We start from the raw sequence: 72,089 nt of genomic DNA on the forward strand, positions 1-72,089 counted from the left end.
TTCCCCAACTCATTCTCTCTCTCTCTCTCTTCCCCTTTCTCAAATAAATAAATCTTTAAAAAAATAATGATGTTCATACATTTAAAAACACTCACATATTACAACTGTCTGGTTAGGAATTTCATTTGTATACTATTTTTTCATTCTTATCATCTATCAACATTTTTATTGGTGAGTGTACTAACCTTGCTTTTTTTAGAAAGTAAAATTAGTTCAATACTAAATTGATCCATCTCATTTATTATATCTGACTTCATCTCTAAAATTAAGAGTAGCTTTATTCCTATTAGTTTTTCCTCATTCCTCAACATTTAAATAATTTTAAATGTTTAATCATAGCTAAAGCCAAATATAACTTAGAATAACATGTTTTACTCTTTTAGATTTGTCCAAGCCTCTACAAATTATATTTCACATTTGCCAGCTTACTGGATAACATTTATTGGACCATGCTTATGCTCTGGTGAGTTACAGAACCTTGAAAATGTTCATTCTCTATCTTTATAAAAGAAGGTAGTAAGTAATACTGTCTAGTATTTGAAACACTGTCTAGTTAATAATATATCAAGTTTATAACTCTGTTTTTTAAGAGGTTACATTTGTAAAAGATAGAAAATAGAAGGGGTAAGACAGTTGTTTACTCACACTACATATCAGTTTCTGAGCGTACACTACATGGACAATTTAAATAAATTTTCCTGAGACACTGATCCTCATTATAATACATAGCATTGTAAACTCAGTTATACTCAACAAAGCTATCAATCTACATGCCCCAGTCAACAATATTCACCAAAGCTCTTTTGTTGTCATAATCATCTCTTTCTCTATATTCCTGTAAAACTATTTAAAGCAGGAATATCAATTTTGGTAAAGTACATTGAGTAAGACAGACTCCTACCTTATCAAAAGGATTTCTTAGAATAGTGACTATATTTGAATAATTGGAAACATACATGCTTAGAATTAATGGGGTTAACTTTTTTTTTTTAAGCCAACATTTGTGGGGCGCCTGGGTGGCTCAGTGGGTTAAGCCGCTGTCTTCGGCTCAGGTCATGATCTCAGGGTCCTGGGATCGAGTCCCGCATCAGGCTCTCTGTTCAGCAGGGAGCCTGCTTCCCTATCTCTCTTTCTCTCTGACTGCCTCTCCATCTACTTGTGATTTCTCTCTGTCAAATTAATAAATAAAATCTTAAAAAAAAAAAGCCAACATTTGTTTAAGTACTAACTATAGAACAGAACAGACATGGTTCTATTTGCTTTACATGTATTACTTCATTTAATCCTCATTCACAATGAATTAGCTACTATTAGTACTCACATCTTACTAATGACTAAACTCAATGATAAAAAGACTAAATAACTTGCTCAAGTTCACATAACTTATAAACAGAATACTGGAAAACCTTATTTTAAGAAAAGATCTAGATATCCACTTGTTTGGCCAACCTTCACTGATGGCTCATGAGAAAATGGAAAATGGGACTCCAGGTCACTAAACATCTTTTCAATAAACTCATGCTACTTTATATATTCAAAAACAGTCACATAAAGTTCAAAGGAAAAAGTGGTAACTTCTGGCAGATGTGACTGGGAAAATTAAAAACTGGCACGTGATCTGAGTCTTTGAAGATAACCAGATTTTCAAATGGCAAACACTGGAAGGTAATCTAGACATAGATCAATATGGGCAAAGGATAGAAATTAAAAAACCTGAAGAGAGGCGAAAGGCACATCTGAGAGAATCTAGGAATAGAGGTAAAATTTTTAAAAGCTGGAGAAAGAGAAATTGGAATCAAAATGAAGTACTTTCTGTAACTTTAAACTTGATGAGGCTTAATGATATATTCTTTGGGAAAATTTTTAGAAGAGAAATACAGAAAATGTTGATTTTTTTTCATACTGAGTAATGTAAGTATCCATTTGCATAAGTTCCAATTTATGATTGCCAGTAGCTATATAATGAATTCATTTGGAAGTACTATACATAAGATTAAAGTATATGATGTGGTATTTTATCCAACGTTTTCTCTGAAACAATATAACCAAACTACATGCAGTAGCAAATTAGGTTAACGTCTGTTATAGTATTCATCTGAAAAGCACGGCTCTATTATCTTAGAATTTCTGCAGTCACTACATCAGACCTCCATATACATTGTGAATATATATGAACATTTATAACACTTTTTCCTCAGATAAATGCCAAATACTAAACTGCCATAAATATGATAACCAGTTGTATATTCTAAATCATAGGAATGCTCTAGAGTACGGATATAGGCACACTCACGTGATTGCAACATTAGGCTTTCAAGTTTAGTGGCAGCAAAATGTTTCCACACAGACGTTTCTTGCTCTCCAAACAGTTCCTGTGCTAAGCTCTCTACCTCCTAGTTCACCCTGCTATACTAATGTAACTGTTATAATAAAATTTGGGTAACATACATAAGCATAAAAAGCAAAAATCATCTAAAAGTATCCATAATTATGACCTTCAAACAACCACTGTATGCATTCCAGTGAAAGTAATCCATTTTTTCTATGCATATGCATGTGCATATATATTTGAAACTGGGTTTCCAGTCCATGTCTCTAGTCATAACTCTAAGGCTCACCTAAATGTACAGGATCAATGTGTTACTGTATCCAGAAAAGCCATGTGTATAAACTATACTATTACTCAGCTGATTCATCACAATAATAATGATGCCATTAATTTCTTGGGAACTTTCCCTTCTCATCTGCTTGTTTCTGGTGATAAAATATCCCTAAGAGCAAAGCCCGCCCTTTCAAATAAGTTTTACTCAAAACAGCTGACTCTCTAAAGAACTTCCAGTCCCCAAAACTATCACCATTTCTAAAACTACGGTGGAGTTCAGTACACGCAGGATTATGGTTAATGACTTATAGCACTAAATCAATTTAAAAATATAAAACTCTCCTGAACCTCATATAATAATTACAGGAACATTTCCAAATTTCACTCAGAGTCTGGCCTTTGGTTGTCACATTAATCGAAAAGACTACTTATTCCCCACTGAATTGTCTTAGTCCCTTTATCAAAAATCAACTGACCATAATATACTAGAATTTCTGGACTCAATTCCATTCCATTGATCTGTATATCAATCTTTATGCCAGTAAAATCCTGTTTAAGCTATGACAGCTTCATAGTAAATTTTGAAATCAGGAACATGAGTCCTCCAACTTTGTTCTTCATCTTCAGGATTGTTCTGGATATTTTGGGTCTCTTGCACTTCCATATGAATTCAGGATCATCTTATTAATTTCCTTAAAAACAACTTGTTGGGATTTTGATTAAGATTGTGTTCAATCTTTATGTTCTGTGGAGATTATTGCCATTTTAACAATATTAAGTCTTCCAATCCATGAACATAGAATGCCATTTGTTTAGGTCTAATTTAATTTCTTTCAATGTTTTATGCTTTTCAGAATACAAGTTTTACACCTTTTTAGTTAAATTTATTCCTAAATATTTTATGGTTTTGATCTACAGTAAATCTAATTTTTTTCTCATTTCATTTTTGGACTGTTCCTTGCTGAACTTATTAGCTCCAATAGTATTTTAATTGATTCCTTAGGATTTTCTAAATTCAAGATCATGTCACTTGCACATAAAAATACTTTTACTTGGGGCACCTGGGTGGCTCAGTGGGTTAAGCCTCTGCCTTCAGCTCAGGTCATGATCTCAGGGTCCTGGGATCCAGCCCCACATCAGGCTCTCTGGGCGGCAGGGAGCCTGCTTCCCCCACTCTCTCTCTCTGCCTGCCTCTCTGCCTACTTGTGGTCTTTCTCTCTCTCTCTGTGTGTCAAACAAACAAATAAAATCTTTTTTTTAAATATTTTTAAAAATATTTTTACTTCCTTTCTAATCTAGATGACATTTTTTATCTTTTTCTTGCCCTACTGTGCCAGTTAGAACTTACAGTACAATGTTGAATAGAGGTGAGGAGAGTCAACATTATTGTCTTGTTCTTGATTTTAGATACAAAAACGTTCAGTCTTTCCCCATTAAGTATGATGTTAGTTTTTCACAGATGGACTTTACATATTAAGTAAGTTCCTTTCTGGTCCTAGTTTGTTGAGTATTTTTATCATGAAAGGGTGTTGAGTTTTGTCAAAGCTTTTTCTGATTTGTTAAGGTGATCCTGTGGTTATTGCCCTTTATTCTACTGATAGGATGTTTTACATCAATTGATTTTCAGTAAACTAATCTTGCATTCCTGGGATAAATCTCCCTTGATCATGCATGGTGTATGATCGTTTTTATATGTTACTGGATTCAATTTGTTAATATTTTACCTACATTCATAGGAAATATTTATCTGAGTTGTCTTTTCTTGTGATGTCTTATCTGGTTTTAGTATCAGGGCAATACTGGCCTCACTGCATGAATTGGGAAGCTATCCTCTTTTGTTTTTTGTTATAGCTTGTGAAGAAATTATAGTAATTCTTCCTTAAATATTTGGTCATATTTTATTCTTTTACTTTTTTTGTTTTTATACTTTTAAACATGCACTCTGACAGCATGTCCAATAGGAGGACATAAATGTCCACCCTTTCACTCTGTAAACCTGAAATTAATATATGGTATCTATGACCCACCAGAGTATTGTTAAAGTTTGAGTTACAGGAAAGAGAAGTTCTCTAATTCCTCCTTAAAAAGTTTTCCAAGCTTAAAAAAAAAAAGTTGGGAAACATTTATCTCGGACCTGAACTGTTTCTCCTGTACCCCCAGCTCTCTCCCATTTCGCGACCCTCCCCAAAGCAGAGTTCCAGCCACGTGCGCACAGATCTAAGAGGTGACCCTGTGGTAAGATCCTGGCACCCTCCCGCTTCCGTCAGCATCTGGAGGGGGAGGAGGTTGGGCCAAGAGGGTCTCCGGAGGCGGGGCGGAGGAGGAGAGAATGCAAAACAGTGCCTCGTCCCTGGAACCTCCTGAGCAGCAACGCCCCTCGCTATAAATTCAGAACTGCCTCATCGAGGATGATTCCAGCGCCTGTCAGCCAGGGCCCCAGGCAGTGGTGACAGGCAAGGGCTAGCAGCTCTGCCGTGCTAGGGCGGTGATTGATGGGGAGCAGTCCAAGCGAACCCCAGGAGTGAGGTCGCACCCCCGGGACGCGGAAGCGGCGGGCGGAAGCCCCGCAACAGCGCTGCCAGCTCGCGGTCCGGCGTGGGCTCAGTGCCCTAGGCGCGGGTGAGTCGACACCAAGTCCCATGCCGGGTTTGGGGGCTGCGAGGCGGGCCTGCTCAATTTTATGTCAAGGTGTCCTAACTGCGGGTGCTGTGTTGTTAGGCTCCCGGGGACGAAGGAGAGAGCTAGCTTCGTTCCGGCCGGCGCCCACCAGGAACGGGCAGCCCTCCCCCAAATCAGGTGAGGGGCGCCAGGGTTACAGGGCACAATTTGAGACTGTTCCGCTGCGCGCCCCCAAAATTTCATTCTGATTTGACCAGACTCGTTTGAGTCCAAGCAAGAAATCTGCAGAACTGGGATGCAACCAAGTAAACTTTCTTCCTGGCTTCCTGGCTTTTAGCCAACTCTTGTCTTTTCACGGTAGCTTGAGCAAAAAGCCGGTATGACTCCGCGGGGCGTCCATTTAAAAGTTGTGCTATTTCTAAGGTGAAGTTTGGAGTGTCCCCAATCTCCCTTTCTGCTTCCCAGGCAACACCCCAGCACAGCGCATCTCCCCCTCGCTCCTCCCTGCAAACTCTACTGGTGGGTCCTTGGAACTGGGCATAGCCCCCATCTGGAGCAAACTCTCCCACCTTCAGGTGTTCCCCAGGTGTCCTTTGATTCATTAGATTGGCAAGGGGGAGAAGCAGGGGAAGTTCCACACCCCAGTCTCACAGCCCTGGCCAGTACGCGTTTGTAACTGAGGCAGGATTTTAAGAGAAAATCTTTTTGGCTCCCTTCCTCCACATCACCTACCTCGCACTCCATTCTTCAATCCTCTTAACTGTCCATCCCAGTCTTCCTGTACCTTCAGGCTGCTACTTCTCCCCAAGACCTCAGCAAGTCTTTCTCAAAGTGTCTCCTGTCCTGTTGTCTTTGGGCAGCTAGTAGAGACCCCGCTATTGAACTCTACTGGGGCTTCTTTACCTTTTCTTTATTTTCTGGTGGTGTGTCAGAATTCCACTAGTGGCCTTCGAAGTCCTCTCCTCTCAGTAAACATTCGGGTGTTCATTTTCTCTTGGGATCAAATTTGGGACTTAGCTACATTTATTTCTAGTGTCACTGAGAGAAAAGAAAGTAACAGTGAGGGATGCAAGAAATCTGGGATGCTACTGTTCTTTTAAAACTTTGTTGAGCAACTTGTTTCTCCTAAAGGTATTTAGTCCCCAACATGACTCTCTTGGTAGACAGCATGTGAGTGTCCAGGATCCCGAGACATTTATTTCCTTTGGCATAAGTTGTAAGCTTTTTCTAAGTCCTCGCTAAGAAACTGCCTGCTTCCCTGTCTCTGTAGTGCTTCCCTAGCTCTAAAGGCTCCACACAGATAATCTCTATTCAGGCTGTGGTGGATTCTGCCACCTTCACAAGCAGACAGTGCAGGGGCAGGAAAGTTCCAGGAGCTGGGAATGGGGAGACCCACGTAAGTGGCTGTGTACTATCAGGAGAGTTATTTCACAACTCTGAACCTCAGGTCCCCGCCCTTAAGGTTCCCTCCAGTAATAAAATTCCTTGATTCCTTTTGTTTCCTAGTTATTTGCTTAAAAAATAATAGTCTAAAATAACTATCCATTTAATCCATATTTGGGACCCCCAAAACCCTCTAAATAACTGTCCTGGTAAATTATCTATTCTGGAAAATCATTAAGTTTCCAGTGCCGGCTCCAAAAGTCCATCCCTACTCCCCCCCAGATTATGGCTGCCGGTTCCCATAACCTGGTTTATGGCTCAGGGAGTGTACCCATAGTTGCCAGGTCTCAGCATTTGATAAAGTTTCACAGTTATTACTGTCAATTCTGTCATCTCCTCTGTCTCTCTCCCCACTTTTTTTCCTGATTTCATTGTTCTTTGTGCCCATGATGAAGCCTCCTTAATGATGAAGCCTCCTTGATGAAGCCTCTGTGACCTTAAACTGAATCAAATTCTCCATCATCCAAGTCAGAAGAAAGCTTGTTTTCTTCCACTGGTTCCGCTGATACCAAAGGAAGACTTATCTTAAGATGTATAAAATATCTCTCAGTTACTGTCGCTTCGGCAGTGCTCCCTATCCCAAGAGTTTCAAGCCTAAATCTTTCCTGTCACTCTCTACTCGTGGTTCAGTATTCAAAAACCAAACAATCTGAGGATTGTTCGGGTTTCTTACATTGTGTTTTTCCCCCCTAGTTCCAGGTAAGGTGTGTGTGTGTGTGTGTGTGTGTGTGTGTGTGTGTGTGTATTTTTTTGTTTGTTGCTGCTGCTTATTACTGTCGTTGTTACTATCACTAATTATTTGCCGTATGCGGGGAGGGAAAATAGTGAAAGAAAATTTAATCTGCTACTTAACCAAAGCCCTGGTAAAATACTTAGCTGAGAGAAGTCTAAAACGAACAGCTTAAATATATGATGCGTATTTTCTACAGTTTTATCTCTGCCACCACATCCTTTTCAAGCAAATAACAGATATGCTGTATTTTGTTTTCAGATTTGTTATAGAGACCTAGTCCCATAATATTTGCATGGTTTGACTGCCTGATGCAGGCTTCCGGCCTTTAGCCCCACACTCATTAGTTTACCTAGTGCTTTGTCTGCTCAGTCATGACTGGCCTAAGTCAGAGAGTCTCCCAAGGAAGCGAACAAATTAGAATTTTATTTAGATGTTTGAAGTAAATCCAAGTGTTCTAAAGATTAATTAAGCTGTCTTAAAGACACGCTGTGGCAAATAACAAATATAGAGCCAGACCAGCAAACTATGACAAAGCAGTCAAGGCCAGGTTAGGAAAGCTCTTCTCCCATTTTAAACTCATCACCAATGAAAAGTGCTATTATTTTTCTTCAAAATAGTTCTAAGCCTTCCCTTTGAAAACTGCCTAAAGTCATTGAATTATGTGGTTTGTGTTCCCGGTCATGTAATTACTTATTAAAATAGTATATCAAAGTTCACATAAGCAAAAGAAGTTTTGTTCCATTTCCAGCCTAAATTTAGCTGTCATTTTACATTTTTCTATTTTATTCATTATATGAACTTTAGCTACCAGAATTCAATTTCTTGATGACTTAATATATAAGCTATCTTAAATCGAGGAGTGTCCATAGGGATTTAATATCATTTTCAACTGATTTGAAAATGACTACCATTACCCTATTAAAGCTCTAAAACACATCCAAAATAAATCACAGCCAAAAACAAACAAACAACAACTAAGGAACTATACATGGAGCTATATATATATTTGCCAAATGTTTTATTAGTCAGTGGTCATTTTAATGACAAATTTGATAACTGGAAATAGAACATAAAGTATATATAGAGAGATCATAGATATGACAATGAATCTTGTTATTAGTCGTCATATTAACATTGAAAGTTCTGCTGATTTTTGATCCTCTGTAGCAAATGGTCACAAGGGAAAACAATTCCCTTGAGTGTTAAAACCATCTTTCAAGTATTTTACTAACATAAGATTCACTATATGCTATAAATATTGTATGACTGCTGTATTTTACATTATTCTTACAGCTCAATTTAGAAGTTTTTGCTTTATTTACCTGGTTCCTAAGTAGGTGCATCATCCAAATGTCTGAAGTAGAAATAAATGTCTAGAATTTGCCAGTGATTACTAGAGCTTCCTTCTTAAATCTAAGAATATTTTAAATTGTGTTACTAGTCTCACATTTAATTACTTTTCTAACATTTAATAGTTTAGAAAATGGGTGAAGAAATGGGTATGCTTTGTTTTTCTTAACTGCACTATGCCTTCATATTCCAAGTCTTAAGACTAAATGTCCTTAGAATTTAAAATCATAGAATTAATAATCATTCAGTTTGGGTCAAGTTTTATATGATTTCTTGTTCAATTTATACACAAATAAGCTGTTTTACACTTCACCAAATGATGTTAAAACTTATTTAGATTTAGATTAACTTTGAATGGTTAACTTCAGAGTGAGAATACTGGAGAACACATTATATGATTGTGTACTATTAAAAAGAGTTTATGATTGCTAATTTGCTCTCTATGATGTCTTTAGATATTTACCAATTAATATTAATCAAAGTTCTTTTATCCGCCTTGGAAAATGAAGAATTATATGTATGAAATGTATCAATAAAGTAGAAGATACTTACAGAGGAAATACTATAGATCTGAGTAATATTAGCTCCTTAAGAACACTGAAGTATAAAAATGGTCTTTGCCCTAGAGAGATGTTGGTCAAGCTAAGTACATATTTGGATATGAGACTCTCCAGGCATCTCAGTGACACTGGGGTGGGAAGCCATTTTTAAAACAAGCCTCCTTCTGTCCTCCTTTTCAGACCGGGTGGAACATCTAATGTGGTCACATTGTTTGATTCCAGCCACTTCCACAACTTTCTCTTTCTTAGGGGAGTATACCTCCTTTGATAATATATGCGCCACATCCAATGCTTCTTTATATTCTATTACTAAATGCTCCTCAATTCACTTTCTTCTTGCTTGCTATTTGTTTTTAGCTAAAGCCATGGGAAATGTTAAATACATTTTTCAGGTCCCTATATTTTTTTTCAAAGATTTTATTTATTTATTTGTCAGAGAGACAGATCACAAGAAGGCAGAGAGGCAGGCAGAGAGAGGGAAGCAGGCCCCCTACTGAGCAGAGAGCCCGATGAGGGACTCGATCCCAGGACCCTGGGATCATGACCTGAGCCGAAGGCAGAGGCTTTAACCCACTGAGCCACCCAGGAGCCCAGGTCCCTATATTTTAGAAGAGATACGCTAGAAACCATTCTTCAAAGCTCATTTGAGTATAGTACCCTATTACACACAATAAAATGACTTGAAATTGATGCTTTACTCTTACTAATTGGGGAACTAACTATTAATACTATTTTTTTAGTCTAAAGCTGTAAAGGCAAGGGGAAAGTAGAAGAAAGAGTAAGAAAAGGAGAAACAGAATAAAAGTTGAAATGGCAAATCAGTGGTTCTTCAGGCTTTAGGGAAAGGGTAGGGCAAGCATATTATAATCACCTGGGAGGTATTTTTAAATCTATATATATTGTCCAAATTTTCCTTAATCCCATTGCCCCTACTGAGAACCACTGTACTATAAATTAGGAGCAATAATCCACAATTACTTCAAGCGTCAAGGCAAAGATCAGCATCATGAGCATCATGTGGGAGCTTGTTAGAAATGCAGACTTTCAGACTCCACCTAGACCTACTGAATAAGAATCTGCATTTTAACAAAATTCCCAGGTGGTTCAAACACACAATGAAGTTAGAAGAGTCCAAGTATACAGCACCTAGACCTTGTTTAGAATGATCAAAATTTAAAAAAAAAAAAAAAAAGAATGATCACCTAGGATGGTTCAGTCAGTAAAGGGTCTGCCTTGGGCTCAGGTCATTTCCCAGGGTTCTAGGATCCAGCGCCATCAGGCTTCCTGCTCAAGGCGGTGTTTCCTCTTCCCTCTGCCCCACCCCTCTCATGCTTGTGCACGCTCTCTAAAGTAACATTTTTACATAAAGCTCACATTTATTGAGCACAGATAATATGTCAAATACGTTCAGCCTTTAATACTGTTTTATTTAATTCTCACAACATCCCTATGAAATAGGCATTGCTTTATCCTCATTTTGTAGATTGGAATACTGAGTAATAACAAGATAAGTAACTCACCCAAATGTGGTAACTGGTAAACACTTAAACACAGGAATTTTGATTCCTGTACTTTTAGCTGTCACCCCACATTGTCTACTCTACATTTGGCTGTCTCCTTTTTAAGGCCAATTAATTATTTGAGAATTTATTTAACATTATAATTTTAAATAAAGTTCTGTTTCATAGAAAAAAAACAAGATTTTATTTGTAATATTTGTCTGTCATCTTACCTTTAAGTGCAATAATGAAGAATTCTAGAAATTCCTTCTTTAGTTGGAAAATAAATACTAAAACTATGACAGCTCATTATTTAAAAGTTAAGGTTTGCTATCTCTATGTTTTTTCATAACTTACCTAAAATTTATTCTTTTTCCCTTTTGGTGTTCTGATGCTATAGAAAAAAACTTTTCTCTTGAACAAGTGATTCCCTACCTACACAAACTATTCAGCCTTCCAACTGAAATTTTATATCAGTCTTTTAGCTTTAATATAAGCAATTGTCTACAAGCATGGCTCATAAAACTAGTTGAATGTAGTTACTAGCTAGTCAGTCTGCAAGCAAATGGTGACTTCTTTTAAGCCAGTGACTCCCCAAATGATTGAGTCTCTAAACAATTTCTCCTAGTGCATGTAGATTCTCTGAGAGATGTCAGCTGGATCTGGCCAAAAGCCTGTTGTTCTGACAGGGGCTTACTGACATTGGTCAAAAGACATAAATGAGTCTGGGTTCCCTGTGATCATGTTTGAGAGGAGAGGTGTGTCAACAGGACTGAGTATCTACAATTTTCCCAGCGACAAAGGGACATCATTGGGAGATAGAACTTCCCCAGCTGCTTATATCTGGAAGTTTAGGCAGCACTACCACTACATTATCTAATTTATAACTTATGGCTTAGGATACAGTCAACACAGGGCTACCATAACGCCAAGTTGTAGGGGCCTAGCAGGGTGGTAGTGCCTAGGAGACATACTGCACACAGCAACAGAATTTCTTAGAGCTAATAAATGATAAAGTACCAATGATTCTCTTAGGACCTGCTGGTCTCAACAAGACCAAACATTTGTGATTGCCATTGCACAGAATCCATACCAGGTTTTCTTCTAAATAAATTGAAAAACATGGGATTTCTTCTACAAAATTCATATATTTATACTTTCATTATCACATACATTTTTCTTCACCTTTTGACCCAAACTCTTCTCATTAATCCAATTCAAATGCATTTTACATGCTTCTAAATCTGTGTAATATACCACTAGAACAAGAATGTTCCATAAGCCCAGCTGTAGTAATTTTCTGTGCAAATGATGTCACTTCACATAAAACACATTGTACCCTGATGGATCCCAGCCCTTAACCTTCACACAGTTAAATGCTGCCACTTTATCAGGAATGGAAAAGTATCTGATGTGATTCCTACGTAATGATTTCTTGAATGTGTTCTGGCATTTAATCAACTAGGTTAACAGAATAAATTTTTAAAAGAAACAAAAATCTTTTCTTTTTTAAGTTCCTATTAGGTTAAGCTATATGATGGGACATTATATAGTCATTTTTACATATTTAATAATATTTAATGGCAAGGAAAGATAATCATAAGTGAACAAAGCAAAACATAAATCACGAGTGTGATTCAGCTTGTGTGTGTGTGTGTGTTCGACAGATTCTTGTCAAGTTGACATTATGGCCTTACTTGGGTCTTTAGTGTTCTAATGAAAATAATTATATTAGCACTGATGTATGGTTAAATTCACTGATATACTTTTTAAATGTCTGCATCTTTGTAGACCAGATAAGACTAGGAAAAATATATAACAGATCTTAAAAGCTTTGGAGAGTTATTAAGATCAAGGCTAAGATCAAAAGTGACTTTTTTTTTCCTTTTTTTTTTTGGTATAGATTTCAGATCTTTAGACAACTGCTACTAACTCTGTAGAAAATGATACTGGAAAATCCAACCCTTTCTGATTTTTTTTCCCCTAAGATACACTAGGGCCTTACAGAAGTTCACAAGGTTCATACCAAGGTGGTATTTTTTTAAGAGAAATAATCTCATGGGAAATGTCTTATTGCTATAACAACAACAACAACAACAACAACAAAAAACCACTGAAATTCAGGGATAAAAAGAGATTCTTGTAATGCCAAAATCATTCCAAATAAGAATGTTATAGTAAAGTTGGTATATATTGTGGTTTAAAAAGTAATCTGTAATATGCCTATTGTCTTCTTGAATAACTCTTCAGCTTTAAAAAAATTTCTTACTTAAAAATGTCCTGTAGGGCACCTGGGTGGCTCAGTGGGTTAAAGCCACTGCCTTCGGCTTGGGTTATGATCTTAGGGTCCTGGGATTGAGCCCTACATCGGGCTCTCCGCTCAGCTGGGAGGCTGCTTCCTCCTCCTCTCTCTGCCTGCTTCTCTGTCTACTTGTGATCTCTGTCTGTCAAATAAATAAATAAAATCTTTAAAAAAAATCCCCCAAATCCATAACGGAAAATATTGGTTAATTTAGCTACATAAAAAAATTAAAATCATCATATGTAAAAAGGACAATAAACAAAGTCAAAAGATAAACAGGAACTTGAGAAAGCTATTTGCCACACATTACATGTTAAATGCTAGTTTTCCCAACATAGCATAAGCTCTTCTTTTTTTTTTTTTGAGATTTTATTTATTTATTTGACAGAGATCACAAGTAGGCAGAGAGGCAGGCAGAGACAGAGGAATGGAAGCAGACTCTCTGCTGAGCAGAGATGCAGTGCTCTATCCCAGGACTCTGGGATCAAGACCTGAAGGCTTTAACCCACTGAGCCACCCAAGCACCCCAGTATAAGCTCTTTAAAATGAGAAACAGTGAAAAACCCAATTGAAAAATGAGCAAAGGCCATTACTGGGCAAACTAGTAGAAGAATAACTACAAATGATAAGAAAACAAAAAGCTCAACCTCATTCATAACTAAAGAAATGTAAATCAAGACAAATATATACTTTATATTTATCACCCTGAGAAAAAAATTTGAGATTTTATAAAAGCCAGCTTTTTAGCATCATATAACCTTTAGAGAGGACATTTTTAAGTATCTCTCAAAAACATGGATTATACTATTTGCTTCAACAATAATTTTAAACTTTTCTAATGATACATAGTTTAAAAAATGCATATGTATAAACAGGATCACTCAGGCATGTTCTTAAGCAGCCAAAAAGGGAAACTGAAAAAAAGAAGACCGTAAGGCCCATTAACAGGGGGCTGGCTGAATAAATCATCATGTGTCAGTGCAATGAATGAAATATTGTATAGTCATCAAAATAAATGAGGCAGATGTATATATACAATATAGAGAGTTCTAGCCATATTAAATTTAACAAAAAGGCAAAGAGCAGAATAGTATGATGTGTAAAATGAAAAAAAATGTGTATATACACATTTGTATGCATATGTATGCTTTTTTAAAAGTCCTAAAAAATATGGGGCGCCTGGATGGCTCAGTGGGTTAAAGCCTCTGCTTTCGGCTCGGGTCCTGATCCCAGGGTCCTGGGATCGAGCCCCACTGCTTGGCAGGGAGCCTGCTTCCTCCTCTCTCTCTGCCTGCTTCTCCATCTACTTGTAATCTCTGTCTGTCAAATAAATAAATAAAATCTTTAAAAAGATAAGATACATTTGAAACTGTTAGTAGTAAGTACCTCTAGGAAGTAGATCTGAGACATGAGACATGAGCTAGGAGACACAAACTTTTATTTTTATACTCTTTTTATAACTTGACATTTATACCACAAGATGTGTCACTACAGTGAAAAATAAAAACAGACATACAAAAAAAAAAAAAACAGATCTCTTAAAAAGATTTATTTTCAGTTCTTGTACAATCACACTTATATAGGTTTATATTAAAAAGAATCATTTATCAAAGTTTAACTGTAGATTCATAAGTATCTAATCTATTATGAGATTTCTTATATTACTAGCTATGTCTACAGAAATGTCTTAGAATAAGATTTTATTTTACCCAAAAACATTGTTTTTCTCCTCTAGTGTGTATCTACAAGGGTATGGGGAACATGTTGACTATAACCAGGAAGAAGATGAAATCCCACAGAAGATGAATGCCACTTTGTGCAGCCTAACTCTACATAAGGACAAACATATCCTTGATATGGACCAGAGAGTTTCATTCCCTTCAAAAACACATTTAAGATGTAGTGTTAATATTTACTCTATCAACTAAAAAATGAAAATCTGACCATATTCAGTGAATCTCATTACTCTTTTCTCTTTTCAGGTTGAATATATGATAAATTGGTCTAAAATGGCTGAGCTTTCATCTGACTAGACGTAGAAGCCATCCCAGAAGTTCTGATCCAGGTAAAATATCTTATACCTATAGCACTGCATCTGTCAGTGGTTTTACTCTAATGTGTCAATGGTGGAGGTAGCACAAGAAGCCACACACACCATTGTCTAATGACAGAAACAGAGGAAGCAGAAAAGAATGAAATTCCAGTCTTATCTCATCCCTTATATGCAGCTTTAGAACATACATATTTATATAATTTTAAATGTAAACAATGTTAGAATTACCATGATATTCATCTGTTAATGTAAACCATGTGAGAGATTTGTAACCCCTTGACAAGGATCTCCTTGTGGCCATTGGTGGATTGTTCTTCGTACTCTGCAGGGCTTTCAGAGAACCAGGAAGGAAATGATGGTGTTCTCTCCTCAGCCACCCAATGGGGGGGTTGGGCTCTATGAAGCACATGTCCAAAGACCATACATCCAAGGACCATAAACCTTAAAACTTGACCTGCTCACCTTCAGAAAATCCAGATGTCTCTGAGTCTCATTTTTATAAAAGTTTCCCCTACTCCAGTAAGATATAGGCAAAAAGGGCAATGTGGAATTGGAGGCAAAGTACCCTTTAATACCCATATAGTCTAGCCCCCTAGTAGGCATGAATCCCATGGATTCTGGGCATTACACTCAGAACCTAAGAGGGCAGCGAGGGTAATCAGAGACTGCTCCGCCCATCCACTTCCTGTCATATTGTTCTACCTGATTATTTTTCATAAAAAGACTCCTGTATTTTCCAGATCAAAAGATATTTTTCTCCTCACAAAAACAGCTCAAGGAACAAGCCCTCACCCTCCTAAATTAACAGGGGAGACACTCCATAGTCACCCCAGAGAGAATAAAGAGAGTAGCTTTTCCTCTTCTCAATATATTGTGATTACATTTTATCAAAGCAGAAGACAGGACAGGTGCTGGGTGGGCAGACAAATGTTAGAGGTGATTTTATTTTTCTTTGCTTCATTGGCAAATGGGAAACAGTTGCTGGAAGGCACTCCATGGTGGTATTAGGAAACTATTTAGGATTGCTTTAATCTTGGAGACAAAAATAGAAACATTCTACGGAGTTCTGTCACTGGAAATCCTTAGGTTGGGGAGTTTTTTGTTTGTTTTTTGTTTGCTTGTTTTGTTTTGTTTTTGAGGTATAGTTAAGCTTAGAAAGCTGGGCTATACATGTTTTCAGCAAAAATCCAGCTCTAGAAAAAGTATGTTGAAATATATGTCCTAAATAGGAAACTTTATTTTATATCCTAAGAGTTCTGAGCAGAAGAACTGTTTGTCCATAATACTCCATCAGCCTTATAACAGAAAAGGCAAGACAGTAATCCAGGGAAGTTCCTGATGGAAATGATTCTATGAACAGCCTCCCTTCTCTTGTTTTGGAAGCCCTCAGTTTCTAACAGTCACATATTTGTAACAAAACTTTCAAAATAATATGATGTTTTCCTTACAAATAACAAAACAGTGAAAAAAAAAAAAACCACTATAAAATCTTCAACTTTTTCAAACCATTAAGTTGCAGATGAATAGGCAAAACATGCTTACTTCAAAGAAGTTATTTTTTGTTTGTTAAAGTACTAATGCTATACTAATTCTGCCACTGACTAGCAACTTTGCCTTTGGTTTCTTGTAAAATAATCTCCAAGACCCCCACCCAATCCATAGGCACTCTACTGAAATACAAAAGGTGTGTTTAGAGTTTCTGAACATTGCAGTGCCCGTTTTACCAACTTACAACTAAAGAACTCTGACCTCTTATTGATTTAAACCAGTAATGTGTAAACAGCATTTCAGAGCTTGTTTTATAGGACCAAAAGAATTTAAGTTGAAATCTACTTAGGAAAAATAAGAAAAACAGGACATTTAAAAGAATAAATAAAGACCACATTCACTGGCTTAAAATCTGTAGACTTGCACTGACCAGTATGGTAGTCATGTGCCATGTATGGCTATTCAAATGTAAATATAAATCAGTTATGATTAAATGAAATTAAAAATTCATTTCCTCAGTTGTGTTAGCCACATTTCAAGAAAAGACACATATAATTAGTGGCTATACTGTTGGACAGGACAGATTTACAACATTTGTATCATAGAAAATTCTAGATACAAATTCTAGATACAAATTCTAGATACAACATTTGTATCATAGAAAATTTGTTTATTGCTATAAACAACTTACTAATAATTGCAGTGGATTTCCATTGTTACTTGGTAAGAAATTTTTATGGTCTTTTAAACTTACTGGGAAATTTGAAAGTTTTTTAAATTCTAATTTTCTCAGCTATAGGTTATCTAATATATAATTCTCATAGTAATTTTCTCTTTTTCCTATTTACTTGCATATTAAAATACATGGTGTTAAGTATCTTATTTACTCTCCTAAGGTTAGAGGCTGTTTTCTTAAAAATCATGAGAAGAGATACATGCAATTTTATTGAACTAATATATAGCTGTTGGATTTTTTACCTCCATCATTGACATCCCCAAGTAAACAAAACTAGAAAATAAGTGGGATCATTTCTAAAGACCCACATTTTTTCTTGTTGTTCTTTATATTCTGTGAGGGTTTTTTTACTGCAATGATAGATATGCCTCAATTATACTGAGGTAACTACAGATGACTTAACATTTTTTCAGAAATTGGAAAGCCATGCAAAATAAGTATTAAATGACTTATTTTTTTCTCTTTTTCTAGAAATGCACAAGATATTAGGAGTCTCTATTTTTGTTTCCAAATTATTCGTATCACAGAGAACAGTACTTTGTTTTCAATTGTTAATTAATGTAATCACCACCTGTTATAGTATATTCTTAAAGTTCTTAGTCACCATGTCACCATTTCTCCACTAGTATTGATCCCATTATTAAAATGTCAGTCTCAATTACTTTCCAGTCACTTATACCTAGTAATTCAATTACATTTGGTTCCTAGACTAATGGTTGTGTGTTCCACAAGGCAAAAAATTAAAAATGAATTTGTCTTTGAGTCATCGAAGCATCAAGAATTTGAAATAGCTATATAACTAAAAGGAAAGCATGTAAATATCTCAGCTGTATTCCCTTTACACATTATTAGTATTATTTTTCAATAAATGCATATATAATAGAAGTTAGCACCTAGTTTGGGATTATCAAGTATGAATCCTTGAGTCTTACCAATGGAAAAAAAAAAAAAGGCAAAGTACAGGTTAGTCATTTGAGGGGTGGTTCTTGCAATAAAGAAAAACACAGATTTCTTTATAGAGTAACAGGTTTACTCCAAAGAACCTATTATCCGTAGTATATCTACGGAAACACTGTTCTTAGGCTTGAAAAATAGAGCTAGATATGCTTAGCACATAACTGACCATATAAGAGACTCAAATTTAGGTTACTGTTTAGATTTTTAATAATTAAAAGAGTTCAGAGAATTAGCACCAAAATGTGGAGGCTTTGTTTTGCTGGCAGAGAGAACTTTTGACTAGTACCAAAAATACTCATCCTTCCCCTTCAACTAGTCATTCCTTTTAAGACTTTTAAGAAGATTTAGACATTTAGGAATCGTTTTTTAAATTCCAGAAAGGTGTAAGATATTTTAGAAATGTAATAACACAGCACAGATATGATGAAAGGTGGTTATCTGGAACTAGGTCTTGGGCACATTTCCAGAACTTAAATTCTAGGGAGCCCTGGGACAACAGGAACAATGTCATACTGCAAGTCCAAAATCCAGTCAGGAACGGCGTTTCTCCTCCTCCTCTCACCCAGGCAAGGCCAAAATACATCTATACACACCATGGGTCACCATACAAAGCAAATAGAGCTGCTATAGATTAAAAGAGGCAGTGGGTAAAGGCTACACCCTGAACCTTGGCTTCTCAGTGATACTCCCACATTAAAGAGGAAGAACAAAATGGGCATTTCACTTGCTTCTGGTCCCTCTAGTATGGTCAGTGTACAGAGCAGGAGGATAAAACAATTGTCTTAACAGTGTAAAGCAGAAAGTTCAAACTGCTTTGGCAGTGTGAAAGCAATGCAAATTTGACTCACTAAGGACAACAGCTTCTCATGTGATATATATAATACTAATAGGTTGGCCATATTTTGTTCAACTCCAAACCATTAATGAATGCTCATATCCATTTTACATAGAACATATCTATACACGGTGGAACAAATAGGGAATGGCCGTATTTGTGAGAACTGTTGCCCACAACACATGAGCTTCATGGGACAACTGAAGTAGTAGTGAGCTCCTCTTGGATTTCTGCTAGAATTTAGAATTAATTAGAGGATGAGTTATACAGAACTTACCACCTGAATTAAAGAGTGAGAAATAGAGTTTAAACCAATTAAGGGAAAGAAAATCATATTATGAATAAAACAATAAATGTCAATTAATTAAAGCTTTTATTTTAGCTTCCTTAAGATAATATGACAAATTTAACAGACCTAATTCAACATCTTAAAATGAAGAGATCTAGGTAACCTATTTTATGATTTTTATCTTCTTTGGAAGATGTTTAACATCTTTAATTTTCATATTTAATCAGTTTTGTTTCTGTTTTTAGTTTCTGTGGTGTCGCTATCCATCAACTCATATTGGTTGAGTGTGTGTGTGTGTGTGTGTGTGTGTGTGTGTATCCCAAGAGAAAGTAATTCTGCAATCCTCCTCAGCAATTCATTTTAACAATTAAGAACCCTTAAGCTAAATAGAATAATTCAATTCACAGGAAACTTTTATTCAATATGTATAATTAGTTTTAGTTAACTTTATTAATGAAATGTCGCAAATCAATTAGGTTTGCAATAATCAGATGCTGAGGACCCAAGAGGGGCTATATCTCTCACAAGAGGGGAAGGTGATATACAATTTAGTTGGGAAGCAAATGTAATTAGATTTGATCAGTTGAGTATTCCTGTCCTGATGTAGATTCGGGCACATAACCAGACCTGTGTATATAGTTAAAAAGAAGTAGAAGAAACAATGTGACTTGGAAAAAGTCTTCATGGTCCTCTCAGCCACATACTGATAGCTGAAGTGGACCTTTGAAACCATGGGTAGACTCATTTTCTTCAGACAGTGCTATCTTTTAAATTTATTTTTCAAATCTAAATGCCTGTAAGTAGGGCAGTATATATAAACTCTCCTGTTTATCACAGACCCCATTGTTACCTAATACCTTAAATAGGGTACTTCACACATTTATTTAACTGCTCAAATCCTGATGACATTTCAGTTTAAAACTATTGTGATCTAGAAGTTGGTTACTGAGCAGGTATTGGTTAATCCTAAAATTTCTTCCTCAGACTCTAAAATAAAAATATCAAATAAAATGCATGACAGTAAGAATCCTTCTGAATGAGAATGATGTTAAAAACAAGCTATTCCTATTTAGGGCTGTGGTTTGCAACAAATTCTGCTTTGATTCACTGAGTATTTCTGTCAGATACCTACATGTCAGGCACTATTCTCAGTCCCGAGGACAAAGTGTAAGCAGCAGACAAAAACCCCTGGCCTCAGAGAACTTATATTCTAGTGCATGTAGACAGAAAAACAATCAAGTAAAAAATGCAATATGTTGCATGACATGGAGAATGGAGATAGAAATGAGAGGGGGAGGAAGGAAAGCCTCCTTAGTAAGAAGGAAGGAATGCTGTGGACATCTGGGGAAAGATTCCTCTAGGCAGAAGCAAAGCATAAAGCAAAAGCAAAGGCCCTAGGCAGGACTATGCCAGCAAATTCAAGACACAGCAAATAGCCCAAATCCTTAGAAACCACAAAAGAAGAATGTATAACGAAAGAGAAATCAAGTTATTGAAGGATAGCAGGACTAACAGGTAGAAACTGGAGACTTTAAGAATGGATGCTAGGAGAAGAAACAAATGGAACTTTAAACCTAAATGATTTAAAGACCTAAAATGCTTTGAAATGTACTGAAATGTTTCCAAAATGTTAGATTTTTAAAAGAAGTCAGGTCTGTGATTTTATCCCCAATAGTTGGTTCTGTGGCTATAACTTGAACTCTAAATATTAAAAATGTGCATTTGATGTCCATTCCTCCTGGACACCAACTGATTTGTTTGGGGCCTTTGGTATATTTCAAAAACTCTTTGCCAATCACTGACCTGTAATCCCTGGTCTCTGAGCCTGAAAGTAAAACTCAAGTAATAAAGACTTGGGGGTATATAACCTGGCCTTTAAATTATTTTTAGTGAAAGTTTTGCCATCTTAGACAAATATACCAGTGAACTTAACACTGGTGAACTTAACAAATCCCAGGGATACTAACAAATGTAAAATGATTTTATATATTAGTTATCCTATTTCAATTATTTTATCTCCAAGCCCAATAAAAAGAAAATTCTAAATAAAAAGATACATTTGGGATTGTAACTGTGGCATTCATCCACATATAATAAGGAAGAAAATTACTTAATAAAAATTTTCAAATTCAACCAAAGCTACAAATGTAGGATAGTCTGAATGAGAAGGAATAGCCCTGACTTTGCATTATATTTTAGTAGTGGTGTTTTCTCATAATCCCCATGCTTTTTTCCTGTCCTGCTATTCTACAAGATTTCCTAATGAGGATTAGGGAACAAGTGTATTTAACAATCTGTATTTGCAGGTTGGAAACAAGAAAATGAAGACTAATAGTTTCTTTCCTGCTAATTTGATTTTCTACAGCTCCTCTCCTACTAGCACAGGCAAAAGACTTAGTTACTATTTCTAGCAGATGGGCCAAGGAAAAGACAAGCATCTGTGATGTCATGCTTCCCTCAAATGGGCCAGCTGCCCTACAGGCCTCCATTAAAGACTTCCCCAAGAGTAATAAATGAGAAGTGATCATGAACAGAATAAGATTTAAAAAAAATGCAACTTCCTTTATTATAGAAAAGCAATACTCAGTGCCTGGTTAACAATGCTACCATAAATATTTTTGTACATTTCTTTTGCAATGTCTAGAGTTTTAGGGTATGTACTTAGAAGTGGAAATGGTGATTTGATTTCCAAAGTGGTGGTAATATAAGGAGATTCCTGGGAATGGGGTTGTACTGAGTTGACAGAAAGACGTAGGGGTTCAGTCCTTAACTGCCAATGTGTGACTGGCTCTCTAAACTGAAATATGACCTCAAAAGAACTTTTTCTGGTATACTTCCAGGTCCTAAGGCTAGTTAATAGTACAAACGGTTATTTATTGATAATTTTATAGGAATTTATTTCCTAGTACCCCACATATCAATGACATCCCATAAAATCAGCCTGCCAAGGAACTAGAACATTTTGAGTACACAACACACAACTTTAAATGAGAGGTTTTCCTTTTCTCACATAAAAACATGAAAGTCGGTTTGAACTGATCTGGACTTCTGTCCAGGTGAGTGCCTCTGATTTCAGAAAGCATGTACCTCTTTTGTAACTCCAGCGTGTCCTTGGAAATTGCTGCATAAAGGCCAAACTGCCAAGTCTAGTCCTTCTCTGAGGAAAACCTTTTTAGTTGTATGTCAGTAGCTGGTCTTTGTTCTCTTCAGTGCTCATTGCAAAATACAGCAGTTCTAATTCTAAATCCTAATAGTATTGAGAAGACAAGTTGAGTTAAAATAATGCCTGTAATTTAATCAGTATTCGGTCCCTACTAAAAAGCTAGTTAGTCACAGCTTCCTTCCCAATCCCTCTCCCCAGATTTCTCTCCTGAAAGGAGATACTTACTATACCTCATTTTAGGGAATACAAACTTTGCTAGGGCTAGAGGAATGAAAGATATGAAAATAGTATTTTAAGCATGATCACATTTTTCTTTCCATTCTTGGAGGTTCAACAGATTCTTAATTTCATTTTTTTAAACTTCCCTGAAAATAATTTGTCTCTACTTACCTACTATTTCAATGCATTATTTTATCTTCTTAATCTGGTAGACTCACAAATTTCAGTCACCATCCAGATCAAAAAAAAAGTGAGATGTAAAGCATCTAAATGACAAATCTTCTTACTCAAAAAGCTAAAAATTTAAAAAAAAATCTCAAATCCAGGAATGAATTATCCTTGAAATTCTCCCAACTTGGAGTTTAGGTTTTTTTTTGTTTTTTTTTTTTGTTTTTTTTTTAAATATTTTATTTATTTATTTGACAGACAGAGACCACAAGTAGGCAGAGAGGCAGGCAGAGAGGAGGAAGCAGGCTCCCCCCGAGCAGAGAGCCCAACTTCGTGGGGCTTGATCCGAGGACACTGGGATCATGACCTGAGCTGAAGGCAGAGGCTTTAACCCACTGAGCCACCCAGGTGCCCCTTGGAGTTTAGTTTTAAGGGTAAAAACTTGGGAGATCAGTTTGGGAAGCAACCATGCCAGGTACTGTTTGATATACATAATCTTGACTTCCCACAACACTTAGGAGGTACTATGATGTTACAATAGTATTATATTGTTATTTCATGTTATTTTATTATATTTATAAATGTAGACACATAGCAGCAGAAAAAATAATGCCCATTAACTGGACACTTACTGGATCAGGCATTGAGTCAGTCGCTTCATCTGCATTTTCTTACTTAATCCACCAAAAAGCAAGCAAACAAAGCCTATAGGCAAAGTTCTCTTATTGGTTTCATTTTTTTTTCATGGACACTGAGCCTAAAGGGTACACTTTGCTAACCAACGTCAGGACCAGAACTAGAATTTGGGACTGACTCCCAACACCCTGGTTCTGATCATTTCTTTTCCAGATGTAACCCATCAAGTTCTCCAGAGCCTGATAACTTCCTGCTAATGCTTTTAATTAACTGCTGCACCATCAGCATTTTTTACCATATATGTATATAAGTGAACACCTTGTTAATATTTGCTTATATGGATATAGGGTACAAGTTTAAGCTAGCATCATTGTGTATAGTAGGAGAGTCCAGAGCTCTGAAAGGAATGCTGAAGATAGGGTAAAGCAAATATTTTTGTCACATTTCAGTGAGAAAACTGTTAATTCATATGCCACCAGCCAGACACAAAAATGCAATAGGAAATGAAGAAAAAAGTAGCTACTTTAAATAATGTGGTATGTTGTACAAATTAGCGCACTGTGAATTAGTTTCCTTCTTCTCTGGAATTGATCATTTGGATTATGTAGGCAAGCAGTGTAAGACATTACTAAAATTATCATTGAATCCTAGCTTTGAGATCTATGGAAGACACTAGGCAATTTGCCTGAGAAAACACTTTTTATAAAAGGATAGGGATGGGTTATTTCCCTCTCTGTTAAATATTAGCCTTTGAAATGAACCTAGCTGATCTGCTAAATAACACTTGCAAATTGTTATGCTTTAATAAAGTGACAGACTGAGAGAGAAGTCACACTAGACCCGCTTATGCTTCTGGAAGCAGTACAGGCCAGAAACATTAAGCAATAATGCCTTTTAAAAGAAGGGAGCCTCTTAGCGTTACACCTTGCCTGGCAACACAGGTAGCCACTTACTCCAAATGCAGACATAATTACAATCTATGAAAATCTAGCATCAGAATCCCAAACCCCTGGTGCAATACACAGTAAATTATGGCTTTTATGTCTGTAATATTTTCCACCATTCTTTTTAAATATGTGAATATATGAGCGTGCTGTATTTCAGGGAGCCTTGCTCTATTAGGCTGTAGAAAGGTTTTACTGCTATCATTCAGGTATCTTGTAAACAGGACATCTCATTTTTAGATTTCTGGAAGGTTCAGAGCCTGCAGTGCTACTGGCAGAGGGCAGGCCCAAATGCGCTACTCCTAATAAAAAAATCTCTCTGCAAACATGGAACACAGTGAAAACTTGAGGGACCCAAGGTGTAGGTGCCACTAACAATCATCACCTCAATTACAGCTTTAACCATGCAAATCTGGGCTCATTGTTGGTTTATAAAATTACAGCAGAGCCTTATAAAGTAAGTGTAAAAGAACATTCATTTTTAATCTAATCTTGGATGACCAATAAAAGAAAAATCTTATATTAAAACCCTCACAAAAGTTGTAAAATCGGTGTCTTAAAACTGAGAATAACTTGTCGAAAGAGAAAAATAAATGCTTTAAAATCTAAAGTTAAAAAACACAGACATCTTAAAGTAAATCAAGGAAATAACTATTTTGCAGAAAATAAATTTTGTTCCTGTGATTTGTGACTGGCCATTGAGTTTTGAGCTTGAGGATGAAGCTGTGCTCAGCTGTATAGTGGAAATAGCAGGGGAAACAGGTTCTTCTGCTTCATTTCCTAAAGCGTGGTGATTTTTTATTCCCAGGTGTTATGTCTTAAAAAGATCTTAAATCTTAAAAAACAGAAATAGATTTTGAAATTGAGAGCTCAAAGTTTCAGCTAGTTGGGTATGATTTTTAAAATAGGTAATACAGACCTCTAGTGGTTGAACAGTTAAAGCCTCAGCAAGGAAAAGAAATTGTGAGGCAAGTGCAGGCATTTTAAGGAGAATTTTTTAAAAGGATGAAGAGGAAGGGGGTGGGGGAGAGGAGGGGGACAGGATGGGGAGGAGGGGGAGGAAGAGGGGGAGGGGGAGAAGAAGAAGAAAGAATAGTTACTAGTTAAAATCACTCACATTACAAAATTCACATATTTCACACAAGAAAAGGTAAGCATGTGCTTCAAGGAAATGTGAAGCACCTGCCATCTTCACCGTGCTCCTTGATTCTCCTAAAATAAGCAAGGACCTTCCCACCAAAGTTCCAGCAAGAAATCTGGATCTGTATTGATTTTCATCCAAAAGATCAACATCCAGTTCATCTACTATATGAATGGATCTGACAGATATTTGTGTTATGTGAAACAGATTTCTTCTCCTTGGTACACAGTTCTGCCTTTTTGAGACTCTTCTAAATTCCTCATGAAAGCGCTCCCCAAGAAAATGCAACAGACCCTCACACAGCTGAAGCTTACCTGTCCTGTTCCCCAGTCCCTCTAAGGACAGCCCCACGCCACCAGAGTGGGCTGAGTGACTGGGGCCCTCTCCAGTCTACGGGAAGGGCAAACTGTTGGGTCCATGCACAAGCTTAAGTGATTACTAAATGTCCATCTAGACTAGGTTTCTAAACTTGAATGAATGCATAGCGCCTGAAGAGTCTTGTTGAAATGCAGATTATGGCTCAGTAGGTGAGAATGGTGCCTGAGATTGCTTTACCAGTAAGCTTTACCAGTGGCTTATCCCCGGCCAGCTGGGAGTAGCAAGGAAACTCTGTAACATCTCTATCTTTTTTAATTACACTTTTATTTTTACTGATTTCTTTATTTGTTAATGGCATCTCTTAAAATTTAATTTTTTAATTTACTTGACTATATATATGTATCACTGGGAACCTGTTACTCAAGTTTTGTAAAGATGATCTTAAACTTTAAAAATAGATTCAGTGTCATCTGTTTCGCCTGGTGAGTTCATGGTATTATGAGCACCTCTCTAAGCACTTGCGGCCGTCAGGCAATTGTAGCCACAGTTAAGTATCTGATCAGCCATACTGGGACAGTGAGCGAGATCAGGTTTTGTGCGTGTTGAAAAACTATCTAAGGTCCCAAAGTAACCTCCACACCATAAAATCAGGCGGAATAAAAAGCAAAAGCTGAAACTGTAAGAGTCAACAGATCAAAGTAGAATATGGAAAAATATATTTTTCATACAAAATGTATTATAATTCCATCATCTAAATAATTTCCTATTATAGCATATTGTCAACCTTAATTTTGAAATCCATAATTTTAGAACTTATGTCACTGAGTAGTCCTTAAAAGCCTCTTGCAAACTTTTAACATCTAGTTTCAAATCAAAAATAATATATTAACAAGCTGTAGCATGGAGGGAGTACATAAATTATCATCATTGCCCTGCATGAACAGTAATTCACAGGTTTGGCTCAGACACAACTTAGATGAAATAATTAACTATGTACAGTACTTAACAGTAAAAAAGTAATTAATCTAGCTGCCTCATACTGGTTTGGCCTAAATAAACATGCAATAAAAAAAGCCATACAATTTTATTATTTTCCACATTACTAAGTTGGAATTTTAATATGTCAGAAAAAAGATATCTTTTCTTTAAAAAACATCACTTTCTTTTCAAATGTCAATGTACTGATTATAAGCTGAATGAGTTCCAATATTTATAACTGAGGGCAGATGTTCTCAATATATAAGGCAGTTTATTTCATAAAAGTTTGGTAAAAGTGATTACTTTAAATTAAGATGAAATAAGGAAAAAAATCAATTTTTAACCACAAATTACACAGATTCTGTTAATGGTACTATAATTGTGTGGTGGTATAGCTATGGCATAATGTTTCAGATAAAACTGTTTTTTGCCCCATGGGTTCTTGGAGGAGACAAGTTGTCTTTTGGCTTATAGACCCTTTACTAGCAGACCTACAGGTAAAAGGCAGGGTCATTATTTGGAGTGAGGGCAACAAATAAGGCAAGTATCCCTGTTTGGGCAAAAGAAAAATGTTCAGGTGATTTCTGCTAGGGAGAAAGTTCATCCCACTCAGGTATTGTGTTTTGTTTTGTTTAAAGTTCACTTTCAGGGGCACCTCAGTAGCTCAGTGGGTTAAAGCCTCTGCCTTCAGCTCAGGTCATGATCTCAGAGTCCTGGGATCTAGCCACGCATCGGGCTCTCTGCTCGTCAGGGAGCCTGCTTCCCTTCCTCTCTCTGCCTGCCTTTGCCTGCTTGTGAGCTCTCTCTAGCAAATAAATAAATAAAATCTTTAAATAAATAAATAAATAAATAAATAAAGTTCACTTTCAGTGTATGGATACTCCTTTGCCTAATCTCATAGACTATGATATGTTCTCCCCTCTATGATGCCATCAATTAATCACTGTATTATTATCTCCATTTCATAAATAGAAAAGAAGAGGAAAAGGCTGAGTAATTCTTCCAAAATCAAATAACACGCAAGACGTAGGGTCAAAACTCAAACCCAGAGACTTCTGTATCCAGCCAAGACAGAGTAACAGGGATTTACTTACCTTCTCACCTAAAACAATAACTATATAACACACACACACATACACACATACACACATAGGTGAAAAAATTATTTTTTTAATACATGAAACAATATGTGAAGAACAATGGCTTTCAAGACAGTATACACCAGGCAATGAAGGGCAGTGATCTCTAAGGGAGGAAAACAAATGAAATGAACCCTGTGGTTGTCCCAGCTCACTGCCTGGGCATATTTTCTGGCCAAGGAAGGCATAAAGAAGAAGAATCCAGAAGGAGCTCCCAGGTCTCCCTGAGTTGAAGAGATGGAGCTAGGAATGCAGAGAGGCAAGGAGCTAGAGTTCACAGGGCAGTGTACCACGGAGTTTTACAAAGGAAGGGCCCAGTAATCTGCAAAGTACCCCCCTTGTGTTTCAGTGCATGTGTATAAGTAATCATCCACAAGGATCAGAGTGTATCCAAAGCCAAAAAATAGTTTCTCTTCCCACCAGACAGGGTAAAAAATCCTGTAATTCATGGGGCATCAGGTAGTATACTCAGAAGGATTTTTTGGCTTTCAGAGTAAGAAAAAAAAAAATCAGCCCTAGACTAAATGCTCCTCTGGTCCCACCTAAGAAAGCATAAAAGCCAAACTGTTTGCAAGTAACTTAACTGCTTTCCAGAACAAAGCTGCAGAATAATTTGTAAGAATACATAAACATCCAATAAATAACAAGGCAAAATTCATAGCATTTACCATCCATTCAAAAATTATCAGGCATGCTGGGTGGCTCAGTGCGATAAGCCGCTGCCTTCGGCTCGGGTCATGATCTCAGGGTCCTGGGATCGAGTCCCACATCGGGCTCTCTGCTCAGCAGGGGGCCTGCTTCCATTCCTCTCTCTGTGATCTCTTCCCTTCCTCTCTCCTACTGTGATCTCTCTCTGTCAAATAAATAAATAAAATCTTAAAAAAAAAAAAATTATCAGGCATGCAAAGAGGCAGGAAAGTACAATCTATAAAGAGAAAAAAAACAATCAATGGAAACAGATTCAGTTATGATACAGATGAGAGAATTAATCTACAAGGATATTAAGTGATTATTGTAAGTGTGATCCATATGTTCAAGAAGCTAGAGGAAAGTTTGAACATTCAAGTTATGTAAGATATAAAAAAGACTGAAACTGAATTTCTGGAGATGAAAACTACAGTATCTCAGATGAAAACATACATCAAGACTTTAGATACTAATATGTTCCTTCTACTGTACCCACATTATTCTTTTCTGGATCCTGAGTTTGATCCCAGCAGCCTAATACTTAATACTTGCTTATTACTACAACTCCCAGGCAAATGTTGCCTTTAGCAGATGGTTACCAGCTAAAGACAACAGCATTCCTGAAGGCATGGAGCCCTCATCCCTATCCCATCTCACTTTGACCCCTCCCCATCCCATCTCTGCCCAATGAGCAGATTCTACTACCTCCATGGACTGCCACTCCTTCATTCTAGCATAAAGACTTCTCAGTAGAGTAGCTGCTAGTCGTCCTCAACAGGGCATCTCCTGAGTTATAAGGAAGTTTACATTATCAGACCAACATTTTCTTTCTTTACTGTCTTACTTTAAAAACTCTAGAGCTTGGAAAAGCATAAAGCATGAAATTTGATCTTTTACACAAAATAAAATTAAAATAGAAGTTAATACTTTTACAGCTCCCCACTCTTCCCATCTAAGGTACTATGTGTAAAACCACGAACTGTGTTCTTCCAGCTAACCAGGCAATTAATCAAAAATGTACATGTTGTCCTTTGCAGAATGCAAAATATGCTTACGAGAAATATTTTGTCTAATGAAACTGAAGAATCAACTTGTCCAGGAAATTTTGTTAGGGCTAGAGGCCAAAGAAATGTATCTGCTAGCCAAGTGTTACCATTCATCAGAAATACTCCATATTCAGTATTAATCCTGTATAATTCCCTCAGTGTATCCACCTAATCAATACCAGATACATTCTCCCCAGATAAATTCTCCCTATGTACTTCTGTGTTTGTTCTTAAATCTGCAGTGAATTAACTTAGAAAATATATTGGTATCAAAAAGACAAATGAGTAAATAATTTCTTGCTTGGAGCATCACAGTTCACTTTAGAAACACTTTACTCGACAATGAATAAATAATATAATAATAAATTATTTATTCCCAAAATAAATATTGTTGGCACTTATTAAAAATATTTTAAAGTTTAACCTCATTACCAGTTATATAACCAGGGCCATTAGGGCTGTGTGGCTCTATGAAATAACATCAGTACGTTTCATTATTGATCTTCCTTTTGGTACTAGATGATCTTTTCTGAACAAATGTTAAAATAACATGAAATATTACCCAAATGTCACAGATGCTATACTGTATTCACCCATTTGGAGACTTTGGTTAAATGCAGCAACAGCTCTAAAAGACTAATAGTATCTTTAGCAATACGGAACAATGAAAAGGGAAAAACAAGTTGCTATTAGGAACTGTGAAGGAAGGAGTGACATCTAGGCTGCCCTTCTGGGAGAGTTCTCATCATCTGAGCTAGTCTCCCCTCCTGCACACCCAGATGGGGAAGATGGCTGGATGAGAGGAGGGATGAACAATAACCTCAGCCCATCACATCCACTACCTCCAACTCCTCAGTCTGATCATTGTTGAATGTGGAAATGGAAGGGGAATTTCTAAAAGAGGTGTACTTCAAGTATTTAGTGTAATATAAAAAACACTGAAATATAGGGGTCTACAGCATCTTTCTGGGGCTTAGGGTCTGCTTTCTTAGTTGTAAAATTGGGCCATTGACCTGGATCCTAGGTTATAAATTGGCAGCCCTCAGACCAACTTGATCTGTAGAAGCATTCTTTTCTACACGGTGTTGCTATTATTATTATTATTATTTGTATTAATTGAATACATTTCAAATACAATTTTAAAATGTATCCAGCTTATCTTTAAAAAAAAAAAAAATCAGCCTGTGCCTCCCTACATCACAATTGGCACAACTGGCTATAGCTGACAAGTAAGACTCCCCAACCCCCACCTCCTCTGAGAAAGAGGAAGGATCCTCCATTCACTACCAGGACTGCTTCACTCAACTGTTATTCCCAGCCCCTGTAAGTATTTGAATATGTGGACTTTGGTGCATGTAATTTCTAGAGACTATTCTAGCAATAAAATGTTATGAATCTCTGACTTAAGTTGTTTCAAAAGCAAGAGACTGTAGATAATAATAGTTCAACTACATTACAGGTGAAAATAGACTTTGCTTGGATAACCTGATAACAAAAACACCATACAGAATATAATAATTGTGTATTTTCACAGGGACAAAGGGTATATATATATTTTAAGAGTATATATATGTATATATATTTCTAAAATAAATTAAGATACTAGAAGCATCTCTAATATATATATGCCCTTTGTCCCTGTGAAAATATTATATATATATATATATATATATATATATATATATATATATATATTCCTCTGAAGAAAAGCAGTAAATATGACCCATAAATTTCCTTCTACCGCAGAAATTTCTGTGACTTCCTGACCCACACCGAGATAAAACTGCTCTCCAAACCTAAACTGAAAGACCATTCAAAAGTCGTTCGACTTTTTATGTAAAGAGAACATCTTAATTTGTTGGCATACCATAAACCATGCAATTTATCTAGAGAATGGATTTAAACTGACCATTGACATGTATGCAACTATGCCTACTGAAATACTGATTTCTAAACACTTTCTTTGAATTAGAACTTCTTCATATCAAGATATCCAAAACTATTAGTACATTGTTAGTCTCATGAAATTCTAATGAACTTCACAAATCTGCCTACTGTATTCTGAGTACAAAAATACTTAGCCTATTTTGTTTTCCCATTACTTTATATAGTAATAAAATAATACCAAAAATGTTATTACCAGAAACAATAGTGTTATATAATTATTAGAAAGTGAATCTCATGAAATCATATTAAAGAACAACAATTACCACATGTTAAGTCTGATAATTCAAGGAAGAGACTTATATGAATACTAGGGGAGTTGTTGGCAAAGAAAGTCTTTTCTCTGATTTCTGCATTTTGAAGGAAATTTTTGCCATTTAATTAGTTGAGGTATGATTCACCAACCAAAGGTCTATAGTTTGATATTTTCCCCCTCCAACTTAAAGTAATCTTAAAACTATCTGCCCTTTATATGTTCATACTTTCACTTCTTTTAAAAAAAATGGATCCTTTCTGAATCCTTTACATTGCTTTATGGTCTTAATAACAAATTATATCACTATATTGTATTTTATGGATAGGGCTCCTAATGTCATTCCAGTCAGTTCTTCCTTTTTTTTTTAAAGATTTTATTTATTTGACAGACATAGATCACAAGCAGGCAGAGAGGCAGGCAGAGAGAGGGAGAAGAGGAAGCAGGCTCACTGCCCAGCAGAGAGTCCGATGCGGGACTCGATCCCAGGACCCTGAGATCATGACCCGAGCTGAAAGCAGAGGCTTTAACCCACTGAGCCACCCAGGTGCCCCTCCAGTCAGTTCTTAGCTATGTGTAATAACATGACAACCATATATACATAAAGTAAAATTTTATGGGGCAATTTACTTAGTGTGGGAACATATGAATATATATTGAGAATATAAATAAAGATAATAACAATAGATAACATTTATTGTTTAATATATAGAAATCTTTCCCTCCATGTCTTTTTTAACCCTCACATTAACGGCATATAGTAAGTTTTTATCCCATTTTGAAGATGTGGAAACTAAGTATCAAAGGTGAATAATTTAACCAATTACATGATTAAGTCAAAGGTGGAGCCTTTATCTTAACTGACTTCTGTGACTGCAAAGCTTATAGGTTATTTCTTATGATGCCTGACAGCCAACAGACTCTACTAAAGTTAACGTTTCCTTTTAAAATTCTAAGTACTGAACATATACCTCTTAATATATACATTAGCTTTCCACTTCAGTCATGGGTTAAACTTGTTTTTATTGTACCTAGTCTATTCACACTGAATGGGTATAATATACTGTCTTTTAAGGAAATTATGTTAAACATATAATCTTAAAACATTCTTCCACTGGCAAGATAGAGGCTTTGTAGTCTCAGTCCCATTTGTCAGGTCAAAATCCAATGAATGTTTAATGCTTTGCCTAAGGTTTCAATTTCTAGAGAGACAAAGAGAAATCCCCAAAACCCCCTACCCCCAGTTCTAGACTAAGGTTTGTACTGTCTTTTTTTTTTTTTTTAACCCCTGCTAACTTCAATCAACTGATTTCTACTCTTCAATTTCTTAAATTATGTTGATCTCTTACTCACTACTTTTGGTTTTATATAGTATTAAGATTTGACATCAATATTCACTACATCTTTTCACTCTTAATTCTGAGTGTTTCCATCTGATTGCTTATTTTTGTACTTCATGGGTTTTTCTTTTTTTTCTTATTTCTGTTTTACCCCAATTATCCAGGAAAGGCTGCCTGCATCTTTTGAAAGCTCTGATGTTCTCAATGAAAAGACCTTCTAAATGACCTTGTTTGTCTCCCATGGAGTTGCATATCACAACTTCAAATGCCTCACTAAAATGTTACCAGTTTGGCATCAGTATACAGAAAAGGCTGCACTCTGTGATAAGAAGTACAGTGGTGTTTTCCTAGTGAGACAATAGAAAATAGTGCCATTTTTTTCTTAACGGAAAAAGGGGTAATATAGTTTCCTCAGATTTAGCTGCTATTTCAAACACAATGGTACTAGAACTAGTTCATAAGGAATTTGTAGCGACAGTACCACATGAACCAATAATTAATATTCTGGTCATGGCTCTCTATTAGTGTTGCTCCTTTAGAAATCCTTTTTTCTAGAAATGTTCTTCCTTGGCAACAAAAACAATTACTCAGTGCCTTTATGGATCAGAAAAGAAGTTGGGTAGAAGAAGCAAGTATGAGAGACTCAAACTAAGTAACTGAAACTCCTGGGTTGCCAGAGAATATGGTTTGTAACTAATGGTATGTTCAACCTCTTTCTCACTTTTGTGTACTTGGTTTTAGTCTAATGAGAACCTTGATGACAGACTACATTTAATGTGTTATTTCACGGGGGATGGGGGGGAAGCCCTCATGTGAATATAAAGTTGAATTTACATTTAAATACTGCAAAGTCAGTTCAGACCCTAACACTGCAGACTGACTCTGGCCCTGTCAAATTCCCAGTGGTGTCTATGGCAGTGATGCCACCAGAGGGCAGGGTTTGACTTCCAGACATGGTGGCTTCCTCCTTCCAGAGGTAACTTTGGGGCCACGACAATAGCCATCAAATCCCTTAAAGCTCTTAATAATGATTCTAAGCCCAAATCTCTCTTCTGGTGTACTTATGCAGGATCCTGGAGTTCTGGAAAATGCTTAGAGAGGGTAATTTCTGGAATGATCCGGCACAACAAATATTTAGTTAACTCATAATTTCAGAGCTCCTACTAAGTACTCAACATGGCATCAGATATTTGAAGGTCAGTCAGCAGGATTTTACCTTTTGATCTCTAGTTTCCCTGGGATGATATGAATATAATACTTTAAATAAAAGCTACTAATAAACTATAGTATACAGTTAAATTATTCCATTAAAAAAATAACAGGAACTATAGATACCAAGAATTGAAAAAAAGGAGGGGGGACTAGAATAAGGTTTCTCAAGAGCTGCACAATTGACATCTTAGGCTAGATAACCCTTTATTGTGGGGTTCTGCCCTGTGCCTTGTAAGATGATTAGTAGCATCCCTGGTCCCTACCCACTAGATGCAAGTAACACTGCCTCTTCCCCATCCCCCTGTTCTAAGAACCAGAAATGTCTCCAGACATTACCAAATGTCCCTGGAGGGCAAAATTATCCCTCATTGAGAAGCACTGAACTAGAGTATGAAATGATGACCTTAGCCCGAAAAACACCTTGAAATTTTAGAATCTCTAAAATATGGGGTGCCTGGGTGGCTCAGTGGGTTAAAGCCTCTGCCTTCATCATCCCAGGGTCCTGGGATCAAGCCCTGCATTGGGCTCTCTGCTCGGCAGGGAAACTGCTTCCTCCTCTCTCTCTGTTGCCTGCCTCTCTGCCTACTTGTGATCCCTCTCTGTCAAATAATAAATAAAATCTTAAAAAAAAAATGTAAGGACCTGCTCTCACAGCCTCAATCTCCTCATCTGAAGAATGGGAATAATGCCGTTTATCCTCACAGGCCTTATTGTAGTTTTGTTAGGATTACCTTAACAAAACACCACAGCCTGGGTGGCTTCAACTACAGAAATTTACTTTCTCATGGATCTCCAGGCTAGAAGTTCAAGATCAAGGTGCCAGCAGTGTTGGTTTCTGGTGAAACCTCTGTCCTTCACTTGTAGATGGCCACTTTCTCATGGACTTCTCACAGACTTCTCACATTGCTTTTCCTTCATGTAAGCACATTCCTGATGTGGTCTTCCTCTTAAGAAAATACCCATCACGTTGGATTAGCACCCCAACCTCATGACCTCATTTACCAATAATTACCTCTTAAAAGGTCCTACCTCCAACACAGTCACATTGGATATTAATGTTTCAACCTATGGATGTTAAAAGGACACAATCCAGTCCAAAACAGGGCTCTTATATATAGGAAAGCAATTATCATGATGCTTGGTACATAGTAAACATTCAATTAATCATTACTCATAAATATTACTAATTTTTTTTGGTTTTTTTTAAATTATTTATTTGACAGACAGAGATCACAAGTAGGAAGAGAGGCAGAGAGAGAGAGGAGGAAGCAGGCTCCCTGTTGGAGCAAAGAGCCTGATGCAGGACTTGATCCCAGGACCCTGAGATCATGACCTGAGCCGAAGGCAGCGGCTTAACCCACTGAGCCACCCAGGCGCCCAATATTACTAATGTTAATACTAAGCCACATCTATAAGTCCTCTTAGTGAATCACATACCAGTAAAATCACAGAGGAGTGTACATTAAATAAGTTTATTTGAACACTGAGTGTCACTTTGTGCTGAAGTTATTAACTGAAAAATTTAAATTGACATTTTCCCCATTAATACAGCTAATTGCTTCAATGATCCTCTATCTTCCTTTATGTGAAGTTCAAAGGGCAGTAGGTCTTGTTTCCCCAGCATCTGATGAGTAGTTAATATTCCATAAATAAACTTGTAAGTACTTTGGGGGATTTCTCTATGTAAAGAAAATACAGTAGTCTCCCCTCCCCCACCTTTATGTGTGGTTTGGCTTTCCACAGTGTCACTTACCTACCATCTGGAAGCAGATGATCCTCCTCCTGACATACTGTCAGAAGGCCAATAGTAGCCTAATGCTAGGTCACAACCTATGTCATTCACCTCACTTTATCTGGTCACGTCGATATTTGATCATCTCACATCATTATAAGAAGAGTCAGTACAGTGCAAGGTATTTTGAGAGAGAGACCACATTCACATAACTTTTATCACATCATATTGTTATAGTTGTTCTGTTTTATTATTAGGTATTGTTCTTAATCTCTATGCCTAATTTATAAATTAAATGTTATCACAGGCACTCATGCAGAGGGAAAAAACTCTATATACAGAGTTCTACTATTCATGACTGGAGGTCTTGGAATGTATCCCAACAAATAAGGGAGGAGTACTGTAAATATTTCTTAAGTCTTTAAGAATGATAATTCATATTCACCCTCTAATTTGTTTTATAAGCTTCATCTATCTATAGAAGATAGACCCAAAATAAACTAGGGAGAAAAAAATAGTTTCAAACATCCATGGTCTTCAGCTGGAACCAAGTAACTGTGGAAATTTTGAAATTGCAAAGGAACATGGACCTTCTTTAGCCAAAAATATTTGTTTATAAAAACCCAAGGATGTTAGATATTTCTATCACACTGGCTTAGCATTTGAAATTTCTTCTGGCTCAAGTGCAGTTTCGCTGTCCTATTTCCGACTGTGGGGTTCCCTCCCTAACCACAACTGATTTCAGATTGGAGGCTCATAACTCTGAGGACAAGAACAGAGTCAACTTAGCTAGCTGGAAGAACGAGAAGAGTTTTATTGTTGTGAAGAGAGGGAAGCGCTCTTGTTATAGCAGGTTCAGGAAGAGTGAAGTTGATGTTGGCAGTTTTTGATTTGAACAGTTTTGTTGTCGGTCATAAAAGCAGAAATTGCTTGCTGAAAGCAAAGGCCAGGAAAGGAGAGAATTGCTATGGCTAAGTTCAAAACAAGAGGAGATGGTGATCTTGGTGTGGCAAGAATGTTCAAAAATATTCTCCTTGTCCTATGCAGAAATGCTATATTTCCACTTTACCAACCAAGGGATACATTTTAGTTTACATTTAGAGGAGAAATATACAAATGAAAGCAAATATGGTATAATATCTTATGCAGCTCTCTGGGAAAGAGTTCATTTTTTGCCCTGCCACTCAGACTGCACACAAATACTAGGAATATATTTTAATTTCAAATCTGACATGTGACATCTGGTAACCCATTTATTGCTAATGAAGTTTTCGCAAGAAGCAGCAGTCACCAGTATCTCATTGTATTTTTCAGTTGGCAAAGTATTGTTACCTTTCATTGGTCCAGCATTTGTGCCACTTATCGGCGGTTAGAAAATACAAGTAGTCCCACATAGAAATGAATGGAATGGTAAGTAACAGCAGATAGAATAGACTAAACTTCTTACTACAATCAGAAGTAATTGTCATTTATATTTAAAAATTATATAGGTATTCGAGAGAATGACGGGAGCCGGCAGAACCATCCAGTCCAAGTAGCTTGTCAGCAGTGCCCTCAGCCTCCCTCTCTGAGCCTCCTTACCTCTTTCTGGTACACTAGCTTCTTCCACTTGCAGTGCCCAGCGCAGTTTCGCAGTTCCCCTTCTCCAGATTTGCTTATAGGGAGGTAATTAGTCGTTTATACCATAGCGTAATTTAGTAACACTAACAAAAGTCTCAAATCCACAAGATCTTATGACATCACCACATACATAATCTCCTAAGGTTCCCAGCCATGTTGTGAGCCTGACAGGACAGGTATTTTTTTACTTCTTCGTTATTAATTATCATTTTTTATATGAAGAAAATGAGTCACAGGTTAAGAGAAAAGCTATAGACTCCATAGCTCATAAGCAGTAAATTCATGTACTGATTTGGATCTTTCAGTTCTCATCACCTTGCTCTTCCACTGTGCTGGTCTGGCTTTCACCTGAGTTGGTGTATCTCCTCCCTCAAATAGATCTTGGAGGTATGGGAGTGGGTATTCCCAACCCGATTCCACTTAAAGAAATTCCAGACATTTATGAATGAGTGCAAGGAGTATTTTATTAGATAATACCCTTTTGGGCACTCCTTAACTACACTAGTCCTGAATGTCTGGAAAAGTACAGTCTAATGAATAATTCTCAAGCTGTATTTTACGAGTCTGTCATACTTAGTTTGGGTTTGGATGCCTCAGAAGAGCCAAATGAAAGCATTTCCGCTGAGGGCACTTTTGTCATTTGTTGGATTTGGTTTTGCCTATTAATCATGATTAGCAGCATACAAGCCACAGTTGCAAATTAAGACGAGAGTAGGGCAATGATTTTAAAACATTACTGTGCATCAGAACTACCTGGAGGGCTCATTAAAACATAGCCTGCTGGACCCCACCCACAGAGTTTCTGATTCAGTAGGTCTGGAGTGCGGCTTGAGATTTGCATTCCTAAGGAATTCCCAGGTGAGACTGATGCTGCTGTTCCTGGGACCACATTTTCAGAACCATTGCTAGAAGGGCTCTGTAGGTGAGAGAAGCATCTAACACTGTATTGTCCAATTTGGGAGTCAGCCCCAAGTGATGACTGAACTCTTGGAGTGTTCAGCTACTTTCAACTGAGATGTGCTGGAAACATAAAACTATATTCCTAATTTTTAAGAATTGGTACCAAGACAAAGGTAAAATATTTTCATTTTTATATTGATTACATGTTTAAAGGATAATATTTTGGTAATATTGGATTAGATAATGTATTATCAAAATTAATTTCACCTGTTTCTTTTTACTTGTTTAGTGTGGCTACTAGGAAACTTTTAATTACATATGTGGTTCCCATAAAATTTCTTTTGAATAGCACTGACCGAAAGAATTGGAAAATAGTAGTGGGATTAGTAAACCACAAAAATAACAAATCCCAAAAGCTGTAAGTGCTTCAGGATCCAAAGAAAATAAATCGGTTGGTCAGATTTAGTCTCAGGGCTCCACTTTATACACAAGACATTTGCTGCCATAATTATTAAATGTAGAAGCCATACAGTATCCACCATTTGACCTTTCTTTCAGCATTAATCAAATGCCTCATTATAATTCTTGAAATAAATGCATTAGATTAAAATAATGAAAACCCATTTCTGCTCAATTTCTGAATGAAAAAAATTCCATTAGTTTTTGAAGTTCTGTGCTTTCCTTCATTAAGTTTCACTTATCCTTCCATTACAGAAATCATATTGTAAAATTTATATTTTCAAAGTGCTTTTATGTCTTCCTAAGACTTCACTGTTTACCTTTAACAATCTATGAAACAGAAGTGAGAACAAGGGTATTTCCATTCTAAATATGTTGTAATAGCTGAAGGATAACAAAGAGGTTAAATTACCTGTGTATGATTGTGTCAGTGGTTAGTAACAGAGCAGAGTCTGACAGAAATCTTGTCCAGTGCTTTCTCTAAGAGACTACTCTGCTGTCTCTCAGTTTTTACAGCATTTGGATGTTTAAAAAAAAAAAAAAGTAGTATCCAAAACCGTGCTTTAAAAAAAAAATGTAACTCAAGGCATCGAGTGGCTCAGTGGGTGGCTCAGTGGGTTAAGCCTCTGCCTTCGGCTTGGGTCATGATCCCAGGGTCCTGGGATGGAGCCCCACATCAGGCTCTCCTCACATCCGTGGGGAGCCTGCTTTTTCCTCTCTCTCTGCCTGCCTCTCTGCCTACTTGTGAGCTCTGTCTGTCAAATAAATAAATAAAATCTTTTAAGAAAAATGTAACTCTGATAAAATCAAACATTACCTTTACAGAATTCATTTTCATAGGACAAAAGTCCATTTATCCTTCAAAACACTGACCAATGTAATACTTCAAAATATTATTCTAAATAATATATTACTGTGAGGTTCCTTTATAATACTCTGCCTTGGCCTCTGTTTTTTTATCTGGGCAACTGAATCCCATTAACTATTTGCTAAGCTTTAAAAAGTTGTTTTTTCCCCACAAAGAAATCTGGAAGTAGGTTTGTTTTGTATGAGTTATTTTAACAATAATACACTGTGCCACTTTTTACATAGGATGTTATAATCCTGACTCGCTAACTGTAGGGCATACTTGTAATTTTGATTTGCAGTCATGAAACAATCCTTTCACCTGGAATTGCCAATGAAATACACAGGTGATGCCTGAGAGGTTCATGGTCTAGAAACCAATCAAGCTAGTCTAGATTAAGGCTGAAATCTATACCTTTGACCTCAATAACCTAGGATCATAATCAGCTATCCCAATGCTGTGCTGGGAAAATATTTCTTTGAGTAGATAATCTAAAAAATGAGGAGAAAAACCAATGTCACTGTAATGTAATATTCTTACACAGAGTTTATTTATCTTCAGTAAAAGGTAAAATTCTTTTTTTTTAAGAAAAAGACTTCTTGTGTTTAACTATCAAATATTATTTTTTTAAATATAATTTTTTATTTTTTATTTTTTATAAACATATATTTTTATCCCCAGGGGTACTATCAAATATTATTAAATCATTGTGGCATTAATAACATCCATATCGATAGACAGATGTTGGCAGATTTAATGATTTATCAATAGGTCATTTCTACGTGTTAAGCCAACATTGCCTTTGTCTTCAAAAGATATATACCTGTTCCAAAGAAAGGTTATAAAATTTCAGTGTTTCAGGAAATTTCTTTAACCATTATCCAGTTCCCGGAGAATGCAGAGGTCTAGAGGAGCTAAGTGACTGGTTCAAGGTCACTTAGTGAATGAGAAAGCCAAAATTTGAAGCCTAGTCTCCTTATACATTGTGTAGGACCAATTTGTAGAGTTTCATTCAAAAAGTATTTCTAGTGCAATCAGAACATTTGGCAATTTGAGGAAACATATACAATATGGGTAATATTTAATCCTTCTAGCTTGTATGATTATGTATGACTATGTGATTTCTATAATGTTAAAATTTTTAATCTGAAGTGAATTGCCATGTGGCCAGTAAATTCTTTTTTTTTTTCTTTTTTTAAGATTTTACTTACTGGAGAGAGAGAAGGGGAGTAGGGACAGAGGGGGAAGCTGGCCCCCCACTGAGCAGAGAGCCCGATGTGGGGCTCAATCTCAGGACCCTGAGATCATGACCTGAGCCAAAGGCAGAGGCTTTACCAACTGAGCCCCTGGCCAGGAAATTCTAACATAAAACTCATAATACATATAAATTCTATAATAATATCATAATTTCTTAAGAGTAAAAATTAATTAATGCTTCCTTTTTTTCCCAGTAACTTTCCTCATACCCCTTAAAGTGGAATGTGAAATGAAATGGGCAGTTTCTGCTGCTGATTTAAAGTCTCAGAGAAGCAAATATGAAGTGATTTCACATATAAAATTTGGGATTTTGCTCACAAGTTGGGTAAAACAGCTGTTGATGGAGATGCCCACATAGGAGCTGCCTTTTTCATTTATTGAAAAAGAAAAGCTTGTGAACAGTCTCCAAGAGTCCTATTATTAAAAATGATGTTTCCTCCCTTTTGATGAATGGCTGAGATGCTGATCCTTTGAAATGTGGTTATGAGTCCCTTCGGGAAATTCTATGAGTCCCTAAGTTGAGGAATTTGGGAGTATAAGAGAACTGGAGTTTATTTATATACAAGGGGGATTTATTTTCCTTTTCTCTTACTCTGTGCTCTTTCAACTCTTTCTAGGCTCACTAAAGCCTTCCATGACCCTCTATTTTTAACATAAGAATATTTTCTACTAACACCAATAGGTCAAAGGACAATTTCTAGCATATGATTAGACTTAATGACATATATCTCATCCCTACCTGTTTCTCTTTTCCTTTTGAGATTAAAAAAATTAAAAATACAACAAAAGACAGACAAGAGTTTAGTACAGAAAAAGAGTAGGAAGAAATATCATAGGAATAAAGGGAGTTGTTTGGGGTCTTGAGATATTCATCACGAGTGAAATATTTGAACTGTAATTTATGATAAATAGCGTCTGAAGTGGAGAGAAATTGAATTATAATTTAGTGTTACATTAGTGATATTGAAGTACTGAATAATTCTAATAAGCAAAAATTTAGGATTCCCATTTTACTTTCCTTGAAGTGTATACCCTAACTTGGAAGGAACTTCTGAATTTCCTTTCATAAAGCTGAGTTCTTTCTATTCTTGGGCTATTTTGTAAAGCAGAGGGGAGGGCTAGTTGAGGATGGCAGAACATTTAACCACCATCACCACAGTTTGTTACCATTGGTTATGTGCAGAAATAGGAAGGCAGTTCTGTTTTCATTTCTGTGAGAGCAGGCCACAATGAATGATGCTGACTTGGGAAGAGGGCCAGAAGCCATTGTTTACCGCTTAGACATATCATACAGCCTTTCATTAAGTTTAAGGATGCTGAATCTTGAGCACTTACTTAGTATGCATAAATAATTGCAACAAAATATATTGTGTGTTCTAAGAGACATATTCACCTTGGAATTGAAGAGGTAAACAAAATCATCTCCCAGAAAAATATTTAACATAGAGAGTTTAGTCTAGGATTGCAGTCATTCTCTCGTGCATCTGATTTAAAAGCATTTCTGGTCACTTTCCCCCATGGTGCCAAGCTCTCTGCCATGCTTCTTTCTTCATGGCTGTCAGGATTACCATGATGGAGGAGAATACCACCAGATGGGCTTAGATGCTTCATTAAAAGGCATGATGGGGGCAGGGGTGAGCATGAATAAGGGCAAGACTATAATCCAAAGTTTATTGGGTCCAAGCAACTTAGCCATTATCTCAAAGTAATGGAGGGCAACTTCCAGTCAAGATAAAGACAAAGTACTAAGCAATCATGGACATTACCCTTCTTTCTTGAAATACATAAAATATCAGATCACAGCTCTGAGTAAGAATTGAGACCACATGGCGCCTGGGTGGTTCATTTGGTTAAGCATCTGCCGTTATTTAGCTCAGGTCATGATCACAGGGTCCTTAGATCAAGCCCCACATAGTAGGGCTTCCTGCTCAATGGAGAGCCTGCTTCTCCCTCTCTCTGCTCCTCCTCCCAGCTCATGTTCTCTCTTTCTCTCACTAACTCTCGCTCTTGCTTTCAAATAAATAAAATCTTTAAATATTTAAAATAAAATCTTTAAAAAGAAAAAAGAAAAAAAGAATTGAGACCACATGGGCCAGAGAAGAACCAACACCAGTTACACAACCAAGAGAAAGTTTTAATGAGTTTACCAGGATGGAAGTCAAGACCATTAGACGCAGGTACTAAAGGCAAGTGAAACCGGCTTTCCTGGTTAAAGCCAGAAACTGCAAAATTACTGCCTATTATGACCAAAGACGAGATAACTTCTGCAGACCAGCTAAAAATTGGAGAATGGGCAGGAAGCCTAATTTGCATTATCTGAAGAGAAAGTATGGCATTGGAAACTAGGCTGAGAACTAGTATTAAAAACTTATCCGGATCAAGTGACTATTGTATACCCAAGCAGAAATTTCACAGGCTATCATCATCCAGACACCAAGCCTCCTAAAGAAGTTAATACCACTACAGATTAACTCACAAAGATTACAAAATTTAAGAGGTAGGTAAATGCCAAGCAGAGGGTCGGTAGATGAATCAAATAGAATCTACATGAGAAGAGCTATGAACTACAAATAGGAAAACAATTGGATAGGGGCTCTTAACATACAGATGTTCAAAATGTTTATAGAGATAAGGGTACAAATAGACCCCATAAAATAAGAACAGAAGGTTAAGAAGTAAGAACAAGTGGATTTGAAAAAGAAACAAGTAGAAACCCTAAAAATTTTACTGCCAACTTCTATGATTCAATGAATTCACAAATGGATACTGACTAACAGTTGTTCCCGTAGAATGCCTCATTCATTACTGAGAGAAAAAAACACAGAGGAGCAGAAACAGTTGTTTTTTAAAGTCTGAATTATAAAATAAGAGCAATAAAGAGAATGACTTTTGAACAGGATGGTTTATTGAGCTGCCCAACACTCCAAGCAAATGACTTACAAACACTACTCTACTCTTCTAGATATTTGAGAAAGATACTTTGATAGAAGATTATTCTAAAATATAATTACTTTGTCTTTTAGTTCTCTCTTTATTATCATAGGAAACTATGTGGTATTTTTTTTTCCTTAAATTGAAAACTCATTTTAAAAGGAGCTTGTAATGAACAATTTAATTAGATTGGCTTTGGCTTGCCTAAAAGCTTAAGAAGGTATTAATATTCTAATCAAAAGTCTTGGGGAAATATTTTTAAAAAGAAACCAAGGAAAAGACTGAAAGATGAAGGGAGGGAGGGAGAGAAGGTAGGTAGTAGGTAGGAAGGGAAGAGGAAAGAAAGAAAAGAAAACCTTCTGTCTTGGGCTTGTTTTTAAGAATAAAGGAAGCTGTCAAGGAACACAAGGTATCTACAATGAAAGCAAGCAGTGGATAAATGTAGGGTGGCCACTATGAGCCAACCTTCTGTTTACAGCAGACCGAAAGTTCCCACCTGACTCATGGCCAGTGTATTCAGCTGTTTAAGATGATTTTTTTACTCATACTTTGAAAGAACATCCTGGTATTTTTAACCTTTTATGGCAACAGAAAAAACTTACCAAAGATAAACTTTATCTTTTTTTTTTTGAGCCATGGCTAGGTCAACGTTTATCTTGCATTCAAAAAATAATAGTAAAAATTTAAAAAAAAACATTTATTAAATGCATTCTGTTTGAAAGATATGCCTAGTTCTTTTGGGTTATCTCATTTAATTCCTGTAACAATCATGTACACTAAGAATCATTGTTCCCATTCCTTCAATGGGAATAATATAATCTATATATAAATAAAATATAATAATAAATAAGGGAACTGAGGCTTATGTTCAGAGAAATAGGGTGACTTACCCAGAGCCATACAGATTTCTAAGTGGCAGAGGAAGATTCCATTATAAGTAGTGTTTTTTTTTTTTAAGCTTTTATTTATTTATTTGACAGAGAGAGAGATCACAGTTAGGCAGAGAGGCAGGCAGAGAGAGAGGGGGAAGCTTTCTTGCTGAGCAGAAACCCCAGTGTGGGACTCGATCCCAGGACCCTAAGATCATGACCTAAGCCAAAGTCATAGGCTTAACCCACTGAGTCATGCAGGCATGCATGCCCCATTATAAGTGCTTTGACTCCAAATCCCATCTCTTTCCCCCTTAAGAAGAAATGGTGCTATGGAATTCATATAAGGCACAGAGCCTGTGTAAAAGATATGATGAAACCAAGAAATAGGAAGAGATGGATCCTCCTATGTTTTTTTTATCAGTACATCCTACCTGCCTAAAACTCTACTGGGAGAAGTAGTACAATGAAAAATAGCTGCTTTTTGGGACTTTTAAGTTTGCTGTTCCTAATAGATCACATCCCTTTCCTTTGGCTCCTCATCAAAACCGCATCCTTAGGGGTGCCTGGGTGGCTCAGTGGGTTAAAGCCTCTGCCTTCGGCTCAGGTCATGATCCCAGGGTCCTGGGACTGAGCCCCGCATCGGGCTCTCTGCTCAGCGGGGAGCCTGCTTCCCTTCCTTCTCTCTTGCCTGCCTCTCTGCCTACTTGTGATCTCTGTCTGTCAAATAAATAAATAAATAAGTCTTAAAAAAAAAAAGCATCCTTTCAGTTTCAAAGAGAAAAGACCCTACTCTTTCTCACTCGTTTATCAATCACAGATGCCTACTAATCAAAAGAGTTCAATTTTCCCTCTTTCCTGAGAATCCAGTTTCTCTAGGAAAGTCTATCAGCGGCAACAATGCTGACTGAGAACGATATTCCTTGCACATCACTACGGCCCCATGTCACCCTCACATCCAGCGCACATTCAGACCCTACACCACTGTTCAGGGGGTTGTGTGGTATCTGTAAATTTACAACAGCAGTTTCCCATGGATGATGATGCAGACATTCATAAGGAGGGAAAAGTTCAAGTGATGACAGTCTCTTATCTACCTCGGCTGACCCACTGTCGCCTTTTAAGTTCTTACCCCTCTGTTTCCCATACATCCTCCAAAGTCCAAATGCCATCTTCTGTGGGAAGTGCCCCTGATCACTCCCCCAGTCTCCCACCACACCAAGCTGGGTCAATGGTAAATACAGACTATTCCATATGACCCTGTTATGGTATAGTATTCAGCAATGGAGATAATTTTGTCTTTAAAGCTTTTGGCTGCCCCCACTGGTAGACTCAAATGCCTGAAAAGAGAATATGAACTTTTTCACTTTGCATCCCTAACTCCAACACATAGTAGGTGTTCAGTGAATATATGATAAGTGGATGACTGCCCACTGAACACACTATTTGCATTTGTGCTTCCCTGTGCTTGCTCCGTTTCTATCATCTAAAATTCCTCTCCTCTTTCTGATCCCCTCAAATACGAGAAAATTTGTTTCCTTACCGGACAGGAAGTCTTGGTCATTACTTACATAAATATTTATGTAAAATGTTCTTCTAATTAGTATACTCGATGTGATGTCTGGAGTTTCTCAAGTGATATACACATTTAAATGATAAATGTCTGGAACGCCTGGAAATTTCAGTCAAACATCTGCCTTTGGCTCAGGTCATGATCCAAGGGTTCTGGGATAGAGTCCTGCATTGGGCTCCTTGCTCAGTGGGGAGCCTGCCTCTCCCTCTGCATGTTCCTCCCCCTGCTTATGCACTCTCTCTCTCTGACAAATAAATAAAATCTCTAACAATTAATTAATTAATTAATGATAAATTTCCTACTAAAATATCCAGGTATGTTTCCCTAGTTGTTCAGAGCAGGCTTCTATATATTAAATATTAATATATATGGATCAGTGGGAACTGAAAAAGAAACCAACCTCACTGTGAAGGAATTGAAGTCCAATTGGAGTCCAAAGTGCAAACTTTTTCCCATAGAAATTCTTTAATAAATGATGTTTATAGTTCCAGACTAATCAATAAAATTCTACTCATTCCAGACACAGTATTAATGGAGCCAGCCTGAGACGTGTATTCTTAGAGTTAGGGTCAAGAAAGAAAGAAGAGAAAGAGGAAAATTTCCTCCCTACTTTCAAGCACCCAAGCTCATGGCACCCAAGGGATTCTAAAATATTAAGTTTATTCCTTCCTATCTGTTAGTGCCCTTATGGCAAAGCTGAAACAAATATTTACCTCTGTCCTAGTTTTCAGTTATGGAGTTCGCCCAGGCTGCTTTTTAATCTTTGAGATCCTTTAACCTTGACATTTTCACTTTTTTCCTAAGCAAAATCCAACTGATCTTAGCCAGATGTTAAAAGAACAAATAAGTCAATTAATACACATTAAGGCGTAAATGACTGCTAGCCCATAAATCTTTTATGAAGCATTTAATTTTTAATAGAGAATAGTTGTTTACCTAAAGGAATGCATACTTCTAAACTGGCATAATTTCAGTAACTTTAATAAAATAAACTGAAAAATCAGCAAAATGTAGGGAAATCCTTCTGGGTGAGGAAGAAATAGGTCATATCTCCCTGAGAGACTAGCCCTAGTTTCCATTATATTTATCCCTTCTTTTCATCATCTTCTGTTTTAGAAACCACATATTTCTAAAAGTACTGAGGATTTTTTTTTTTTTTTTTTGGTCTGTTCGGTTTGGTTTTGCTTTTGGTTTTGATTTTTTATCCAAAGTGAGACCCAGGTTAACATTAAGTATCTTCTATAAGATCATTTCAGGAACAAAATGTAAATTACTTCTTTAACCCTGTAGAAACCAGTCTCAATATGCTATACTCATAGCTTTTAAGCTATATGCTATTTACTCATTCTTGTATCCTCTGGCTGCATTATTTATCGTCTGTCCCCTGGAATAGGCTGGGGCCTCCATCAATAAACAAGATTATTTGAAACAGGCCCTACCGTCAAAAAGCTGACTTACCAGTGGAGAAGACAGGTCAACAGACAATTATAATATAGTGCCAATTCCTGCATCCCAAGTGCCAAAGTGGCTTAGAAAATGAAACATCCAATTGCCCAGATAAGTCAGAAGGGCTCCACAGAGGATGTGACATTTGCTTGTCTGTGGATACTAATGCTCCCATGAATGAAAAGAGAAGAAAAAAATTTTCAATTATGTAAGACTGAGTATAAAAGGAGGAGATAATGGGGACATGAAGCCAAAACCTTGGATAAGAATAACTACCTCTTGGGAGAGGCAAAGAGGCCACTTAAGAAACTCTTTCTTCCTAGTGTTCTCTTAAGATCTGGCTACTTGAGTCTCATCCCTATCACAGCACGACTTTACACCAAGATGAACACTAGGTGTTTATATTTGTCCAGCTCTTCTGAATGCCAAGCACAGCTATCCTGGGAAGATTAGTAGTATCTTATTTTGTCCAGGATACTTTGCTACAGCAGGAAAGTACAGCCATGCTCTTCTAGGGACCTGCTCCTGGTGTAGCAAGAGGATCTTTACTCAGAACCCTTTCCCCACCCAGTGAGCATCACCTGTGCCGGATGCTGAGCTTTTACCTCAGAGAGTGCCCGTGCCACATGGTGTGATGTTACTACCTTCATGGCATCCTCAGCCTTCCTCCTATGGGTTTTCTGATGGACTCTGCTAGGGCAGAATGTGTTGATTTTCTAAATCACATAAATGAATAGCTCGATTACTTATTGTGTAAATTATTGAAGCAAATATTTGCAGAAGTCTTTATGGAGCTCATTCCTGAGCATCTGAGTCTTCTGAAAATCCTAAAGAACTGCTACTATCTTAAGCCCCCATGAAAGACACGTTTTATTGATAATCCTGGCCTATTCTGCTCACTTGACATTCTTGTTATACAGATGGTTAACCTCAGAGTTCACTCCAGAAATGGCTGGCAAGCACATAAGTTAGAAGATTCAGTCTCTTGTGCTAGACTGAGTTTGAAGTTAAAAAATAAAGTGGGTATTGCCTGAAGTGGCCTGGGAAACCATGACAAGAATACTTTTCCACAAAGGTTTGAGCCTTCCCCCTTATCCCTTCCTAAATCAGTTCCCACAATGACCAATTTCCTCCATAACCTAGAGGCAGCTATTCTGACAACTTCAGGGAGGATGCTAATAAGGTTTATATTTAAGTAAAGATTGTGAAATGAAAGAAATGGTTTGATTAATAAGATACAGATGTGTCACATTTCTAAGGTTAAAGACAAATTAATTAGCCTTATCTACCTCTGGAAAAACTCAAGTCTTCCTCAATAACTAATTTAATTCAGTGTTATTTTCTGAGATTTAGATTAGGAGTTTTAATTAATTTGGAAGCTAGGATTTACTTCTAGAAAAAATGCAAAGGACCTAGATAAGTTTATTCAGTGAATAAACTTATCTAGGTCCTTTGCATTTTTGTCTGGAGGGTATTTATCTGGAAGATATTTATCACTTTCTAGAAAAGCAATTCGAAAAACTGATTCAATGTGTAAATTAGACTTTCTTGGTTCAGTTTTTCTCCAAAAAATATGATCTATTTTTTCCTAAGACTAAAGTTGAGTTACAGTATTTATTATTGAAAAACAAAGCTATGTTTATAACTGAAAGTTCAATTTTTTTACCTCTTTATTTTTATTTTCTTTAGGTGCATCTGGCCTAGTGTCTAAGACTAATTAATAACCCAAGAGATCAAAATGATTCTCAACTCTTCCACTGAAGATGGTATTAAAAGAATACAAGATGACTGTCCCAAAGCTGGAAGGCACAATTACATATTTGTCATGATCCCTACTTTATACAGTATCATCTTTGTGGTTGGAATATTTGGAAACAGCCTGGTAGTGATTGTCATTTACTTTTACATGAAACTGAAGACTGTAGCCAGTGTTTTTCTTCTGAATTTAGCATTGGCTGATTTATGCTTTTTACTGACCTTGCCATTGTGGGCTGTCTACACTGCTATGGAATACCGCTGGCCCTTTGGCAATTACCTATGTAAGATTGCTTCAGCCAGTGTCAGTTTCAACCTCTATGCCAGTGTGTTTCTACTTACATGTCTAAGCATTGATCGTTACCTAGCTATTGTTCACCCAATGAAGTCCCGCCTTCGGCGCACAATGCTTATGGCCAAAGTCACCTGCATCATTATCTGGCTGCTGGCTGGCTTGGCCAGTTTGCCAACTATAATCCACCGAAACGTATTTTTCATCGAGAATACCAATATCACAGTTTGTGCTTTCCATTATGAATCCCAAAATTCAACCCTCCCCATTGGACTGGGCCTAACCAAGAATATACTGGGTTTCTTGTTTCCTTTTCTGATCATTCTTACAAGTTACACTCTTATTTGGAAGACGCTAAAGAGGGCTTATGAGATTCAGAAGAACAAGCCAAGAAATGATGATATTTTCAAAATAATTATGGCAATTGTGCTTTTCTTTTTCTTTTCCTGGGTTCCCCACCAAATATTCACTTTTCTGGATGTATTGATCCAGCTGGGCATCATACATGACTGTAAAATTGCAGATATTGTTGACACCGCCATGCCTATCACAATTTGCATAGCTTATTTTAACAACTGCCTGAACCCTCTGTTTTATGGCTTTCTGGGGAAGAAATTTAAAAAATATTTTCTCCAGCTTCTGAAATATATCCCCCCAAAGGCCAAATCCCACTCAAGCCTATCAACAAAAATGAGCACACTCTCCTATCGCCCCTCAGATCATGGAAATGCATCCACCAAGAAGTCTGCCTCATGTGTTGAAGTTGAGTGACACACTTGAAACCTGTCAGTGAAGTAATCTTGTGAAAGAAGGAGCAAGAAAAACATTCCTCTACAGCACTTCACTACCAAATGAACATTAGCTACTTCTCAGAATTTAAGAAGAAAAAGGTTTTATAGTCTCAACGAACCATTCCAAAGCTCTGAACAAAAGCTTTTCTTTCCCTGTGCAGCAAAACAAAGCAAAGCCAGATTTTGCATTAGATAGATGAGGGCCACTCAAAGAATGATGTCCGAAACTGGATGAATGTGTTGATTGGAAAAATTTTACTGGCAGAAATGCCATCTCCCCAGTCTCCTCTTTTTCTGCTATTTTTCATTTCCACATAAAGGTATTTGGAATATGTTAAACCCTGAGAGGGGAAACAGGGGATCAGAACTCAAGATGGCTCTGCCCAATTTCCAAAGGGCAGTAAAGCTTTTGTTCCTATTTACCTATTAGCAACTCTGACCCACTTGTACCTGCTACTGTACATTTTGTACATAGACCTGCTAAGCAGTAATCGTCAAGTTTCAGAAACTTTTGTGAAATTCAACTAATGTCATTGATTCACACTGCCAAAATATGCCAGCTAATAGGTTTATTTGTATATAGATACTAAAAAGTGAGATATAACCCAAGTAGTAGTGTCTTCCTAGTCATATCAGTTTTGTTTCATATCTGAGAAGTATATAAATTTGTGGTAAAAAGATTATATATCATAAAGTATGCCTTACATTTAGAAAAAATATATGTTATATCTGTATAACCATATCTCTAAACTGTTGTTACTTGATTAAAATCTGGCAAACATATTTACATTAAAATAATTTTATTGTAATGTATTTAATCTTCATTACTTATAATGGATACTGATTTATTTTTAAAATATAACTACGAACACATTTCCATTTAAACTTTAATACAACTTTAATATAATAGTTTAATGCTATTGCTTATAGATTCTATATTCTGCCATTGAAAAGGAAAATATTACATTTTATTCCATCTTAGTCCAGCATATAATATACCCTTTTGAGTTTTTCAAAGTTTTTCATGCAACAAAGTAAAAAAAAAACTCATTTCTTTTAACACTAAAATAAAACATTATTTTATACATAATTTTTTTAATAATAGGACTTTCCTAATTACACATGTGATCATTGTAGGACACAAAGATGTAGGAAAGCATAAAAATAAGTTTTATTTAGTTCTCCTGCTTAAAAATTGCCATTTTAAACATTTGGGTACATTTTCTTCTACTTTTTTTGTATTCATTATACATACATACATACATATACAAATCATGATATTTGAGTCAGAATATGTATAGTACTTTGTATACAGATTTTTCACTTAATGTAATAGCTTGTTAGCTTGCTACAACATTAAATATTTTTCTAAAACATTTTAATAATTGAATAACATTACAAAATACAAATACATTCTGATAGAGTTAGCTAATCCTGAAACTGGGACAGTTAGCTTTTTTTTATTTTTCAGTATAATAAATTGCACTGTGATAAATGTTCAAGTACTGAATCTGATAAATTTCTCAATGCAGTTCTAGAAATGGTACAACTGAGCATACAGATAAAAATATTTTTAATACTCTTAATACATATTACCAAATATTTTCCAGAAAACTTAGAACAATTTCTAATACTACCAACTATGTATGAACATATCTCACCACAGTCCCAGCAGCATGGAATATTTACTAGATTTAAACAAAAAGGAAATTTTACTGTAATCCAGGTACAGCATGCAAGAACTGGGATGCACATGCCCTAAAGAAAGTACTGTAGTATTTCTGCGCCCCTTAGGCAGTTGCCTCATTTTTCTCCCTAGAGGATTCACTGGCTTGGAAGTCCACATGGAGCAGGCTGATGTGATCATCTGACTCAATCAACAGTGGTAAAAGATGGAGGTGATGTATGAAATAGTCAATGGAAGCTATGGAGCGGGCATTCAGAGAGCCATTGGTGGGCTGGACAGAATCTCCACAAAGCAGCCTATTACACTCACATTCCCAAGGATACAGAATTTATTTGATAATAAATGTGGTTACATATGTCTTATATTATCTTCCTTTTACATTGTTTTGAATTTCACTAATATAATACCAGCCACTAACTCCTAAGTTCTGTTACTATTTTCACAAAGTATCACCTCTAAAAAAAATTCTTATTCCAAATTATAGTGCAAACTTATCCTATTTGAATTCCCTCCAAGTCAAATGTATAACCTGTTCATTTTTTTATTCAATAGTCATCTTAATCTAAATGATTACAAGTACTTCAAATTTGCCAAACCATTTGGTAAGTTACAGTTGTTAAGCTTTCTGGCAGATAATTGTATTTAGATACCCTCCTTCTCATCTGTATTTATTAGATGGCATGAATAACATGTTCCAAGCCTTGTTTTCATTTTAATTTAATCAAATCATATTATTGTGATTTTTTTCCCAATCCCATTTTGTGAAATGGACATTGGTAACTTCAATGATTAATATTGTTTTTTCAGTAAGACCAACTTAATATTGTAGACTCTACTTACCAAAATGTCAAGATGAGATGCCATAATTTACTCTTCATGGACATCATCAGAGGTTAGGGGAACTCCATATTTTTTGGATTATTTTTAAAATTTATGGTTAAAGGAGTATTTACCATAAGAATATAGGTGCCAAATCATCCAGTGGTAAACATTTCAATCAGCTGCTGTGGGCAGTATGAAAGAGAGCCAAGCAAGAAGCAGCCTGATCGGCAAGCCATAGAAAGGCTCACAGAGATCTGATACTACCGATTCTCAGTTTTATAACTCTATATACTGGGACTTCCCACCCCCCCAACAGAATATACCAATCTAGGGAACCAGAGAAGCGAAAACAGATTCAGACAAATCACAAAAGTGAAGTGAGTGAAGAAAATGAGTCCCAGGGAATTTTGGCTATTGTGTGAAAGATGATTTCCCAAGGATAGAGAAGAAAGTAAATCAGAAACAGATGAGACCGAGAAATGAACAGAAGCATGGAGGCAACCATACCCTGTCTCAGTGCTCAGGGTGCAACCCTCACAAATGAGATACATACGGGGGTTTAGGTCCCCAGGATCACGTGTATCCACTGGATCCAGAATAACCACAGCAAGACAGAACCTAAATATTAAGGAGGGAAGCAAGTTATAAACAGTAGACAATGGTATGGGGCAAGATTCAACTTTGATTTTTATATATTTAAGGCTTCATGATGGGAGAGAAAAGATCTCTAGAACCACACTGGAGGCTTTGATGAGACTGAAAAATAAATGTAACAGGATAAGAAAATGGAAGAGGTAGAACATCAGAGCTAATGGTTAAAGGGTCAGATTTTTCAAATTTAAAAATTTTACTGAATCAGTTAAAATATGACATCTGTAACTATATCCACTATTGTCTGATATATTTGTATAGTGAACACCTGTGGAACTATCTACGCAGTTCTCCTTCACATAGGAATTTCCCTACTTCACCCAAGGACAGGACCACCGCAGAATGAGCCATTTTCCTACCTAATCCTATCCACAGGCCACAGTTAATTGGTCGAGGCTTGAAGTGAACCAATAAAAGATTTTTTTTCCCCTAAGCATCTTTCAAACTAAATACTAAAGAACAGCTGGCCCTTCCCCAATGCTGGAAGTTGTAAAATGTAAGCCTGGATTCTATTAGCAACCATGTCCTCGGTGAGAATGAAGTTAAAAGGCAAAAAGCCCTGAGATGTTTGAGTCCTTGATTTTACCTGTATCTGATGCCCATGTCATACTTCAGAATCCATGTCTTTAATCAAGGAACAGAATATAATGACCTATAGTGTAATAACTACCCACTTGATCAATAAGAATTTCCTCTCTGATGGCCAATAGACACATGAAAAGATACTCAACATCAGTAATCATTAGGGAAATGCAAATCAAAACCACAATGACAGATCACCTTATACTATCAGAATGGCTAGAATCAAAAAGACAAGAAATAACAAATGTTAACAAGAATGTGGGGAAAAAAGGAGTCCTTATGCACTACTGATGGGCATGTAAATTGGTTCAGTCACTGATGAAAACAGTAGGGAGAATCCTCAAAAAATTAAAAATAAAAGTATCGTATGTCCACTAATTCAACAAAGAAAACAAAAACATTAATTTGAAAAGATAAATGCACCCATATATTTATGTTTATGGCAGCATTATTTACAACAGCCAAGATATGGCAGCAACCCAAGTGTCTACTGATAAATGAATGAATAAATAAGATGTGATACACACACACACACATATAGATATACACACACACAAACACACAAACATATACATATACATATAGAATGGAATATTACTCAACTGTTAAAAAAAAAGAGTAAATGTTGCTATTTGCAACAACATGGATGAACCTAGAGGGTATTATGCTATGGGAAATAAGTCAAACAAAGAAAGACAAACACTATATAATTTCGCTTGTATGTGGAATCTAAAAAACAACAAACAAACAAAAAGAAAAAACAGACCCATAAATACAGAGAAAAAAACTGATGGTTGCCAGAGGGGAAGTCGGTGAGGGGATGGGAAAAATGGGGGAAGGGGCATGGGAGATAGTTTTCCAGTTATGGAATGAATAAGTCATGGGAATGAAAGGCATAGCATAGGGAATATAGTCAATGGTATTGTATTAGTATGTATGGTAACAGATGGTAACTACACAGTGGTGAAGCATAGCAAAACATGTAGACTTGTTGAATCACTATGTTGTACACTTGAAACTAATGTCACGTTGTGTGTCAACTATACTTCAGTTAATAAATAAGTAAAATTAATTTTTTTTCAATTTAAAAAAAAAGATCTTCCTTTTAATAATGGCTAACACATCATTCACTGGCCATCTAGCAGAGATGATAACAATCTGGGTTCCAAAATATCTTGGTCCCTAACTTAATAAAGGATCATATTGACTGTCCCTCTTTCAAATGTCTCCTTACAAGAGGGTGAAGACTAGGATATCTAATGTAGTAAATGCATTAGAAGGGAAGAGGTGTGGAGACATGAAAGAATTTATAGTTGGATAGGACTAAAGGAACTTACTGATAGTACCTACTGTTAAAAATTATTGTAAATGGAGCTCTCTCCCTGAGGTAGCATACTGATAAAATATTCTGTGTTGCCCAAAAAATTATAATAAGTATTATCTAGACCATGAAATGGTGGTACATGGAAATGAGTACTCTGTATCACCTGAGAGCTCCAATACATTCCCCTCTCTCTCTGTGATCTGGATGTTCTCTAAATCTCTTCAACCTGCAAATAACACATCCTACCCTGCCCAAATCCAATGAACAAGACCTTCATTCAGTAAACTGACCTACCTTACTTGACAAATGAGGTAAATAAGGTCCAAATATAAATTTTCAAAGTCATAAAGAGCCAGAATTAGGTTACTGTCTTTTTTCAAAAGACAGTAAGTTAAAATGAGCAATTTAGCTTTTAACAGTATTTGATTCTAAGTCACACATATACAAATAAGCTTTGTATAGTAACCCTCTAAGAGTTTAAATACCTGAGATTTGCCCTTCAAGCAGTATAATAGGAAAATAGTTATCTATGTGCAAAGAGATGTAAACTTGATGAATAAATGTTCATTTTGAAACTTTTTAAAGATTTATTTATTTATTTTAGAGGAGAGAAAGAGAGAGAGCGAGAGAGCACATGTGGAGGAAGGGGCAGAGGGGGAGAGAGAGAGAGAGAATCTCAAGCAGACTCCCTTCTGAGCCTGGAGCCTGATGCAGGGCTCAATCTCACCACCCTGAGATCATGACCTGACCTGAAATCAAGAGTCTGATGCTTAACTGACTGAGCCACCCAGGTACCCTTAATTTTGAAACTATTAAAAGCCAGTTTGCTATCATAACTGCTTCAAAATCAAAATGATGATGAGCCATATATGTCCCTGAGTCCATTTCTTCATTCTTTCCAGGTCTTAATAAGCTTTCCTTAAAAAACTGAACAAGATGAAATCCTGGCTGACCTTCCCAGTGAGTTGGGATGTATTTCATGGACATTCTTGCCAAGCCTGATGAAGTTCTACTATGCCATACCAGCACACACAGTTGTTAAATGATGATTTTCACAAAATAAGCTTCAATTCTGCTAAATGGCCAAGCACAGGCTGGGATTAGCCCATAGCAAGAAGCCCTTATGGAGTTCATTGCAGAGAGGAAAACATCATACATGCAGATCTCTGAGCAGAGGTGTTATGAATCAGCCAACACTGTGTGATGGAAAAGCCCCCAGATCTGGATCTGCTTTGATCTGGCATTCTCCTGGAAGATATTGTTACAGCCAAGTTTCTGAGTAGTATTGAATGGACACAAAGAAAAGTATATTAGGCAGAGACTATAAAGCTGTACTTCAGTTTTAATCACTGGAGACATGCGCCAACAACAAGAAAGAGAAGAGAGTCCCCAAACATATAATCTGATGCCTTTACAAATATATAAATGTGATTTTCATTCATTCACATAACAAGTGGATAGTAGGAAAGAAAAAGAAAAGAAAAAAAAACGAGAAAAAAGAAAAGAAGGAAGAGAGGGATGGGAGAAGAGAGGAGGGAAGGGAGGAAGGAAGGAAGGAAGGAAGGAAGGCAGGCAAGCACCTTTTTCCCTGATGTTATCACCTTTATGGCTGCTCCTTGAGTCTATTTCACCTTCTTCCAGAAACAGCCACCTATTTCCATTTGGTGCCCACCACTTCCCACATTTAGTCCAGAGTCTGATAGAGCTCTACACCCATTGCCAACACATCCAATATGGAATGTGACAAGATCTAACCAAATCTGCCCATCATAGTCCCCTGACTGCAATGGGATGGGCACATAAACTAAATGGAACCAGTGAAGATGACTCTCCTGATTTTGAAAGGGGCTACAAGACAAAATTCTTTTTCTTTCTTACACAGACTGTAGGTGGATGTGAGGAGCAGTTGCAAATATTTGGTCATTCCAAAGGGAGATGCAAGAACTTTCTGGAGTTTTCACTGGAAGCCCAAGAATGAAGCCAATGTATGAAGCCAACATATGGAAGGCTAGACTGTGCCACAGTCTAGCATTAAATTCTGTCCCACAAGCTAGCATTACTCTCCAGATCTCTTTTCTCTTAAGCCAGTTAAGAATGGGTTTCCTGTCAACAATTTATCTACCAAAGTCCAATCTTCAGCAAAATCTAAATTACAGCTGCCAGTTATCAAATTCTTACATAGGACAGTCACAGAGTTCTCTGTTTATATGTATTATATTATTTAATCCTCATAATGATAAGTTTTATCAGTTCCATTATTATTGAATGAGACAAAAAGAGGCTTAAAGATTTTGTACAATCAATGCAAGATAACATTACTGGCAACTGCTAACCCAGGCATTTTGACTTCAGATTCTGTGCTCTTATTTATTAAACTATGTTGCCTCCCTCCAAAAAAGCGGGGAGGGGGGAGGCATCACAAAATATGAGTCATGTAGGTAACTTCCAAAATATTGCCCACATCTGTTTATTAAATCAGTATCAGTAATATTTTACTTTGTCTTAAACTCATACTTAACTGGGTTACAAGCTAGAATTTCAATAGTCTTCGTCCTTGAAAGTTGGGCTCATTAATGAAAAGTACTAATTGACCTTATACAACATAACACTGGATTTTACACTTATTGTAATTTGATTTTGGATGAGCTTATACTGAGTCTAGCAATAAACAGGCTATGACTGCTAACCATCACAATAATTAGTTCAGTGCTCTCTGGTCCTTTCTGCACCCAAGATTTTAGATAGCATTTCCTAAATAGAAGGGGGAAGGAAATTCCTAAAATAATTTTCATGTCAAATTTTACCTTCTTACAACCTAATGGAATGATGTACTTTTGAAAAAAACATTGTGGAGAAACTATATTACATTCTGAGATAGATTTCCTTTTAAGGTATACAGTTCAGATTTGGCAATAAATTTAGATGAAGAATATACCTGGAATAACAAAAACAAAAGTGTGATTTATTACAACTATGCCCAGAAAATGGGAGGATAAAGGTGAAAGATCACAGCCATGAGGCCTGAAGACAGTTCTAGGAGCATCATAGAAAATCACCTCAAAATGGTTGATAGTCAAAACAGTGAGAAATGAGAAGAGAGTTGCAACTGATCGGGTAAAGCATGTTCACCACCTCACCTTTTGCTTCTAGTGCAGGGCAGATAGAAAGCAGTAGTTATATGTGAAACATTAAAAAACAATGCAATTCAGTGACAATCTGAGAAAATGACCGTGACAAGATGGAAGTTTCAGCAGCCAAGATGAATCAGAAAGTAATGATGAAATCTATCATGATGGGAAAGTGGGCATAGAGGTAGATAGATCAGTGATTCTCAACTGGGAATGAGTTTGTGCTCCAGGGCGTATTTGGCAATGTGTGGAAACATTTCTGGTTATCACAACTTGCATGAGGAAAGCGCTACTAACTGGCACCTGCGTGTAGAGGAGATGCTGCTAATTGTCCTACAATGCACAGGACAGTTCCACAAAGAATTATCTAGTCAAAAATGTCATTAAAGCCAAAGTTGAGAACCCTTGGGATCAAGAAGGAAGAGGAGAGCACCATTCAAGCAGCATGTATTAGCAGCCATGCATGGTGGTAAAAGACAAAATATCTGGTCTCCAATTTTTATGACCCCCCCCCTCATTTACCTGCTTTCCCTCTTTTTCCCCTTTTTTTATGTACTTCCACTAACTTTATCAAATTGTACTGCATGTGAACTTCATCCAAACAATCTATTTCATGGAAAAACTAATAAAAAGTGCAGTGTCAGGGCACCTTGGTGGCTCAGTCAGTTGAGTGTCTGACTCTTGATTTCATCTCAGGGTCATGGGATTGAGCCCTGAGTCAGGCTCCCTGCCCAATGAGTAATAAGCTTGAGATTCTCTCTCTCCCTGCACCCCCTGCTCACTCTCTTTCTAAAATAAATACATAAATCTTTTTTTAAAAATGCAGTGTCATTTCTTGGGCTAAGTACGCAAATCTATTAGGCTTGTGCAAAATGTGTATTTTAAATTCACTCATGAATGTTGGGAACTGTGGGAGGCTGCAATAAGGCTTGAGACAAGGACCAAATCAGGCCCTGACTTGTGCCTCCTTTAAAGTCCGAATAACCTAACAAAAGGTTTAGGACGGGAAAAGTTGAGTAGCACTGAGAAAGGGTTTGTTCGCTCACCTATGTGACTTCCCACACACTTGCTAAACAAATAAGAACAATTTGGTTGGGATTAAAGTTTGTTGCTGGTCCTTGCTGCCCTAGTACAGCCCATAAATTACTTTCAGGTTTGCTGTATTCGTACTGGCATCAGCCATTTGGCGTCACGAGGAACTCGTGGTTGTTTAACTAGACACAGATGTAATATCACTATATATATGGCCTTAATGCTTTGAATAAACTTAGCACTGTTGGACATCCTCCTCAGTTCTCCTCCTGCCCCCATCTCTTTGCTTCTTGAGTTCTTTTCTTCATCCTCTTACCCTCACGTTCCTGGTCGATTTGTTGCGCCGGCCATTACAGGGAGCAAAGGCAGTTGGTAACATAATATAAAGCCAGTGGTTACACCTCCACTTCCATGGCAATCAAAATGAAGGTGTGGGTACCACTGAGTATCTAATCCTCAAAGAAGATACTAACTGAAGAAATGAAATACGTGGGCATGACAGTGCAGCGAGCAGCTCCACCAAGACACTCTATAGTATTTCTAGCATTTGATGTGATTCTAATGAAAATTTTTATTGAACAAAGTCAAACGTATATTTTATTTTTACTTTAAATATTTCCACAGAGGATTATAGCAGCTTCCAATAAAGAGCACATTAAACAGCATAATATTGTAGAAATCAGAAATAACGAACAAAAAAAGGAAACAGCAAAATGACTGATGATGCAGGCTATCAGAATAGTTGTGACTGAAAAGAATATTGGGTTCTGAACTTCTTGCAGGTGGGATGAAAATAACATTACAACACCTTCAGCTCTTTTTATCAAAACAACAGAAAACCAGGTTCCCAAGGAAGAGTCTTCTTGACACTGGACACCTTAACAGAATTTCTCATATAGGATTATGGATAAAGAGTTATATGATGGATCATTTTTTTCATTAGGCCTAATTTTTACATGGTTATTTTTGATATTTCTATAATGACCAAGAGCATTACACCACCAATCCAATGAAGGTGGTGATGTGAGGGTACCCTGTACTGTGGTATGAGAGCCATCGAATGTTGTGCTTGACAGGCGTAGTGATGGATTTCTGACTGGTGGAGACCTCTGGGTCCAAAGAAATCCTAGGTAAGACTGACTCATACTCCCTGAGAAAGTCTAAGATCTTCAAAATTTTCTGCAGAAGTCTGAGAAATTTACATTTCCATGGTCTTATTTGAGCCATCTGCTTCCCCAGTTCAGAGGTCATTTCACTATTCCACAGAGGCTGTCAGATGCCCCCATTCCATGTGATACAAATGTGAAACAGCTCCAATAACACACACACACGCACCTGCATGCACACATACACATGCACACATGCATACACACACAGATACCTTTGATTCAAAATGTCCTCCATTGGTAGAGGAGTCAAGATGGTGGAAAACTAGCAGGCTTAGATGACATCAGGTAGCAGGAGATCAGCTAGATAGCTTATCACATCATTCCGAACACCTACAAATCCAATAGGAGATCGAAGAGAAGAAGAGAAGCAATTCTAGAAACAGAAAATCGGCCACTTCTGAAAGGTAGGACCCGTGAAGTGAATCCAAAGCGATGGGAAGACAGACTGCAGTGGGAGGGGTCAGCTCCCGACAAGCCATGGAGCAATGGAGCACAACATCAGAACTTTTAAAAGTCTGCTCCACTGAGGAACATTGCTCCAGAGGCTAAGCCAGGGTGAAGCTCACATGGGGACAGCTTGGCCTCAGGGCCCATAGGGTCACAGAAGGATTGGGGGTGTCTGAGTGTCACAGAGCTCACAGGTATTAGAGTGGGGAGGCCGACTACAGAGACGGAGCCAAGGAGCGAGCACTCAACTCGGAGTTACCTTTAACCATGATCTCTGGCACAGACCACTGCTCTGTGAGCGGGGACCCTACAGAATCTGGGAATTCCCAACTGGAAGAGCTCAGAGATCTGTGGGATTCGGAGACTCCAGGCAGGGCTGGGTGCCAGAGACAGAGATACTTGTTCACAGGCTGGGTGAACTTGGAGCATGGCCGGAGGCCAGGGAGATAGGAGTGATTGAGCACTTTTCTCCAAGGGCGCACTGAGGAGTGGGGCCCCGAGCTCTCCGTTCCTCTGGGCTGTCTGGAGACTGGGAGGCCGCCATTTTCATTCCTATCCTCTGGAACTCTATGGAAAGCATTCAAGGAACAAAAGCTCCGAAAGCGAACCCAAGCGGATTACTTAGCCTGGCCTCTGGTAAGGGTGGTGCAATTCTACCTCAGGCAAAGACAATTGAGAATCAATACAACAGGCCTCTCCCCCAGAAGATCAACTAGAAATCCAGCCAAGACCAACTTCACTTACTAAGAAGAACTGCAGAATTCCAGAGGAGGAGAAAGCAAACCATGTAATTCATGGCTTTCTCCCCATGATTCTTTAGTCTTGCAAAGTTAATTTTTTTTATTTTTATTTTTTTCTTCTGCTAAATTTTTTTTAACTTTTACCCTTTCCTCTTTCTGGAAATCTATCATTCTATCTATCTATCATTGAAAATAGAAGGAGAGATAAAAAGCTTCCAGGACAAACAAAAACTAAAAGAATTTGTAAACACCAAACCAGCTCTACAGGAAATATTGAAAGGGGTCCTCTAAGCAAAGGAGAGCCTAAAAGTAGTAGATCAGAAAGGCACAGAGAAAATACACAGTAACAGTCACCTTACAGGCAATACAATGGCACTGAATTCGTATCTCTCCATAGTTACCCTGAATGTAAATGGGCTAAATGCCCCAATCAAAAGACACAGGGTATCAGAATGGACAAAAAAACAAAACCCATGCTGTCTACAAGAAACCCATTTTAGACCCAAAGACACCTCCAGATTTAAAGTGAGGGGATGGAAAACCATTTACCATGCTAATGGACATCAAAAGAAAACTGGGTTGGCAATCCTTATATCATATCAATTAGATTTTAAGACAAAGACTATAGTAAGAGATGAGAAAGGACATTATATCATACTCAAATCATCTGTCCAACAAGAAAATCTAACAATTTTAAATATCTATGCCCCTAACATGGGAACGGCCAAATACATAAATCAATTAATAACAAAATCAAAGAAACACATCAACAGTAATACAGTAATAGTAGGGGACGTTAACACTCCCCTCACTGAAATGGACAGATCATCCAAACAAAAGATCAACAAGGAAATAAAGGCCTTATATGATACACTGGACCAGATGGACATCACAGATATATTCAGAACCTTCCTCCCAAAGCAACAAAATACACATTCTTCTCTAGTGCACATGGAACATTCTCCAGAAGAGATCACATCCTGCGTGATAAATCAGGTCTGAACCAGTATCAAAAGATCGGGGTCATTCCCTGCATATTTTCAGACAACAATGCTATGAAGCTAGAACTCAATCCCAAGAGGAAATTTGGAAAGAACCCAAATACATGGACACTAAAGAGCATCCTACTAAAGAATGAATGGTCATCCAGGAAATTCAAGAAGAATTGAAAAAATTCATGGAAAGAAATGATAATGAAAGCATAACGGTTCAAAATTTGTGGGACAGAGGAAAGGCAGTCCTGAAAGGAAAATATATAGTGATACAAGCCTTTCTCAAGAAACAAGATAGGTCTCAAATATACAATCTAACTGTACACCCAAAGGAGATGGGGAAAGAACAAAGAAAGCTTAAACCCAGCAGGAGAAGAGATATAATAAAGATCAGAGCAGGAATCAATGAAATAGAAACAAACAAACAAAAAAACAATAGAACAAATCAACAAAAATAGGAGCTGGTTCTTTGAACAAATTAATAAGATTGATAAACCCCTGGCCAGACTTACCAAAAAGGAAAGAGAAAGGAGCCAAATTAATAAAATCATGACAGAAAGAGGAGAGATCACAACCAACACCAAAGAAATACAAACAATTATAAGTACATATTATGAGCAACTCTATGCCAGTAAATTTGACAATCTGGAAGAAATGGATGCATTCCTAGTGACATATAAACTACCACAACGGAACCAGAAAGAAATAGAAAACCTGAACAGACCCATAAACAGTAAGGAGATTGAAACAGTCATCAAAAATCTCCAAACAAACAAGAGCCCAGGGCCAGATGGCTCCCTGGGAATTCTACCAAACATTTTAAAGAAGAATTAATTCCTGTTTTCCTGAAACTGTTTCAAAAAGTAGAAATGGAAGGAAAACTTCCAAACTCTTTTTGTGAGGCCAGCATTACCTTGATCCCAAAACCAGACAAGGATCCCATCAAAAAAGAGGATTACAGACCAATATCCTTGATGAACACAGATGCGAAAATACTCAACAAAATACTATCCAATAGGATTCAACAGTACATTAAAAGGATTATTCACCACGACCAAGTGGGATTTATTCCAGGGCTACAAGGTTGGTTCAACATCTGCAAATCAATTAATGTGATACAATACATTAATAAAAGAAAGAACAAGAACCGTATGATACTCTCAATAGATGCTGAAAAAGCATTTGACAAAGTACAGCATCCCTTCTTGATCGAAACTCTTCAAAGTGTAGGGATAGAAGGCACATTCCTCAATATCATCAAAACCATCTATGAAAACCCCACCGCAAATATCATTCTCAATGGGGAAAAACAGAGAGCTTTTCCGCTAAGGTCAGGAATACAGCAGGGATGTCCATTATCACCACTGCTATTCAACATAGTACTGGAGGTCCTAGCCTCGGCAATCAGACAACAAAAAGAAATTAAAGGCATCCAAATTGGCAAAGAAGAAGTCAAACTAGCACTCTTTGCAGATGATATGATACTATATGTGGAAAAACCAAAAGACTCCACTCCAAATCTGCTAGAACTTGTACAGGAATTCAGTAAAGTGACAGGATATAAAACCAATGCACAGAAATCAGTGGCATTTCTCTACACCAACAACAAAACAGAATAAAGAGAAATTAAGGAGTCAATCCCATTTACAATTCCACCCAAAACCATAAGATACCCAGGAATAAACCTAACCAAAGAGGCAAAGAATCTATACTCAGACAACTACAAAGTATTCATGAAAGAAATTGAGGAAGACACAAAGAAATGGAAAAGTGTTCCATGCTCATGGGTTAGAAGAACAAATATTGTGAAAATGTCTATGCTACCTAAAGCAATCTACACGTTCAATGCAATCCCTATCACAATCCCATCCACTTTTTTCAAAGAAATGGAACAAATAACCCTAAAATTCATATGGAACCAGAAAAGACCTCGAATAGCCAGAGGAATATTGATAAAGAAAGCCAAAGTTGGCGGCTTCACAATTCCAGACTTCAAACTCTATTACAAAGCTGTCATCATCAGACAGTATGGTACTGGCACAAAAACAGACACATAGATCAATGGAACAGATCAGAGAGCCCAGAAATAGACCCTCAACTATATAGTCAACTAATCTTCGACCAAGCAGGAAAGAATGTCCAATGGAAAAAAGACAGTCTCTTCAATAAATGGTGTTGGGAAAATAGGACAGCCACATGCAGAAAAATGAAACTGGACCATTTCCTTACACCACACATGAAAACAGACTCAACAGGGATGAAGGACCTCAATGTGAGAAAGGAATCCATCAAAATCCTTGAGGAGAACACGGGCAGCAACCTCTTCGACCTCAGCCACAGCAACTTCTTCCTAAGAACATCGCCAAAAGCAAGGGAAGCAAGGGCAACAATGAACTATTAGGACTTCATCAAGATCAAAAGCTTTCGCACAGCAAAGGAAACAGTTAAGAAAACCAGAAGACAGTTGACAGAATGGGAGAAGATATTTGCAAACAACGTATCACATAAAGAGCTAGTATCCAACATCTATAAAGAGCTTATCAAACCCAACACCCAAAGAACAAATAATCCAATCAAGAAATGGGCAGAGGACAGGAGCAGACATTTCTGCAAAGAAGACATCCAGATGGCCAACAGACACATGAAATAGTGCTCCACATCACTGAGCATCAGGGAAATACAAATCAAAACCACAATGAGATACCACCTCACACCAGTCAGAATGGCTACAATTAACGAGTCAGGAAATGACAGATGCTAGCAAGGATGCGGAGAAAGGGGAAACCTCCTACACTGTTGGTGGGAATGCAAGCTGGTGCAACCACTCTGGAAAACAGCATGGAGGTTCCTCAAAAAGTTGAAAATAGAGGTACCCTACGACCCAGCAATTGCACTACTGGATATTTACCCTAAAGATACAAACATAGCAATCCGAAAGGGCACGTCTGTCTAAATGTTTATAGCAGTAATGTCCACAATAGTCAAACTATGGAAAGAACCTAGATGTCCATCAACAGATGAATGAATAAAGAAGATGTGGTATATATATATATATATACAAAATGGAATACTATGCAGCTATCAAAAGAAATGAACTCTTGCCATTTGCAACAACATGGATGGAAATAGAGGTTATTATGCTTAACAAAATAAGTCACTCGGAGAAAGACAACTGTCATATGATCTCCTTGATATGAGGAAGTGGAGATGCAACATGGGGGTTCTGGGGGGTAGGAAAAGAATAAATGAAACAATATGGAATCAGGAGGGAGACAAACCATAAGAGACTCTTAATCTCACAAAACAAACTGAGGGTGGCCAGGGGGAGTGGGGAGAGGGAGAGGGTGGTGGAGTTGTGGACATTGGGGAGGGTATGTGCTATGGTGAGTGCTGTGAAGTGTGTTAACCTGGAAATTCACAGACCTATACCCCCTGGGGCTAATAATGCATTATATGCTTATAAAATAATTAAAAATTATTTTTTTAAAAAGTCCTCTATCCTTTTGGACATTTCTCCCTAGACCCCAGGCAATCCACCCCTTAACCCCATCTCACACATCATCCCTTTCTTTCTCTGCAATTTTCTCTAATATTAGCACCTCCCTTAAGGAAAAAAAAAAAAAAAAAAGCCCAGTTTCTCTTATTTTCTCATATATAGAAGCCTAGCTATTTAATCTCACCAGCTCCTCACTGCTGAACATCAACCATACCCAAAGTGGAGACTCAGCTTCTTCCCCAAGCGGATTGCCAGAATATTTCTGTAGAGAAATTCTAGTACACACAACTAAGACAGAGAATTGTTCAACCCCATCTACCCACCATTAGAGGAGTCTAATGGTGCCCAATATTAGTACTAGTCCTAAATGGTGGAAAGCAGAAAAGCTCATAATTTTATTTGATAAATAATTTTTATTTATTATTTTATAAATAACTTTATTCATATTTTTATTTATTCAGGATTCATGCTCCACCAATCTTTATATTTTTCCACCAATCTGATATGCCACTTCCTGCTATTCCTACTTGCCTGGGCCTATCTACTGCTTTGTCTATAGACGTGCCCTCATGATCTGTTTGGATATCCACTCTTGAAGGCACACTCATGGGGTTCATCCAGTGGATGTTTAGGTGGGACCAACCTCTCAACTTTTCCCCTTATATCCATTTAAATATCACTGGGCTTAGTTTCTAAGAAGTTCTCATATACCACAGTTATTTGAAACATTTAAAACAACATCACCTTTACTTTAAAATATAAATCATTATGTAGCTAATGCCTGATGTTCACATTCTAAGTAATCATATTCTCCATTTACCATATGTGGGCATAAAAATTATCAATGTTAAGACAACCTCATGTTTTTAAAAATACTGTTTGCAGGTGATTAATTTTATTGAAGTTAAAGATTAATTTTTGTTCTCTTGAACTATATGTTCTTTTTGTAACCTTCAGGGTAATCTCTTGCTTACCAAATACCTTATACTTCTATAAATTTTTCTTCCCCTGTCCCTTATTAAGGCAAGTTTCTGTTCCATGAAAAGGCTCTAATAAAGTTTCACATGTTATCAACTATAGAAAAGGATCATATCATTGGATATGATCTTCTGCAATGCCCTCATTTCATAGGCAATGACACCTTAGCCCTAAAAAGTGAACCTAGCCCTCATGGAGGGTTTCTGCTTTAACACAGGACAATGCTGTACAAGAAATGGGATTTTTTAAAATTATTTTAAAATAATAGTAGGCAAGAGGTAGGCAGAGAGAGAGGAGGAAGCAGGCTCCCCACGGAGCAGAGAGCCTGATGTGGGGCTCAATCCCAGGACCCTGGGATCATGACCCAAGCCGAAGGCAAAGGCTTTAACCCACTGAGCCACCCAGGCGCCCCAAGAAATGGGATTTTTTAAAATGGGATTCCAACTCTTAAATATCAGACAGAGGGGAGAGAATTGGAGCAGTTGTTTCTAGGACTCCTAAAATCATACCACAGGCCAATCCTGATACTAGGAAAAGGCAATTAGAGGAAATGACACATCACCCTCCAGGGGATCTGGGGAAGGGGAAAAAGGGAAGTTAAGTTTGCAGGTAATTAGGAAGGAGAAGCCTAGCTTCATAAGGAAGCTGCTCAAATAAGCCAAACCCAGCTCAGTAGCAGCTCATCATTATTTTTTCATTGTGACAACTTCCACATGCCCCAGAGGTCAGGATTCCCAGTTCCTGAGACAGTGAACCTACAAAGCAAAGACCCGTGGGAGGGAGAAATCCAACCCTGGTTTACAAGTGTTATCTTCTCCAACTGGAAGGTGAGGAACCAGTCACTACTGGAGGTCAGAGTTCAGCCAGTGTATGAGCTCAGATCTCCTGTTTCTTAGGTAAGTAAGCCAAATCCTGTCACCTAGGAAGATATTCTTATGAGAGAGTTGAACTAAAATGAATCTTGGGGAACTTCTGCTCAAAACTTGACTTTTGTTACTTTTGACACAGTAACTGTCGGAGCCAGGCCCCTGGCCAGGGAGGCCTCTGCCAATAAAAGATGGCGCCTGGCTAGTTGTCAGGTTAGGATTGCCTCGTGAGACTAAGCTGAACGCCCAAAGAGGAAGTAAGCAGCATTGGTTGCTAGCGAAGTTGTTCGTTTAGGTGCACAGCCTGATTCGCTCCCTCCTGTACCCTGCTCGCTGATTGGTCATGTAAGTGTATATAAGTGTGTAGACTTGCAGAAATAAAGAGAGAGAAGATGCATCCGAACCAGGGTTCTTGTCGTCCTTGCGGGTCGAGGGTGACAAGTAACTATCTATGAAGTATCGAATTCAAACCAGAAAACACTTCAAACCACAAGCCAAGGTTACTACGGCTGCTCCCACACTGATTCTAGGGTTTCTCAAATCTCATTCCCAGTCACTGAACATCTCTGAAGTGTCTACAACTACGTCCTTGCCATTTAATGTAGTATTGCTTTGGGCAACAAGTTGAAATTTTTTGCCTGTAGAATGACAGTGTTTAGACTTCATGTAAATTCTAAGACTCAGTCTGTGCAGCAATGTTTCAGACAGACTGTCTATTTGAAGATGGAGAGAAAGAGCCATTATATCTTTTCCAAGGTTTTATCTTCTCTCAAACACATATGGATGCACAGCAAGCAAGCTACAATGCCACACTTCCCTGGTCATTGACTATCCTGCAGTGTACTTCTTAATTAAAACTAGCATCACAAATATGATTGCTTAAGTGCCAAAAACCTGGCCAAAAACCTGGCCAATCAGAGAAATACATGACCATTAAATCCCTTTAAACTACTATTTTGTGTGTGTGAGGTGAATACAGTTAAGCATTAAATATTCTTATTGTTTTCCATCCAGTATATTTTTTTAAATGCTGCTTCTTTTTCAGCATCGTAACTTCCATTTCAATTCTGTCATCAGATTTAACCCTATATTACAATAGTTTATTATGGTTTTTTGTTTTTTTAGCTGGAGTTTGTAGCAATGCCGGGGATTAAGGAATAATTTGAGTGAACGACACATAAGTGTTGCCTAGTAACACAGGCTGATCTGTACAAAGCCATAAATTGCAAAATTTCATAGCAGCATAAAAACTTTTACTGGCACTTAAGCATATTTTTCCCTGATTGAAGCAGAATTCATGCAACAATTACAACCACATGACAAAAGCTGGTAATGATTAGCCTTCAAGAGCTGCTGTTATTTCCTGACAGTTCCAAAGCTGTTTTTGTTTGTTTCAGGAAAGAAAGCATCAAATTCTTTATGGACTAGCCTCACTGACAAGGCAGAATCCAGCCTGTTAATTAGCCCGTGCTAGCATTTTAACTACAGCTCCCAATGAAGAATGGAAGAGTTATATAATAATTCACAATTCTAATTAATTTGCGTCAACCAAAACCAGCTCTAAATATACCAATACACACTTGAGAGGGCAGCCCTCCTCACAATGGTGAAAACATGCCTGAGACTATCATTGAGAAAAGAACTTCATGAAGATTAAAGCTGGAAGCAAGGAAGGTTATTTTCAATTATCCTAACAAATATCTTCACGAGCTATCTTAAGATATCTTCAACATTTAGTTACTGAAGTAAAAATGACAAAACAAACTTACTAGAGAGTTCAGGGAAAATTATTATTTTCATAATTAATTCAAGGCAGCCTGTTGAGTAGTATCCCCTTACCAGCCCAAAGAAAATATGGGATTTTTGGAAATAATGATTTATCATATCCTGTTACATACTAACATACACATACGCATATACACAATGAATATTTCACTGACTGGATACTGAGTGACTTCTTTTTCTCTGACAAACACATGTTTCTATGAATAGATTCACCAATGTCAAGGGATTCATACTATAACTCAAGGAAATTGAGGAATAAATGCTTTGATCCTTTCATAAATTTTCATTCTTCTAAGACTGGCTTGACAACAACAACAACAACAAAAATCACTTATAGGGATGCCTGGGTGGCTCAACTAGTTAAGCATCTGCCTTGGGCTCAGGTCATGACCCCAAGGTCATCGGATCAAGTCCCTCACTGGGCTCCTTGCTCAGTGGGGAGTCTGCTTCTCCCTCTGCCTGCTGCTCCCCCTGCTTGTGCATTCACTCATTCTCTCTCTCTGACAAATAAAATCTTTTAGAAAACAACTTATAAAACTTTAATACATAATGCAGGCACCAAAGAATGCATCATGTAACACATGGGAAGAGATGTAGGTTCAGGCTCAGTCTTTTCATCAGCTTTGTGACTGCGCTTCCTGGTATACATTTTGATAAGTCCTCATTTACTTTCACTCAAGCCTCATAATGTCAAACTTCTGGTTTGATTTCTCAGAATCCCCAAGCCCAACACAGCAACAGTGAGATATCTGCAAAGATCTAGATGCCACCAAAAGAGATGGAACAAGATGGCACCAAAAACAAAGGTAGACAATTAAATAAAATAAACAATAAAACCAGATAAGGGAATCCAACTAATCCAGAGATTTTAGGTCTAAGAAAGCCCACTCATACACCACAAACTTGAAATGCAAGGAAATGGTCCCGAAGTACAATAAGCCCAAACTTAGTGACTGTGGCACCTTGAGAAAGTTGTTTAACCTCTCCAAGTTCCAGTTTCCTCCTCCAAAAATTGGGGGTTTGGATTAAATGAGCTCTAAAGTTTCTAACAGCTCTAAGATCTCATTGGTAAATCCTTTCACTGATCTATAAGAAAGTCTCCAAGGCTTCCCAGTCTCCAGTTTTAGTACAAGCAACAACAAAGAAACGAGCAGGAAGAGCTGAGAAACTAAAATTATGCATAAGCCATAATGGTCAAGGTGTGATTCGCTTTCCAAACACAACTGCTCATTACAAAAATGAGACTTGTGTAGTTACCTAGTAT

At 37.2% G+C, this 72,089-nt stretch overlaps 1 protein-coding gene across 1 annotated transcript; it reads left to right on the forward strand.

Annotated features, from left to right (window-relative positions):
- Positions 1-5,012: 5,012 nt before the first annotated feature.
- On the forward strand, positions 5,013-51,939 carry AGTR1 (angiotensin II receptor type 1). Its single transcript, XM_082690303.1, has 3 exons — positions 5,013-5,221; positions 15,091-15,173; positions 49,978-51,939. Exon 3 carries the CDS (start codon positions 50,027-50,029, stop codon positions 51,104-51,106), a length of 1,080 nt encoding a protein of 359 aa, XP_082546429.1. The 5' UTR covers positions 5,013-5,221; positions 15,091-15,173; positions 49,978-50,026; the 3' UTR covers positions 51,107-51,939.
- Positions 51,940-72,089: the final 20,150 nt, after the last annotated feature.

This window comes from Mustela nivalis (genome assembly GCF_964662115.1).
Source record: "Mustela nivalis genome assembly, chromosome: 1".
In the NCBI taxonomy this organism is placed as follows: Eukaryota; Metazoa; Chordata; class Mammalia; order Carnivora; family Mustelidae; genus Mustela; species Mustela nivalis.

Bases quoted from the DNA above. Each gene is read 5' to 3' on its own strand.
- AGTR1 (XM_082690303.1), top strand. From the start codon at position 50,027: ATGATTCTCAACTCTTCCACTGAAGATGGTATTAAAAGAATACAAGAT.